Source organism: Corticium candelabrum, chromosome 22, assembly GCF_963422355.1.
Source record: "Corticium candelabrum chromosome 22, ooCorCand1.1, whole genome shotgun sequence".
Taxonomy (NCBI): Eukaryota; Metazoa; Porifera; class Homoscleromorpha; order Homosclerophorida; family Plakinidae; genus Corticium; species Corticium candelabrum.
The window spans coordinates 5019650-5088004 of NC_085106.1; the positions used below are offsets into that span (position 1 = coordinate 5019650).

Genomic DNA, 68355 nt, shown 5'->3' on the forward strand with positions numbered 1-68355 from the left:
AAAAAGTATTGCATATAACCAGTAATTTTTTCTTGTCAACGATGGCAGCAAGAGAACCGTTTCCTCCGTGTGAATGGCTATCAAAGAGAAACAGACTAGTGTTGTTCAAGCAGACAGCGAATGAGTACGGTGTGGCGACAAGTATACCGGCAGTACAACCATTCAACGCTGATTGTTGCAATAAGCACTCTTCAAATAGCCTCCATTCGCCCGCCCTAACGAAAATGTCCGTACTTGCCATCAAATAAAGTGATGGTTGCAATTAGATTGCTTCCTCAGCACTCAAGAATCCTGCCAGTGGCAATTTATCATACCTTTTATTCCCCGCACGTATACAATTTAACAGGCAATCCTTTTGAGAAATAACCTCTTGAACAACAGTTTGGGTAGCAAGAAATTTGTGAGCAACTCTTGCGCTGATCAGGGTGCAAGCGTTGCTACCATCACGCTTATCAATTCTTGATTGACATTCTGAATACTCATATAAAGTCTCTACAGCTTCGGAAGGACAAACCGTTTCACCATCGGTCACAACATCTGGAGAATGACTGTCAGAAGCTGTTTTGAATGCTCTGAATAAATTGTGAAAGTGAGGACCTGAAGCCAGAAAAGCTGTTATTGGTTGATTAGACTTTGTTGCAACTTTCGCAGCTTTGTTTGTAGGTTTGGCTGGCTGTTTCAATTTGGCGAAAGAGGAGTCTGACAACATATTACTGAATGTAGAATGTGAGAGGGAACTCTTCACAGTGTCAGCAGTTGAATCAGCATGTCCACTAGTGGACCGACAAGTGTGAGCATTGTCATGAGATCTGACTTTAGAGGATTTCGTTTCTGATAACCTGCCGGCTACTCTTGCAGTGTTGCAGCCAAACATTTGCCTCATTTCTGGAGTTGGTGAAAACTCAAAACATGTTGTGCTCCTTTTGTTGCACTTGATAGTCAAGAGGCTACCCAAAAGCCTGGCCCCATTCAACTTCGATATTCTGATTTTTCTCCCTGAAGCGCCGAAAAATGTCTCTCTACATCAGCCCCTGAATGAGGAATTACGAGTAGCGCTTTAGCCAACTTTGCCAGCACTGGGTAAAGAGTTAGGCCATTGTGACCAGATATTTGACTTATTTCATGCCAATACTCACCAACCGTCAAATCGCTCGAACAGGGGTGGTCAGCCACAGCTACCTGATACATCTGCCACTCTCTTTGAACTTTAGTCAGTTCTAATGACGGCACAAATGATGAAAATTTGACGCTAATGTATAGACATTGGACGCTGTTTGCCTTTTGCCTGTCTTGGGATCAAGCATTTGTATGCCTTGTAGAACGGGACAACTAAGCGGCAAACGAGACTGCAATTGATGGGAAGCTTCTAAATTGAACCGACGACATCTGTCAAGAAATTCAAGCTTTCTTGGCGTTGTTAGTGCTGCATCAATAGATTTACGGCAGTCTGCACTGATCACAATGTCTTCAGCTGATATCCAGTTTGAAGAATCATCTAAATCAACGGTTAAGCAAAGGTCTAAACTAGCCTCTGCCAGAGCAGAGGATTTGAGACAATTAAACAGCATAAATCTCAGAAACTCCAGTTGACGGTGGTGCAACTTGTAGATCAAAACTTCCTCTGATTGAAATTCTTTGTTTAGTTTAGTAAAGTGTTCTAGGACTTCTTGCAAGAACTGTAGAAGCGGTCTAGTGTTGTTGTCCCTCATTATCTCAACAAATTGTCTAACATTGTCACGATGACATACATCAGATTTGGTAGAAAAGTACGTCTGAAGTGCATCTTACTGCTCAAGCGTACGTTCAACACACTGATGTAAACTGAGCCAGCGTGTCCCTGCGGGTTTTATCAGCTTATGCTGAGGCACACCTAGAGTAGCCTGCACCTGCCTCAAGGCAGCACACTGTTTGGGGCTGTGGTCAAAGAAGTAGGCTGTCTGACGCAGAAAGTCTTCAATACTACCTGGTAAGACTCTGCAAGTTGCTGACGCACAAAGATGAAGTTGGTGGCAAGTACAGTGCAGCGAAAACAGATCAGCCTTCTTTTCAACCAGTCTTGTCAACAAGGAATTCTTTCTACCACGCATAACATTGGCACCGTCAGGAGTGTACCCAATTAGGTTTTCCCAAGGAATACATTCTTCTTCTAACTTGTCAGATACAACGGAAAATATGCGTTCTGCTGTGGGCGAGCTTACCTCTTCAACTCCAAGCAGCATTGACCAAACCTTTCCTGAAGCAATGCCAGCAGTGTCCCATGCTCTCACTGATATGGCTACTTGTTCACGAATACTTATGTCTGTAGCTTCATCCAGAACCAAGGAAAATAGCTGGTTTGCATAAGGGAAACAACTTTAGATCGCATCGAGTTTGCAACTGTATGAATAGCAGCCGTCATCTTTGTCCTTGCTGCCTTCATTTCTGTCAAAATCTTTGAATCAAGTGCAATGCTGCGAAGAAGCGGAACGATATGATCGGCGGTCGCTACTGGCACATTGTGTTCGACCAAGAAAAAAGCAAGCTTCAAAATTCCGTTCGCAGCAGCTACAGAGAGACTGGACTGCTTTTTTGGAAGAAGTGCCTCCGAGACATCACGGCATCCTTCTCTCCCCTGCTTTCGTGCTATGTGCTCAGAAGAGCGTGCATGATGACGTAATTGCCGTAGACCGCCACTCTCATACCTCAGCTCCTTGTTGCACAGCGTGCAGGTAGCATGCTAGGCAGACGCCTGGATTGACTGAGCCACCGATGCAGTCATGATCTGATTCCCTCTCCTTTCTGTACCTCTGACTCCACCGAGATCTCTTTGCAGTAGGTGCCGAATCCTCTGTGGGATGCAAAGGCGCGCACTTATTCGATTCGCTCATTGCACTCAGCAGTATATATCCGGGTTATCAAACTACCCGCCAATGATCGGGATCATCTTACCGTGTATTGCGATAAATTTAATTAAAGACCTACCTGATGCTCTCTCTATATAAATATATTTATATTTATATCATGGGCGTAGTATATGGGCCATTCACAGCGCGTCCACAGGTTATGTGCAGGTAGTATATGGGCCCTAAACAACGGCTGCTGGGGACAAAGGTCATATAGAACCGTTGCTACGGCCTGCACTTGTCATTGCCACACGTTGGCAGAGTAACAACAAACACCACATGTTTGACTTCATTGACTGCAGCTACATTGCAGTAAGTACTTGTAAGTAAACACAATGCTTTTAGTGCTATGTGCAGGTTGCATTACCAAAATAGCGCAGCTAGGTCACATGCAGTAAGTAGTCACTTTTGACCACCCAAGTATACCGTAACGTTACAGTTAGCAAAGTTCAACGCAGTATTAGGACCAAGCGTCGCTTGGAGTTTGTTAGGTTCGCGTCAACCAACTGTAGTGAAACCTCTGACCACGCCCATGATATAAACCGGTTCTAGGATGGTTGGCCAGGTATAGGACATTATTGACACCTCCGCTCAAGGCTCTTATTACCTCGATAATTGGACCTCACCTGGGGCTTGGTCAATTATCTCCGTAATAAGAGCCTTGGTCAAAAATGCCCTATACCCCTTACCAACCATCCATCATATAGCCATTACATGTCTATCTAATATATAAAGCTCAAATTGTCTGTCTGTGTGTGTGTTCGCGTTTGGGGGCCACGTCTTTTGTCCGTTTGCAACCGAAATCGGTACGCACACTCGGCACGCACAGAGGAAGGTTTGCGTAAAAAAAATTAAAAAATTTGCACCGGGTACCCTCTCGAGGGATCGACCCCCGCGTAAAATTTCTCGATGACGCAAACGCTACACATTCCAGTTCATTCGAACACACGCCCGCATCAGTCCTGTGTAGACCGTATGCATCGTCGTCCTTCGCAAAGCTTCGAGCGATCGAATATCTCTTGCCGACGAAACTTACTCTTCTATCGCTTTCGTTTCTCTCCAAATTCTGATTGCATTTGCACCGAATCCAACCTACACGTTTTCTACAGCAAGCGCTACACGGGGAGTGTGTCAATTTCGATCGAAACAAGCGCGAAGAGCAAGATTCGAATTCATTCAGCACATCCTGGACCTCGCAACAAAGATTGCACGTGACGTGTCCACAGACCTATCTCTTACACTACAGTATCTTGCCCGTAAGTTACGAAGGACGGGCCATGGATCCTAGTGTATGTATATAACCAAGACATTGAAGGGCGGTCTAAGCGGTTAAACTAGCCGGCGGAACTGCTGTATAAACAACAAAGTTTGGGTTTGAAGATGCTGCGTCATTTATCTGGGACTATTGAACGATCTCTCCAGAATTCGTAGGCCCGCTCGCATTTTTCGTAGGCGTTATTCTGCCCTAGAAATTCGTAGGCTACGAATTTATTGGTAGATGTGGCAACCATGAAGTAGCAACACTTAACAGTATCAGACAATCTTGCTGTCAATTCAACAGCTTCACAATCTAGTAACTTGGCCACTCATTTGAGCTATGGACTCTTTGCAAGGAGCTACAAAAGCACACAAAAATTATCTCAATAAACAGATTTAAATATATGTATTTACGCATAACACACACACACACACACACACACACACACACACACACACACACACACACACACACACACACACACACACACACACACACACACACACACACACACACACACACACACACACACACACACACACACACACACACACACACACACACACACACACACACACACACACACACACACACACACACACACACACACACACACACACACACACACACACACACACACACACACACACACACACACACACACACACACACACACACACACACACACACACACACACACACACACACACACACACACACACACACACACACACACACACACACACACACACACACACACACACACACACACACACACACACACACACACACACACACACACACACACACACACACACACACACACACACACACACACACACACACACACACACACACACACACACACACACACACACACACACACACACACACACACACACACACACACACACACACACACACACACACACACACACACACACACACACACACACACACACACACACACACACACACACACACACACACACACACACACACACACACACACACACACACACACACACACACACACACACACACACACACACACACACACACACACACACACACACACACACACACACACACACACACACACACACACACACACACACAATACTGGGATAGTTTCTTTCTAACTGCTGTATGTCATGCATCATTACCATTATGTACTTGACGTGTTAAATTAATCCAAAAATCTCCATTGCTGAGAACAGGTACTGTACAGTGTACATACATGCAGCCTCATGAGAGAACAATAACTTTACAGTTTGCAGCATTCCTTCGTTCACATGCCAAGTGTAGTAGTTGGTTTCTATCTCTATCCACTGCATCAATCTTGGCATGTATATTCAGTAACTAGAACACAATTGAATTCAATCACAACAGTCTTTCTCTCCAGCAGCTGCTGTGTGTGTTTTCAATGCATCTAGACATCTGCTCGATAATCTATCATCAGTATGCACTAACAGCTGAGCTAGTCTATGCACTAACAGCTGAACAGTTTGATTGTGACCAATTTTTAGTTGCTATATATGTGTGAAGTGCAGTTAGAACCAATCTGCTACACACTCTTATTAATTTGTTACAGTAGACATCACACAGCGAGAAAGTCACGCCAATGAAAGCTGTGTGAAGAGGAGTTTATCCAGCAGATTTACCTTCATATTGTTGACACAAGTACATCGGCTTTGGCAGTTGACATGCCAATCTCGACGTCATGGCGATAACCAGCGACGATCGACATGAAGCGGCGTTTCTCCATACGCGTCTGATTGACTGGCGTTCGCGGCAAAAACTAATAAATATCTGCCCGGCAGCCCTGTATAGCTAGAGCTGTACTTCCGCACCACCTCTTTACACGCACGTCACGTGACGAGGCGACTTGCCGGGAATTTGATTGTATTACCAATGGCTGTAAATCTCTGCTCGTCTCAGGAAGTATGAGATATTTGAACTACGACATAGCCACTGTTACATGGCAACTAGTTCTTTTGTAGGCATTTGCAGATGCAGCTGTGCAGCAATTTGAGAGTGTCTCTCGTACTTCTTCTCCATCGTGGGCTCGCATCCGACAGAGACACATAGCGTCGAATGTCTTTGTTGTAGAATCAGTGTGGGCGCAGCGAGATTTGGTGAAGAAAGAGAAGAGGCGTTATAAACGGACCAATCTACTTTCGTTTCCTTCTTCAGCTGAGGAGAGAAGACGATCTGGAGAAGCTAACATATCGACGATAGACAATCTGTCGTTTCAAGTGACCGAACTGTGCAATGTGTAAGGACACGCACTTGCGCACCCACACCAACAGGCACGCATGCACGCACTCACGCATGCACACGCACCTTGAAAAACTTGTAAAAACCTTAAATCCGCCCATGATAAAGTGATGATAGTGGTGTTCTTGAGCCTATAGAATCCTGGACAAATGACTATGGCTAGAGCTGAGGTTTCACCTAGAGCTCTCAGTTGCTATCTCACTGATCGATTTCAGGTTGTTAGGAAAGGCCAATGATTTTCTGATAAATCTCCTTGCCTTAGTGGTGTTCCTCAAGGTTCAAAGCTACGTCCTCTTTTGTTTATTCTTTATACAAGGGATTTGCCAATGCAAGTGTCTTTGAGTAAGATTCTTTGAGTAAGAATAAACGGATGACACATGTCTATTTATGTCTGGAGTCTATCTCAAAATGTTGCCAATCGTCTTCAATGTGATCTGCAAAATCTGAAATCCTGGTTTGATGTGGATGTACTCAAATTAAATGGAAACAAATCAGAATTCATTCTCTTCAAGCCATCCAGAGTCTCTCACTGTGATTCGTCTTTTTGTCTTCTTTTTGTGGGTTGTTCAGAACTGTATCCACTTAAATCGGCACGGTACCTTGGATTAGTGTTTGACGAAGACCTAAGGTGGAAAGTTCATGTTGATGCAGCTAGTTGTCAAAAATGTTCCCAAAAGATAGGTGCGTTGCGTAAGTACAGTCGTTGTCTTACCATGGAGGCTAAACAATCTTCTGGACAGCTGTCATTCAACCACATCTGGATTATGGCTCTGTCATTTGGTCAAACGGATTTCATGGAATATCGAATCGGTTGGATTACCTAGAAAAGACAGCTTTTCGATTGATCATGGGTTTTGCCTTTGATCAGAGCACTGGTTGCCTAGACTTCCTTGCAAAGAATACCGTATTTGCCCGTAATAACGCCCATACCGAAATAACGCCCATGTGCGACAGGTCAGAACTTTCAGCCCGAAAAAAACGCCCATGCCCAAGTATAAGCCCAGGATACGCATGTCCAGACAGAACAAAATGGGTCCGCAGAACATTTGTCTCCGTTTCTGTGCGTTTGATGCGTTTGATGAGCTGTTGTCAATGTTGAGTGAAAGTGCTTGCCGCTATAGACTCGACCACGTGTGTCTAGTGTTTAGTTTCTGCGTGGATGTTGATGCTGAATGGATACCAGTACCTTAGATCTTGCAAATGGATAATTGGAAGCATTTGTAGTATTTCTGTCTTCAAGTATTTAGATGATGACTGGCCAGGTCGACGACAGCATCTAGTGACCTTGTGACCATGTATACGACTAGGACCAAAATAACGCCCATGCCCTAGTATACGCCCAGAAAAAAGTGTTTCTTTTCTATACGCCCAAGGCGTTATTATGGGTGAATACGGTAGTCAAATTCGTCGTTGGAATACTCGTCATTCAATACAGCTGGCCCAATCTATCTTCCAGCGTCTTCTTCCATCACAGTATGGTTGTGGTACCGGTTAACCTTATGCTTTGCATTAACCTTATATTTTGCAAGGAGAAGTGCACCCATGTCACTAGACTGGCTGATTCTCGGGGTCTCTGTGTCTCGCCCTAGAACCAACGCTCTCAAACAGATTTCCTTTTATCATGGCCAAGTTCTTTGGAACAGCCTCCCAGCCTATGTTAGACAATCCTTATCTTCTTCTATGGAAGGCTATAACAGTTTTAAGAAGAACTTGAGGAACTATTTTGACAGCTCCTCATTTCCTAATTAGTCTTAATTGCATAACTGTTAGTGTTAGTTGTAAATATTTGTATATAGCTTTTGTTGCTCATGTATAGTCTTCGCAGGGTACCTGGAAGATCGGTGTTGCCGAAGGTTTTCCCTGGGTAAATAAAACAGCATTCATTCATTCATTCAGTGTTTCATTTACTACAGAATCGGCTGTGTCTGGTGAGATCGCCCTTCCGACGAAAAAGTCTACCACATGTACAAGGCAAAGATGGTCACTGCCTCCATTGTTGGCTGCGCAATCATTGGTGCTCTCACGTTGACTTCTAATTCCTTTATTGCAGAATGTGTGCCACTGAGATCTATCATGTGCTAGACTATACCAATTATTCCCAATTTCTTTGGCTTGTGCAGATCAGATGTTATTCCATCCCGCTACCTCATCTTGGTTCCATGGCATGGTCTTTTCTTTTTCAGCTCTCCAAACAACAACATTTTGGTAGTCTTTCCTCTCCCATTCTGCCAAGGTGTCCAAGCCATTCTAGACAGCACTCCATCACTAGGTCTTCAAGTGGCTTTTCCATACCAAACTCACATTTAAGTTGCTTAGAAGTAATTCTACCTTTCCACTGTATGTACTTTGTCACCCATAGTATAGTTCTTATGCACCGATTGTGAAAGGAACTTAGTCACTTCATACATGAGCAGGGCTTAAATTATCATTCGGGCAATCGGACATCATTCGAACAAACTGGTCTTACTGTTGAACACATGGCAATTTGTCCGTATAATTGTGAGGACTTGCAACACATTTGGCAGCAGGGGTTCAAGTGACTACAGTTGTTAGTGTGTAGAGATAGCCCACACATGCACTATGGGAAGATATTTCACCCTTAAAACGTTTAGCCTAGTTTAGGTCTGAGTTTAGGTGTGTGACCTTTTTGGCCATTTCAATTTGTAATTTTAAATCTCAACTTTTATTTTCAATTTTTGTCAAAGGTTTTCAATTATTTTGCCAAAAAATTTAATTTGGTCAGCAGATTTTTATGTTTCATTTTTTATATTTTCATTTTTGTTTTTGATTTTCATATTTTATTTCTTATTTTCTATTTTCAATTTTCTATTTTTGATTCCATTTGGTTGGCCATTGCTGAGTTGAATGTCAAAACAGTTGAACGAAGCAAGAACGAAAAGAAACAGCCTTGTGCAAAGTATGCAGCAGGGAGGAACATGTGCCTTCAACGCAGTATGGAGTCGTTTTTCATTCCAACAAGTGCTACTGATTAGAATGGGCAGAGTAGTTCTTCTACGGCTTCTGCTCTAGGACGATCCTAGAGTCTATTGTGATTTCCTCTATAACGAGAAGGAAATCTCAAGAAAATAATATATATGATGATCAATCTCAGGTGTGAGCAGCCATTGCTGATGAGCACAGTGTACTATATGGTAGTCTAGAAATCTGTTACCATGCATCTGTACTAGCTTGTAGTTAACTCTACTATTACAGCTAGTAAGGAAATTCGTTCAGATTCAATGCTGCCAACCATAAGCAACTAGAAACAAAGATGCAATTTACATGCACGCATGCCTCAATCAATTCGCTTGATCATCTCGAGCTCTGCATGGATTTGACTCAATTGAATCTTGAGCTTCTGTTCTTGTGAATGGCTCTGTTGTCACCTCAGACCTGCTTAAGCCAGATGACATCGTGTGCTGGGGCACGGTTCGTGACCAAATACTTGGATGAACTGATGGAGCTGGGCAAGCAAGTCTTGTGTTCAACAGTGTAGGGCAGAAACTTGATGCACAGCAACAGCGACGGCATGGATGGGAGTCTTCTGAGTCTGAGCTACCGGAGGTATTTGGCCAGCACACGACGTCATTCGGCTTACACAGGTCTGAAGTGACGAGAGAGCCATCCGCAAGGACAGAAGCTCAAGATTCAAGTCCATGCAGAGGTGATCGAGCAAATTGATTAGTGCACACGTGCGTGTAAACCGCATCTTTGTTTCTAGTTGCTGTGTACTGCATTTAAGAGTACTGCATGTGGTTGACAGCATTGAGTTTGAACGAGTTTCAGTGGTTACTAGCTTTAATTGTAGAGTTAACTACGAGGTAGTACTATTGTTAGATGGTAATAGATTCATATACTACCATATACCTCATTGTGCTCATCAGCAATGACTGCTCGCACCTGAGATTGATCATCATATATATTATTTTGTTGAGATTTTCTTCTTGTTATAGTGGAAATTTCAAGAGACTTGTAGGATTGTTCTAGAGCGGAAGCTGTCGAAGAACATGTTTCACCGAGACTTTCTACTGTGTACTTTGCTCAAGGCTGTTTCATTTTCGTTCTTGCTGCATTCATTTTTCGTTCTTGGTGCAGTCATTTTTTGTTCTTGTTGCGTTCAGTTGTTTTGACATTCAACTCAGCGATGGCCGACCAAATAGAATCAAACATAAAACTTGAAAATAGAAAAATAAAAATAGAAAATGAAAATTCAAAAACAAAAAATGAAAATACGAAAATGAAACATAGAAATTTGCTGACCAAATTGAATTTTTCAACAATATAAATGAAAACCTTTGGCAAAAAAATTGAAAAATGAAAAATGAAAATTGAGATTTAAAAATGGCCGGAAGGGTCATGGACCCAGTTAGCCTATAACTCTTAACACTACTCTGAGTAGCAGACTTAGGATAGTAGATGTTCTCGATGTTGGTATTTACTTAATCATGAAGACAGTCACTCATCTGAGGCTGAATCACCTCAGAAGCAAAATTAGGAAGAGTGGGGGAGTGTTTAGAAGTCCCAGAATTAGATGAAGCTGTAGTGTAGTGTTAGTTAGGTTAGGAATTGGATTTGAAATAGGTATCACATTTAATTTAATTAAGATTTTATTCAATTAGTGTGAAATAAGATTTCATTAAATTACTAAGATTTCATTCAATTAGAGTGTGAAATTTCAGTTGGAAAAGCATGCACTACAGTCACCTTATTAATGTCCGGACAACTGCCATTGATGTCTGGACAACATCCAAGTCTGACAAATCTCCGAACACTTGGAAAATACTAATTTATGGCCTGCATGAGGCTTTGATAGTCCACGTCTCTGCTCCATAAAGCAACTGACAAGACCACAGAGTGGTAGACGACCCTTTTGTTGACACTGATAAGTTAGAGTTCTGAGAGATTGGTTTCCTCAAACACCCAAAGCTCTAGAACCTTTAGCAATTCAACTTGCTACATTCAATGTTACTTCTCCATTATTCGCTATGATACTTTCAAGGTAGGGAAAACTGTTTACCATTTCTATAGAGCCACGTCCAATCTGTAATGGTGCATTGTCGCCTTCAACTACATTTTTTCCACAACCATACCTTTGGTCTTTTCAACACCTACTGTCATTCTCCAATCTTTCACTGTGTCTACCAACTCAATAGCTGAATTCTCAAAGATTTCTCAAGAAGTTGTGAAAGTAGCTGTGTCATGCACTACTTGTGATTCTGTTATCTTCAATACAGTTAGGTGTTTCTTTGTCGTTCGATCTTCTACTAACTTCCCACCATGTTTAAATCTCACATTCACTCCAGCAGACGGGCATCACTGCCTCCAGTTGTCGATTACAGTACTGTAGTAGATGTTAAAGAGTGTTGGAGTCTGAGCGCACCCCTGTCTGAGGCCATTCTTTTCTTCAAAACAATCTGTGTATGACGACCCAACTCTGATTACTGCGGTCATATCATCATGTAATGATCTGATGATTTGAAGCATGGTAGGAAGCACACCAATCTTTGTTAAAACTCTCCAGAGGGCATTGCTAGGGATTGAGTCGTATGCCTTCTTTAAATCAACAAGCAGAAGAAAACAGCTTATCATCATGCTCAGAAGTTTTCTCCACCAACTGTCTTGCTACAAATATCATGTCAACACATCCACGTACCCACACTGAGATTCTGGTAAGATGGTTTCAGCAATGATTTGTAGTCTTTCTTGGATAATTCTTGCAAAGATCTTACCGACAACATCAAGTAGACTGACACCACGCCCATTGTCCCATGACTGAAGGTTTCTTTTTTTGGGAACTGCAACAACCTCAGCATCCTTCCAGTCCTGCACAGTGTATCTTCCTTCCATACCAGTTACATTAGCTCCAGTATTCTGTCCCACAGTTTAGGATCTCCATAAGCTATTAATTAATTCAGGGTTGATTCCAGTCTTCCCACCTGCCTTTCCTTTCTTGAGCTTACTAATTGCTGACTCTAGTTCCTCTACTGTGGGTGGATTATCCAGGTCTGACCTAATCTGCCGTGTTGTCATATGTTTAGAAATTCACTGGGAATGTTAAGGATCTTAGTGAAATACTGGTACCAGCATGATCTAACTTCCTCTGGGCTTTTTGTGGGATTACCATTCTGTTTAATACTGTTGATGATCTGCTTGGTCTCCGTCCAACATGTTTGTTATGAAGTTTTCTCATACTCTTGCACCTTGTTCGTCCATCTTTCACTGCCAACTCTGCTTCTTGAGCAGTCTTTCTTATCCATTCTTCCTTTGCCTTTTCAACTGCATTTTGACTACTCTCTGATGACTACGAAACTCATTCTGACATTGTATGGTATTACATTCGATCATCTGATTGTGCACCTTGTTTTGGCTTTTATCAGTGGATGGAGAGATTTACTACTTTCCAAAAACCAGTCCGGTTGAGTTTTTTGCTTGACCAACGGTCTGATCGGCTGGCTTTAGAATGCAACTTTCCCACTTATGCTCTGCTTTACTTTCATCCTTACATGGTATCTCCAATAAGTTTTCTGCTAGATTCTTTTGTATTCATCCCTGACAGCCAAGTTGTACAACCGGTGAGTCACAAAGGGTTTAACAAGGTTCCTTTTAGTTTTCTGTGAGATGGCTCTAAGTCGTAACTTAGCTCTAACCATTTGATGGTCAGTCCAACAATTAGCTTGTGCCATCACTTTTACATCAGTACAGAACATACATTGTTTCGCTTTCATGATGACAAAGTCAATCATATGTTGTTTCTTCGTAGCAGGGTGCATCCATGTTCCTAAATATAGTTCTTCTATCTGGAACCATGTGTTCATAATTGGCAACTATTGGAAGCACGAACCTCTAGGAATTCCTCTCCAGCAACGTTTCTTTCATCTAAACCTTGAACTCCCAAAGTTTCCTGCCAAAAAAAGATCATTCCTGGGTTTCGTCGACCAACACATGCATTGAAGTCACCCAAAATGATAAGAACACCCAACGATGGTATTTTTTTCACCATATCCTGAAGATCTACAAATCGCTGCTTCACCTGGCTGTGGGAGCATGCACTGAAATTACAGTAACAAAAATGTCAGACCTCTCTCTGTGGAACCACCTGGTATCTTTTGCCCCTCGTTGACTACTTTCAATCTGGCTGTAACTATCCATGAACTTACTGCTTTCCATACCTCCCCTGCTGCTTTCCATGCAACGGTAGCCTTTTCGGTACCACGTTAACTTTTTCATGAAAAAAATCCAAGTTATGATCCACTGCTTGGAAATTTGATAAGACTTACTGAAGTCTTTTGGTCATCTTGTGCACTTTCTACTCACGTTCCATGTTGTCACCAACGGAGTCTTATTTGCACAGCTTTGTTGTTGCTTGTTTTTGCAAGATCAGAATTAAGTTCACTGTCTCAACGATCTGGATTACTCCACACGATACACAGTAGCGGTTGATCACTTTAGCTGCGGGTCCAATGAGAAACCTACATTACCAGGGTTCACCACTTTGGAGGTAGTTGATCATGGAACCCTGACACACACACACACACACACACACACACACACACACACACACACACACACACACACACACACACACACACACACACACACCACATGCACATGTACATGCACCTGGACCTGAATTTCGGCCATTATTGGAAATGATGATGCCTGTTGTGTTGTGGCCTATGGCCACAAAAGGATCTGAACGAATATTGCAAGTGTTGCAGATGTAAAACAATCCTTGCTGTGCAGATGACTGACCTGCTTGCATTGAGAGTCACATTGTTGAAGGGTTTAATTAAATTTAGTGCAAGCATTATTCCATAAAGAGTGCTCTCTGGCTATCTGAAACCAGTTTTTTCACCTAAATAAATATCCAGCGCATGGCACAAATCTAAATTGTTGAAATAAAGTTAAGCCTGACATGAAATGGTGTCTAATGTTTTCTCCACCCCGTGAGCTAACGTGTGCTGTATGTTTAGGGGTGGTACTAAATTAGTGCACATGTGCTTAACATTGGCGCAATAACTCAGTCCTGGCTTTTGTTCGTTTGCGGCACAAGCCTGTTGTTGTCACAGTTTTTGCATTGGTGTGGCCACCACGGCGAAGGCCAAAGGAATCTCTGACTCCACAGTAAAACTTTGGGCAAATGGAGAACGCTTTTCAGCTATACATTTGTTTGCCTGTTGCAGACCTCTCCACCGTCTCTCCTCAACTGGTGCCATAAGTGCACAATAATAAGCGGACAATACATATATACACTTAGTGTCACTAGCTCAGTTTAGGATAGTTAACCAGTATTGTGTTAATTAAGGTACGCTGTTTTTCTCTATTTACTGTTGTGTCTGCATGTATGCAGTTGGGACAATGTCATATTTGCTCTCATCGTCGGCGCTACCACCTCTGACATATATATTGAGCTTTGTTGTTTTGGTGGTTTCATACTTGGGGGCGGATTCTTTCTCTATGAGAATTTTCCCGTTTAGTTCAGAGTCCAGGTCCAAGACCCTTCTGCCTACCAGCACGGAACCAAATGGCAATTTGGTGCATGTGCTTTGACTCAGGCTCCGCCTCTCGTCCATCAGCCAGACCTTTATAAAGTAGGTCTGAGCATTTCTTAACTTCGGACAAAAGGTAAGCATGTAAATGATGGATTGAGTTTTTGGCGAAGGTAAGGAGTCAAACTTTTTCATTTAGCAACCAGCCAAGAAGAGTCTCTTTTGGGATTTGTTCGTCTGTAAATTCTTGCTAAGTATCCAATCCATCGTATTCTTTGAGATGAAATGATATTTTGTAAGATCTTAGTCATCTAAAACATTGACGTTACTTGAAAATTAGTAATGTGATTGGCCCAGTGGACCACTGCATTGATTTAGACACACCTGGGATATTCCTGAGGCATCTGCATGTTATGAAAAGTTTCTAAACGTCTTGTTGTGTCTTTTTTGGCACATCAAGCTTTCGAGCCAAATAATATTCCAAGAACTATAACCTTGTAGATTAGTCTCTTTGTCTCAATGGACAGGTTTCGACCATAAAGATTGAACATTGTAAAATTCCAAATGCTTTGAAAGCTCTGCTGATTCTTTTTTCTACATCTCTGTTAACTTCTCCTTGACTTTGACAATAGAGCCAAATTGCAAGCATTTGCATGAAGTCATTGACAACTTGTATGGCTTCACCTTTGATGATAATAGGCATTGACTCTTGTTCATCCTCTGATTTCACTCCAACCATTATCAACTTGGGTTTCTGAATGCTCATTTGTCAGTCCCCATTATTCTGTTCAGCTTATCAGCTTAAGAGTATGAGCCGCCTTTTCTATGCCTGTCCTTAATTGTCATGATTACTGCAGCAGCAGCATCTGCAAACAAGAGTTCAGTAACAAGCAGTGTCAACACCTAAATCTTGACAACCCTTTTTCTATTTTAGAATGACCAAATTGAAATATAGATTAAAGAGTGTTGATGCTAGTGTACATCCTTGCCTTAAATTGTTTTGAACAGAATTTATCTAACTGCGCCCTTCACTACCACATATGATTCCGTTCCATCATGCAATGACTTCACCAATTCATCAACATTAATGGGATGCCATACTTGTTATGCAAGACAAGCCAAACAACATTGCTGGGAATTGAGTCGTAAGCTTTTCGTATAACATGAAAATCTTGGTATTATGTTCCCTGGCTTTCCACATTCTCTTCTAGACTGAAAGCCACATTGGGAGTCTAGGAGAAGGTCCTCCACCACACATTGTAGTTGCTTCTGAATAAGTTTAGCAAATGGTTTACCAACTATGTCTAACAAGCTAATTCTTTGCCATCTGTCACAATGTGACAAATCACCACTCTTAGGTATTGGGATAAGGACATCATTTTCTATTCCTAAGGTACCTACATTTTGCTCTATTCACGCTGTAGTGAAAGAATTTGGTACATAATCAAACATGTCATGTAAGAATTTACCATTTCTGGCAGAATAATGTTTTGACAACAGCTGTACTACTACTTATGCTATCAACAGCATCTAAATGTTCATCATTTGAAGGAAGTTCTGCTAACTCTTCCCTGATCTGAAGTTGTTTTGCATGATTCAATGACAGACATATTGAATCACACACACACACACACACACACACACACACACACACACACACACACACACACACACACGCACACGCACACGCACACGCACACGCACACGTGCACGCGCACGCGCACACGCACACACACACACGCACACGCACACACACACACACACACACACACGCACACACACACACTCATGCACACATGCATACACATACGTCATTGCCCATTGCCTCAGTCTTTGCTGCCCTACTGTTTCTGTTCTGCACTGGTGACTTAATTACTTTACTTGTAGAGGTATGATCAGTTTGTCACCTTCAGAAAGATTTGTTGCTCTCTTGAAGAGTGAAAGCAACAATGCAAAGGACAGTGAGAAGAAGCAGTACTTGGAGGTAGGTGATGGTGCAAATTATTATACACATGTACATTAAATTAAGTTGAGCTGTGTAAAATACATCCTTATTGAAGATCATGGACTGTCCAAGAGTTGGCATTGTTGCAAACGTGTAATTAACTCGAGGCACACATGTACTCAGGTGATGGTAATAGGTCTTGTGGGTGGTTCGACAACCGATTTGACAGATGTGGGTGGGTCAATAGACAGATATGGATGGTATTATCTGCTTTGGCTATATGCATTGTATGCATAGGTCTACTGTTACCATGGTTATATGTTCTAAATTGTCAGTAGAGCGGATGCCACCAATTATCCAATGTTTGTGTTGAATTGAGTTTCAAAGTAATGCATCGACTTTGCTAAGAAGTCACTTTTGTTAGAATGTTGGCTTGGTATTTCGTAGCAGTATGTGTACTGTACTGTGTTTCTCGTAGCTGTTGATGCAAATGAATTTGAAACTATTTGGAATAGCAGCACCTAAACAAACTCAGGTGCTTCATTGTTTTGCAGTCTTAACCCAAAGTTACAAGACAAAATAGTTGCATGGATAGGTCAAATTGTGTTGTGTGTGTGATATAGTCCATTTCTTCTTTGATAGAGTGCTGATTTGCAGATATGTGACCAGATCTATATAGTAGGTGGGGTCTGTGATCGCTAATAAATACAGCCGAAAGCTAGCAAAAGTATAGTCCAGGTACATTGAGACACGTTCGAAGTTCAAATAGTTCATAATCGTTTTATTTAGTATGCATTTCTGCGACACATTTGTTCATCGTCAAAACCGGCATAGATGGTTGCCAATTGTTTAGAAAACGTGTATACTGCTGCTAAATGTCTACTTAAATTTATTGCAATATGTTTTATAATTTCTCTTTGCAAAAATTCAGGCTACTCGTGTAAACTTCTCTGGAAACACGAGAGGGGTGCAACACCCAAACAATTGCACCCAGAAACTGTTAATAAATTTTCTTAGTAAGTGTCAGCAAGTGTGCAGCAGCTGCATGTTCCATAACCTAAAAGCTAGCATGTGAAAGTTTAGCACTTTAGTGCTTCTTTTGTAAAGTACACTCGAACGTCTCTTATCCAGGCAGCTTGGGACTGGGCACTGCCTGTATCTCATAATTGCCTGAATCTTAGGATAAACACATTTTACAAGCAGTAGATCAGTTTGAAAGCTTTTTCTTGTCATGTGAAAATGAGATTACAAAAGAGTGAATATGTACATACTGTACGTATATATCCATTCTGCATTTTCATTTAGATATGTAATATAGTACCTATTGCATGATTACATGTATAGTACTGTACACCCAATGGTCATCATGCTTAGTACTGTACACCCAATGGTCATCATGATTAGTGTCCAGGGAAGTGGCTGTGTACTAGCAGATTTGGTTCTCACGTCAAATTGTTCGGCTGACCATATCTACTAGCAGATTTGGTCTGCCAGACATTTGACGTGAGCGGATTTGGTTCTACCCGGACCACACACGTGTTGTGGCGTTTAGTCCCCCTACATGGATTTGGTCCGCCTACGTAAATTTGTTCTAAGACTACAAATTCTGCACCGTATTTTTTCATCTTGAGAACGTCTCCTACTGCCTAGCAGCACATCTTTGGACCTAGGAAAAGATTTTCTTGGTTTTGACATTCATCTTAGCGTCTGCGAAAGCGACTTTACTTAGATCAAACGGGTAATCAGATATTAACACCGTTGTGTGATATGCATCTGCCTTTGCGGTTTTATGGGCTTACTAGCAACTGTGACAGCAAAAGAAATGCTTGCATGATCAAATGCAAGCAAGTCTTATGTGAATTTTATGCATGTACATACATACATATACACTGCAATTTGACTTCAAAGAAACAGAAACAATAGAACATACTTTATCAGACATAGGGGGACTAAATCCGCGAGTTGTTGCCGCAGCAGACTAAATAGCGGATTTGGTACGGGAGACTTGGGGGGACTTGGGGGACTCTGTACGCGGGGCACCAAATCTGCTGCTGCACCAGATCACGGGTGCTCAATTTACAGACATGTCAGCATCTCGGACATCTGGATAAGAGACATTCGAGTGTATAGGAAATGTGTTCTTTTTTTGAAGCAGACTTTCTGCATGTACATGCACGCATATGTAATAGCCGTTTGTAGACATGCAGAATATCACAACCCAAGAATGTCTAGCCTGACAGCATGTTGAAATTGCTGGCATTGGAGGAAATATCATATCATTGCCACAAAACATACCGTACTGATATAGATATGCAGAATGAGGAACGTTGTCATGTCATTAATGGTTGGTGCTAGCACAAACTATGAGGCATGAAATCCTGCCTCAACAGTTCTACTGTTCAGCTACATGCTTAACTATTACTTTAGCAAAAGTACTTCTGGAGGCCTATAGTGTAACACTATGAGTTGACTGTGTGGACATACCTGTTTAAGGATAACATACAACATGGTTGACTTTTCTCTGCATTTGTATTGTAGTTCAGTAGTCAATAGAATATATAGATTTATCAATTCCGGTCTGCGGAAAGACGATTAGGATATATAGTGCCGTGACAGGCTATGTGTTACTTGGTTCATGCACAAAGCTATAGAAGACAATTTGAAAGTTGTCAGTGACTTCACTACTCAATGCCAACATTTGACAAGCTCATCAGTGATAATGTTGTCATACGTACAACATAGCCTACCAATAAGATTTTGCAATTAACAGCAATGTAAAATTTGTACTGAACAATTGATTTCTTGTATAAAAAGGTTGATGTCGGCATGGTCTAACAATTTACCCAACTCTCTCTCTATATATGTCTCCATTCAGTCTGTGACATTGTTGCCCTTGTGTACCAAGAATCACTAGATAGGCCTGATTCTTTCAGATCTAGTTTAACATTGCCCCTCCAATGCTTTCGAGGGCCTCCTCGTGGTTGTGAATGGGGTAGCCATCTGAAGAGAATTCTCTTTGGAATTCTGTTGTCAGCCATCCTTGCAAACTGACCATTCCAGTCGTCATTTTGCTATTTTTCTGTTGTAGTCGTCAAGTCACCCCATCTTGTTAACAGAGCACTCTTTGAAAGGTGGTCTTTCCACTGCTGGATTCTTGGTATGTATATCCAAAACAGATCTAATACACCAACTTTCCATGTCATATGGTACTAGTATTGAGATGACAGCTTAAACTTTCGTTCTTCATGCAAATTTTTAGGCTGAGAAGCATGTATGGCCTTTGCAGTCGCACAATTTAGGGATGAAAAGGGTGACATCATAGCGATGTCCTGAGCCCACCTTCATACTAATCTTAGCTTGTGGGTTTGACAGCCACTGCCAAATGAGATGATACCAAAGCTCAATGAATAACACGGAGAAATTCAAACTCCATGTACCGCTACCGAACATGCAGGTGCACGTGCACACACGCACACACACACACACACACACACACACACACACACGCACGCACACACACACACAACACACACACACACACACACACACACACACACACACACACAACACACACACAACACACACACACACGCACACACACACACACACACACACACACACACACACACACACACACACAGCTGTGTTCTTGTATTTTATGTGGATATAATTCTAAATCGGGGCAACATTCTAAATCAAGTGCTTCTTATTTAAAACATGCGTGGTAGCATTGTCTAAACGTGCCATTATCTGAGCGTGCAAACACGCATGCAGTTCATTGTCTTTAGCTTTTGTGACATTAGAAAGGTTGTCACGGTTTTTATGATTTATTCCTTTGTGAAAATTATGACATGTCAAGACTGGAGCAACATGCACACAGGTTGACTGATAGGAAACGTAACATGCATATACTCTACTACTAAGTAGGAAGCTACTAGCAGTAACTATAAGGTTTAGCTTTTTATGAACACTAACAATAGTAACATGAGTGCTTATAAATACACATTGATCATAAATGGTCAAGTTGATGGTAGTGCTAAGAATTGTACTAGACTTCACACAGACTTCTACAAATGTGTATTTATCTACAAACTCATACACTCCCACTAATCTATTGCTGTTGTATTTTATGACCTTAGTGCTTTTCTTTGTAGATATGGCAATCAGATTGTCTGTTGCATTGTGTAAACCTTTCTGACTCAAAGAAACATGGCATTGTATTTGATGATGGTATATATGGATGCAGTGTATCCTTATTGCGGTGTGAGGTGTACATAATAGTGATAGCATTAATTGTTGCTGTTGTTATAGCAATGTTTGGTTCTCTGGAATGGTCATCATCTGAAGATCGAATTCTGTTTATTGCAGAACGCTATCGACCAAAAGCTGCCTCGTATTTTGACAAAAGTATATTTGAATGATGTGCCACCTTTTAATAAGAGTGTGTTCCATATTTTTTATGTTTGGTTTGAACGCAGATGACAAATCATCGGAAAGCAGCAGCTATGTTAGGGTATGGTAATAACTAACTAATATCAAACGCAAAAGTACTCTTGCTTGTTATTACCTAGTTTATGAATAGCATATTATTATTATTATTATTATTTTATATTATATATCTGCATCGCACACATAAACAGGGTGCAAATTAAACATAAAATAAAGCCAAAAAGGTCAAAAAGGAAGACAACATATGCCTACAACAAAAGAAGGAACACACTATCTCAGTCAACAGAAAAGAGTCTCTAAGTGTAGTGCTACTGAAGCATGAAGGTTGCATTAACCATGCACATGCCAGATGACCTGCTGCAGCTCTGGAGGGTGAGACAGAAGCCTCAAGTCAGTCTTAATCGTCGTGTATATGGAATGTTTTGAGTAATTTGCAATACCATAAAGTGACTGAAATGTCCTGTAATCAGAATAAAGGAAGATCTCATTGAACTGTCTAGGAGAAATGACATGTAAGAAACGACAGGGTTTGCAGATTATAGAAGCGATCAACAAATGTGACAAAGGAAGAAAACCTGTTGCTACTAGTATTGTGTCGACATGAGATTGCTGAGGAACATTGCAGATTCTTCTTAGAGTGTCATTCCAAACAACGCGCAAACGATTCAGTTCATGATCATTGCATGACCATAACTGAGGACCTTAAAAATAGCAGAATGTGCGTGAAGCAAGCGACACAGCACTGATGGTGATGCTCCTTTAAAAACAGAATGAAATGAACTGAAGGAGGAAAACAACCTTTTGAGTTCATTGTCAATTGACGCCGAATGTTTCAAATTGAAATGAAAGACGTGACCAAAGTGACTTTGTCTTGCTTTAGTTTTTAGATTTTTGCAAGACGTTTAAATTATTATGATTGAGATGGATTGTCATTCACATGGTTCTCATGCTAATAGTTGTGTATAAAAACTCTAAACAAGAAGAATATACTGCAGCAAGTATCAAATTTAACTGCTATCATATCTGTTTGTATTTAAGGATTCTACTTTTGTTGTGTAACTATATTTTAATTATTTCGTTTCATCTAATGCTAACTTGTGAGAGCAACATTAGTTTCACAGGCTTTCAAAGGTAGCTAGAATGTTACCAAGGCATGAATGTGTGTTTTGCTGGCATCTTGTAGAGTCAGTTTTTTATGTTTGCTGTTTGTGTTCAATTAGGGAGCCGAGCATTTGTTCTTTGAGGAGTGGGGAGAACTACTCACAAAACATCATTGTCCTGTGCCAGTCATATTTAGCCTTGAAACTAAGGACTGTCAAGCAGTAGATTGTGATTTATCAGTTGGACAGGTATGGTTTCTTCATCAAAGATATTCATTGATTTTTCATTACGTTTGTTAATTAATTTAAGGCATTATGGGGACCACACGACGATTCCCTTATATTTATTGGATGGGACAATGAGCCAAGGCGTTTAGGATTGATATTTTGTAGTAACAGAAAGTAAGAAAATTGATTTAATTCGAAAGGGAGTTGATTTTGTAATTTGTTGTTTAGGTCTGCAGTGTATTTGTATAACCTTCAAGATTTGAAATTGGGTAAATTTTGTTGTTTGAGTTTGTCACTTTGACTTATAACATGCTGCTTGGACATCAGAGGAACTGAGTGGTGCAGATTTGTCGGTCACATCTCCTCGACTTAATTCTGATAAAACGAAACTGGTGTGAGGAGTGTGTAATGTGTAAGAGAGTGTTTGGTTGTGACTGTTAGTGATTCAGGTTTATTTGGGAAATATAGTGGGAGGTCCTCATAAGAGCTGCATGCGATTGATGATGGTGAGTCAGAATTCAGTTTATCTCAACACAGTTGTATTTGTGTACTGGACTTAGTATAGCTTATCTGATTGAGTAGGCTATATTGCAGTGTTTGTTTGTTTGTTTGAGTTGGTTTTTGTCAAGTACAGCACTGAATATATGTGTAGTTTCAAAATGAGATTTGTGTTATGCTGCCAAAGGAGCGTACATGTGTGGTTGTTTGTGTCAGTATACAACTTTGCTTTTATTAATAGCTGATTGATTAAGTATCAGTCAGATATGTTGACTCGGAGAAAGAGAGGAACTGTTATTTCATATGCAGTGTACATGTTATTTGTGTGCTTTGTGTTTAGCAACTATCCAACTCAGTTTATGCACTTTATTCAGAAATTAACTCATTTTTTATGATTAAAGTTGTAGTGTCTTATTGTATTACCCGAGTCTTGGATATGGCTAAGGATACAGTAGTTCTCTGGCAATCGACTATATGACTATATTTATACTCGATTAGCACACCATATGACCATATTTATAGTCGATTAGCGCAGATGCAAATGAAGCTATTCTGACCAATAGACGAGACGTGGTGTCATCATAAGGCTCTACCTCTCTTTGTTTGGTAGCTGCTAACGAGAATTCGGCCATTAGGTCGTCTATCCTGTTTAGTCCTTTGCTCTAGATAAGGGTTTAGCACTTACAAACAACGCCTAATTCAGTGGCGTAGGGAGATGTTCATGAAGGGGGGAGGGGGCTGTATCATGGATGTCATCATGAGTAAGCAAAAAGACTTACCTCTCTTACCGGACCATATACAGATTTGCAAACGTCACTGGCACACAAAAATATTGCAATTCCTATACTGGGCGAGAGGGCTTCAGTCCCCCTCCAGCCCCAACTTCCTACGCCAGTATTAAATCTACATTTGTAACATGTATGTTTTCCCACCAACAACCAGGCGTCCAGTGAACCCTAAGTATGTATGATTGTGCACTGTTGCTCCACCACATAAGGTGAAGATTGCCCAGCATCGTAGCCTTGCCTCAGATGCAGTGTGGATTGCAGCCCCGGATGCACTAGTGGTGATGGCAGCACATCCAGGGCTGCAATCCACACTGCATCTGGGGCAAGGCTACTAGCGTCGAGGCTACCTGACTTGTAACATTTGGCTTGTTCCACAGTGTTTCTGCATAGATAGTGGTTCTGCAGTCTGACAGCTTGAATTTTTGGTGTGCATGGCTAATCAATAGTGTCGTCTTCAACAGAAATTTGGTGCTCCACAGGAATTCGCGAAGGGGAACGTGCATTGTCCATGACAGCATATCTGTTTGTCGGACGAAGTGACTGACCTATAAGTACGCAAGTGTGGACGTTGTTTACACGCCTGCATTGGAAACCTTAGCTGAGACCAGTGTGTTTGGCTAAATACCTCAGTACGTAAAACATTACTGCGTGACAAGATATGATTATACATACACCGGTCGAGGCTTTAGCACTGTGTAGTACTTCTCTGTTCATTAGTGTTGTATTTAGTAGACCAACATGTTTGTGTACTTGTTTTCTTTTGTTTGTACATTAATTCAGGGGCGGCAGAAGCTTCTTTGGATTGGAGGGGCAAAAAGTGTAACAGATTGTTGCCATTTTGATTTTAACTGAGTATTTTTGGGTTGCCATTGATTAATCTGTGACAGAAGTAGCCAGAGCAGCATGCACACAAATGACCATGACAGTGTGTTTCAAGCGAGTCAACTGCAACACCATCCACTATTATTTCTACTTGCAAGAATAAAGTTGCAAAGTATTTTCTTCGATCGTCATCCAGGATTGAAGGGGCAATGCTCTCCAATCCCAATATTGGAGGGTCAGGCAGCCCTACTTCTCCCCGGTTCCGCCGCCCCTGTAATTGTAACTGATGTAGTATCTTTCTCACAATGTACAAGTATGTGTTATAGCTTGATCTTGGAACTCGTGAAACTGTCACTCTAGTAGACATTGTCAATTCTCCTGGTGGTTTGTTCTTGCTTTATAGACATCCTCACTGTCTGTTAATGATCTTGTATGTATATTGTGTTCATGTAGAGGGTGGCTTTCCTGGCTTATATGTCGATGCTTTACCGTCTCGTTGTTGGTCATCAGATGATTCTAAGATTATCTTTAGTAGCATTTGGCAGTCAAAACAGGTACTTGAATGATTTCAACTAAGCTCAAGTGTTTGTTTATTGTTTTGTGTGTCAGGAAATTTTATGTGTTGATATTTCATCAGCTTCTGTGTTCAAGATTTCACCTGGTATAGTTAATGTATTAAAATGCTATATGTAAAAAATGTTACCAATGTGTTGTATTTGTACATTGTAAACAACATTGCTGCATGCTGTGGCATGAAGCTAGTTGTTCTATGAATGGATTCTGTATTTATGCCTTCATTACCTGAGGAGGGCATCATTAATATTGCTGTAGATGGACAAATTGGAATGCAAGGCATGTTCTCATTGTTATCCCTGGTGTTAATTAGCGTGTCAGATGTGACAATTCCACAATGTATCCATCCCCTTCTCATGCCCTTTATGTCAATTAGCAGGTGCATGCCAGTATGTGTGCAGAAGCTGTTTCATAACCTAAACTAGCAGCAGAGGGTTTAGCACTTTACTGCTTCTTTATTTCAACTGTAAAACTTGGAATTTGCCAACAATTGCATTTTATCGTGTTTGGTATTTGGGATACAGAGAACTCATTGTTATGCTAGATGTATGGAGGGCTTTATGTAAGTATATATTAATATATTTATTTTTGGCTGAGACATTTTGCTTTTGTGTTAAAATTATTGTTATGGATGATGCTAGTCTATAATTCAAATATTAAGTCAAGGTTATGACGAAGTCAGTTACTTTTTGCTGTATTCTGTGATCAATACATGTGTTATATGATTCTTGGACAGTTGAATGTTGTTCTTTTTTGACTAATATTTGTAGATTACAGATTAATTGATTGTTTGATGTACAACTTGTTTGAAAACTATTGTGTTAGATGGGGTGGCTGGCTGCTGGTCTGTGTTGGATGTGTTTGATGACTTGGTAACATGCTCATTTGCAAGTCCCAGCTCTCCATCAAGACTGGTAGGTGAATAGACAGGTGGATTCCATGGATGAAATTTGTATAAGTATTTCAATTGCGAGGAAGTGTGAGCTAGTGCTCGTGCATATTGTGTTTAATTAAGGACATGTTGTTGTCACAAAGTGTTTAAGAGAGATAATACTGTGAAAGTGACAGGCAGACAGTTTCACTATTTATATGTAGCCTTGCAAGTTGCAATGTTGTATTATAGCAGCAATTATCAGAGTAATGCAGTCAAAGACACTTTGGAAAGTAACTCAATTGATTTTTTGCTAATTACAGTAGTGAGAGTTATTGTGCAGCCTACTCTTGGCTGTTGGACTTCGTATGTTTTTAATTCATAAATGTTCATAGTGAGAAAGTACATATGTATTGACAGACAGACAGACAGACAGACAAACAGACAGAATCAAACATGATTCCTGTTGTACAACAATGTACTATGATACTAGGAACACCAATTGGAGAAGGGTCTTTCGTTAAAAAGTCTTGCTACCAGTTTGCAGATTCTGGAAGTGCTTTTTGTGAGCAACTTCCGGACCTTACCCACAAGCTGCAATGTTGTTGAGACACTGTCACGTTCCAAGGCTGAATAACCTGGGCAGTTCCACCCCGGTTGCTTCAACCGGCTTGTGAAGTTTATGATTTCTTGACAAAATCAAGTTTCCAATACAATATTGGAAGTGTAGCAGTTTCAAATTTGAAATGGTATCAAGCTACCTTACCAATCCGATGTGGAGGTTTTGGACCATCATCATCAGCCAGAATTTCTCCCTTAGCCTTTGTCTCTAGCTGGGCACACTCTCTTTATGCTCTCCCAGAGTGTTTTCATGATCTTGGAGAATCAGTAAACAACCTGGTTTTGCATTCTGTTTCTATGGGATCTATAGCCCAAGATCTTCATGAAGCTGTGCCAGAGGGGCAGTCTATGTCAGACTTTATCAATAACAATGTAAAATTGCAACAAAGGCTTACTCAGCAACATCTCAACACTGATGTTGACTACCCGGTGAACAACAGCTCAACACTGATGTTGACTACCTGATGAACAACAACTCAAACACGATCGGAGACAGCTTGTCTATTATTCACTGTCAGGTAGAGGAGCTGGAGCTTGGGCGTCAGCAATTCTGTCCTCATCACATGTTGCACTTTTACCACATGATTTTACGATGTGGTGGGGATGTGACTTTTCTGCAATGAGCAGTTGTTATGATTGTGGTAAGGAACTGGACAACCAAGGATACCATCTAATCACTTGTAAGACTGGGGGTGGTCCAGCTAGTGCACACGCACAACTCAATTGTGTCTGCATGATCTAACTGCCTGTCTCAACTCAACTTGCTGCACAAACTAGAGCCATAATACAGGTATGTCAACAGTGGCAAGAGGTCGGACATCCTTGTTTTTGACCCAGATTCAGGTGCACATTTAATTAGATGTGTTGTTGGCTCATTCACGGTGTTTGGACTCATTGAAGGCAGCCTCCAGAAACGAAGGGGTAACAGCAATAAAATGGGTGGAGAAGAAAGTGGCCAAGTATAATTCTGAGCTGCTGCCAAAAGGGCTCTGCCCATTGGCCATTCCTCTCATTTTCAAATGTTTTGGCTATTGGGGAGAACAAGCAAGAAAGTACATCAACAAGCTAGCAAAAGTACAAGGGATGATGTAGGAAAACGAAATGAGATTGAATTCAAGACCATGTGGTGATCAGTCATACCAGTGACACTACAATGATGTAATGCGAAAGTCATCTCCGACAAACGTGTTAGCATAGCCAGATTAGATAGTCAAAACATAGTGCAATTTTGAAAGCTTCAAAACCGTAATGGTCTGGCTGTATTAGTGTTGCTGTGGATGTTTCTCTAGGTGCTCATGATGTAAATGTTTGATTTAAATGGAAACTATGTATTGACAGACAGCCAAGTACGCAGGCAAGCAGACAGGTAGGTAGGCAGGCAGGCTTACAGACATATTGTCATATTTGAAACTTACTCTACCAGTAACATTTGCTAACTTTATACAAGGTTTAAACAAAACAATCAGTGAAGAAAATGTTGAATGTCTCTGTCATATAAAGTTGTTAAAATTGCACTTAGACAATGTGACCAACTTTGTTGAAAATCAAGCGAGCATTGCAAGACAAGAGACAGTTGTTTCCTTCATCTGTCTTGACAATCTGCTTCATTGTTTTTCCCGTTTTCATGTTTTGACTTCTTTGAGATTCTGTTGAGATATTTTTCAGCCATAAGCCCTAAAGTCAAAGTGCTCAAAGATCAAGGGAATGCATGGTGCATTGGACCTTGACTGAGACTGCTGTTGTTTGTATTTTGTCAGTTTTCTTTGTTCCATCAACTCGGCTGCATAGCCTGAGTTTGCTGCAGCAGCTTGTCTAGTGTCACAAGAAAGTGCATGAGCCATTGAAATATTCAAATCTGTCCAGTAGGATCGTATGCTGTTGTGTTTGGGCTGACAGACAGACATATAGATGGGGACACATGCACGCACCCATGCACACGTGCACGCACGCGCACACACACACACACACACACACACACACACACACACACACACACACACACACACACACACACACACACACACAGAGTAGAAAGTTGAGAAATTTTTGCATTCGGTGGTATTACTGCCCTTAGATGATTGGACTGCTAGGAGAACCACAAGCTGGATCATCAATACAGATTGAAGGCATGACAACAATTGGTGAGTAACATCTACTCTTTGGGTTATTTATGCCAAGCTGTTGTGAAATGCAATGCCATTAGCATCAAGTTATGGAAACTTTGAAAATGATTTATCGTGGGAAATTATTAAACTAAAGCCATCAGTTGGAGACTCCAGTGAGAATCAAATCAGTCGCGTGTGTGTGTATGTGTGTGTGTGTGTGTGTGTGTGTGTGTGTGTGTGTGTGTGTGTGTGTGTGTGTGTGTGTGTGTGTGTGTATGTATGTATGTATGTACCAACTTTTAATAATAACAAAAAAATGTATGTATGTATGAGTGCAGTGCACTCTTGAAAGTTACAGTAATAGTTTGTTGTGCTTGCTGTGCCTCTAGGAATCTTCTATGAGGCTGTGCTTATTAGACCAGTGCAAACTGACGACGTCAAACCACCTCTGATTGTTACTCCTCATGGTAAATTTATTTATGCCATTTTTGCTTTTTTTTGTAGCTGCATCGATAGCATTGTCTAGAAGTGGTAGCTTTGTGTTAACACTTCAGTTTAGTTTAAAGGTGTAAGCTTTGCTTAATGTTGGATGCAGTTCTCATGAAACTTGAGCACGTTTTATCCACCTTTTGTTAGTTGTTGTCAGATTCTCAATTAACAGCATGAAGAGTTGGGATCTGAGAGTAATGAGGTTGGGCAAGAGTTGAATTTCAATATGGTTGTATGCAGGACTTTGTTGTTGTTAGAAATAATGTTTTTGTATATTTAATGCATATGTATATAGCATTCTATGCAGACAGCCACCTTCTTATTGTTTGATATCTCATTGCAGGAGGTCCTCATAGTTGTGCTGTAGCCGACTTCTCGGTTTCTACTACGACTCTTTGTTTGCTAGGATTTGCTGTTCTGTTAGGTTTTGTAATCTTTGTGTGACTTTGTGACTTTGCGGACTTGCAATTTTTCATGTTACTATAGTTAATTACCGTGGCTCAATTGGGTTTGGTCAAGATAGCATTGATGCCTTGTTAGGCAACATTGGAAAGATAGATGTGTGTGATGTACAGGTAGGTAAGTTTGTTGCTTACTTTTCAACACCACGTGGTTCATTCTCAATGTAGGATGCAGCTGTGAATGTAATTCAATCTGGAGTTGTTGATCCGACGAGGATTTTAGTACATGGTGGTTCTCATGGTGGATTTCTGTCATGTCACCTTATAGGACAATTTCCAGTCAGTGAACATGTATTAATTAATACTCAGCACTATACTATGAGTAATTGCTGGATGTGCAGGAGTTCTACAAAGCTGCTTGTGTGAGAAATCCTGTCACTAATATTGCAGGTTGTGTAATGCTAGTGTGATTGTGTTTTAGTACTAAGGTTGATTTCCTTATAGCCATGGTTGGAGTCAGTGATATACCTGATTGGTCTGGAAAGATTCATCAATCAACTGCTTGATTTGAAAGAACTGATGCTGTACTGGCATGTTTCTGTTTTCAGGTGCCATACAGAAGTTGGCCTACTATACAATGTGTGGACAACAGTATCGACTGCTGATACACTTACAAAAATGATAAATGTATCACCTATTAGATATGCTGACAAGGTGTGTGCTGTGCATGTACTTAAATGTTGACAGCAAATCCAGTGTGCTTATCCGGCTTTTTTGTGTTAATTAATCAAGTTGTGACACATCATTAACTTTGCTAGCTGTACTATTGAGCTCTTATGCTACCAATAACAAGTCGTGTGGTTTTTAGGTGAAGACACCCATTCTGTTTCTTGTTGGAGCTCAAGATCTTCGAGTCCCACCTCCTCAATCACATGAGATGCATTATGCTTTGAAGGCAAGGCATGTACGAACAAAGTAGGGCCAGCAGTTTGATTAGTTAGAATGGTGTTAGATATACTGATTTTGCCAGGATGTTGGTATATGACAAGAGCAGTCATCCGCTAATGGAAGTTGATGTAGAAGCTGATGCCTTTGTCAATATGGTTCTATGGTTCTATGATCACCTGTCTTCAGTAAAGAAAATTTAGTGACACCTCATGTAGTTGTGATATTCTTTTTTGCATTTTAATGTCAAGAGTAATCTTGGTATCATACAGTTAAGCATCACTCTGGCATATCGAATATAGATATCTATATGTTCTCATCAAATTATTGTAACAATGGCAAACAATAGAGAAATTACGCGACTCCTTATAGTCAAGTTTGATTCTCTTCGTTGGGAGTTGAAGTTGGATTGCTGCAAATGGAATTCTGAGGAGTTCTTGACTCTACTGGTGTCGGGCAGCTGCTTACTCTGACACGGGATTGTCCAAGAGTTGCTGGCCGAGTCCATTCAAATGATTTCATGTAGCATGACTTGAATTTGTTGTCTGAATCAGTTTTTGGTGGTTTGTACAGCACAGGTGGAGCGGACATTCTGCCACTTGTTTTGTGTGAGTTTATTGTCAAGGTGTCTGTAGCTCTTAGTGGTGTGCCATCTGTATAATTGAGATGATAGGAGGTTCTGAAACGTTCCTGGGGCTCCACTCTTGGACCCCAACTGAACATATCATGATCTGTTGAGGCTGGACTGCTACGAATTGCTCGCCTTCCAACACCCTACACAGCATTAGGAAGTGATTCAATACGATTGAATGTGAATGAAGACAACATACACACACACAATTACACCTAGTGTTTATACATGTACCATTTCTCTTTCACTCTATTGGTCTCGGTCATGGCCTTACTTACCTTGCAGTCTTTGTTGCGTATAGCACAGCATTATGCCTCTGTTGTACATAGCAATTTTACAATAAAATGTAACCATTTAAATCTTCTATTGTTTCCATCTGGCATATCGTCTCTCCTGCTGTATTTTCTGCTAGTCTGTATCAGCCATGCATTCCCTGTTGTGCTCTCCTGCTATTGTCATTGTTTGATACTGTTATGCTTTTTTCGTTGTACATGTCTTTTCTTGTTTCTCTTCCCATCACGTATCTTCTTTAGTTTGTACATGTTTCTCTTTCTAAGTACTGAGTATTACCAATTGGTTTTATGCCTCGCTTTCAATTTCTCAAGAGTCTTTCCTATTTCCTCTCCTCGGCTCCTTGCCCACTTGACCCTTTGTCCCTTTTTTTATAATTCCCCTAACTAAACTGTCCCATCGTCTTCCCTTACTTGGTGATATTATGATCCCCAAGGAGTTACTACTAACTGACCTGTGCTGAGTAAACACCTCTTTGCAAAAAGACATATTTGTTGTCGTGTCGAGAGAAGAGATGCCATCCTGTTGCAGCCTACAGCAGAGTCCAACACGATGTAGAGATATTACAGTTATTTGTTCATGCCTTCTCACCTTCATTTTCTCTTCGAATTTGATGGGAGGTTTTGGCTTCACAGCACGTCTGTACTCGTAGTCACAGTCTGCCCTCGGTTTACTCCGGGAATGGCCATAGAAACCTGTTCGAAACTGCAGCCATTGAAAGGCTAGATTAGCAGTCAATTACCACACAAATGACTATACCCTTAGCCCGGAAATCCGGGCCTCGGGTAATGACTATCATTTTGTACTATAGTGTCACAAACACAGTTAGTATTGTACACCCTCGTAGGGTGTCGCACTGTTGAAAAGTCGACTCATTAGCAAGTGTCTATTTGCATTGCCTCATCTTTTACCTTACCCACGTTCCAATCTGTCTCTCTCTGGTCGTCGTACTCATTCTGAAGTAAACTTACGAGGCGACATGCAGCGCTTGTTCGGTATACAAAATACGGGCAATCGAGTTTCCCTGGCAACGTTAATCTACTTGATAACTGCAGCAACGTCGCTACAGCTAGCTACGAGCCTTCTAAAATTAAAAGCCCGATACTTGCAAAGTTTGCACAAAGCGACTGTCGTTTTTTCACGTGATGACGAACGGGACCTACATCGCTAAATCGGCGCTACACGGGTCTGGGAGGCCGAGGCTATATTTCGCTCTTGGCTTCTCTCGCTACTAAAAACATTCAATTATATTCTTTGCAATTTAGTGCTTGTAATATCTACAGTGCAGTTGCCAGACCTCCAACGTAACGTATTTCACGTACTCTAACAATTGATTCTAAAGAGTCAGACCTATGTACCTCTCCGCGACACGTTGACATAGCAGCATATGTCTCTGTTAGATCCAACACGCATTGGCTCTTCACTGGTCTCGCATTAAGAATGGAATCCCATATTATGCTACTGTTAAAGGTATCGTTTTCAACACGACTGAAATACATATTACGCAATATTTTCTGATTTTCATAGCTGTAGATCACGTTTATCGTAAAGTGATCTCGTTTTCCAACGCTTTGACTGTTGACACGACGCCACTGGTCGGGGGCAATATAGTGATATCTGCTGGTCACACGGGTTATGTGACAAACCATTTGAAAGGACACTGGAAAGGATTCGAAGACAAAGAATCTGGAATAGCCAGTTATCAATGGTGAATCGGTTCTGGTAGCGGCCACGATGACGCAATCACATGTTCTCACACTACACAAAACAATTTTTAAACAAATAGTTTGGAAACACTTTATGATGGTCACGTGTATTACATCACTGTTAAAGATAAAAGCACAAAACCGTTTCAATCAATCAATAGCGACCAATTTGCTTATAGGCAATCAACAATGCGGGTCTTCAAACTGTAACAACTTCTAACGGTTTTGTGTTTGATGATTTTCCTCTCGTAGAAGGATTTGTGTGGGACAGTGAACCGGATACTAGCGAGGTCAATAGTTTTCTACGTGTCAAGACAAGTTGTAAAAATAAATAGATTAAAAGATCTTGCTGGTCTATAGGACTGGGATTATCAGACGCGGATGGACACGTTGGCATGTCAGTGGCGACACTTTAGCGATCCACATTCATCTCTACTTCACTATTCTGTCGCATTTGGATCCACTAAAGGAGCACAAGATATACTGTCGTTTGATAACGTTGCAATGCTTACGAGTGAGTTAGTGCTCTATTAAGATCATTGATTTTCAACGTACTTGTCATTGTCATAACAGATTACACAGCACAACATGTTGCTTTGGAGCCTGGTCGGTTTTACTACTGCACAGTCATAGCATGCAATCGTACAGAGTTGTGTACAACTGTAACATCTGATGGAATAATTGCTGACAACAGTCCTCCTGTTGTTGGTATAATACATGATGGGCTAGGAGACGAAGACTTACAATATCAGAGTCAACAGTAACATATTCACCTATTCATATTCACCACTTAATCTACATCGAATCTGACATAATTTCTTTTTGTAGTGACGTAGTTGGAGCTCGATGGTTTGGCTTTCACGACGTTCATTCGTCTATTGCTCGATATGAATGGTGTGTTGGGACGTCACCAAAACAAGATGATCTGCTATCTTAGACAGACACGTTTACAGAACAGACGGCACTAAAAACGAGACTCAACAATCTAACTTCAAGATACAGAATCTACACATCTGTCAAGGCATATAACAAAGCTGGACTATGGAGTGTCACATCATCTGATGAATATCTGATAGACTCTACTCCCCCAACCGTCCACACCATACCTTACTTCAACACAACCACTCTTTCAATTGATCCCAAAACTCAATTTACGGCATCCATTAGTCAAATGCGATGGAAGTTTGACGACCCCGAAAGTCCTATTGTCCGTCATAGCGTCATCATAACGACAAGAGACAGCGTTACACCAGCAGCCAATCCCATCATGCTAGGCAGTGAGTCACAAACAAGCGTCTCACAACCGAATATTTCTCTTCACGAAGGAGAGCGCTATCACGTATCAGTAACAGCCTGTAACGCGGCAAGCCTGTGTTCTAGTAAAATTTCTGTTCATACTCTTCTTATTGATACCAGTCCGCCTTTAACTAGAATCATCAAAGATCATATAATGTGGAACATTCGAGGATCAATGACCGATATTGTTGTCAGATGGAATGGCTTCACGGACGCTCATTCGGGCATTGTGCAGTATATTACTTCAATAGGAGCTACGTACAGCGGTAATCAGCATACACCTTCATACATCCATGCTAATCATAGCGGTCACACTGACTCCGAGTAGGCTACGACAGTGGGTCTCGGTAGTCACCTGATATCTGGTACCAGACTTTATGTGTCCCTGTCGGCGATCAACAGCGTCGGTCTTAGAACTAGTCAGGTTCAGGTCAGTGTCATATCGGGATCTAGCAGTCCTACGTCTGGTATACTCACCATAGAAAAGCATTCGTGTGAGGTCGCCAGTTGTCTCGGATAATGCACTTGCGCACCATCAAGCAACTTGTGCGACAGACGTCTATACGGCAAACCATGCACGGAGGATAACATCTCAACTCCTCCTAAGCTTGCCTAAACATTTCTAACAGAATGTTTTCATTTGCAGGTGTCTGCATCGAACGTTCCCGCAAACTCAAGACTGTCAGTCTTCGATTCTTATTCTCCAGCGGAATATCGTCGAAAAATTACAACATCTACAAGCTCTTTACAGGGTTCCTGAAAAGTTGATTCTTCTTCGCCTTCTTTGTCTCCTATCCGCTACGAAGTAACAGCAGGGACAATCCTGTCACCGGGCGATGGCGTATACGACGCTAAACGAGACGTGGTGTGGAAAGACGTCGGTCTAATGACCAACGCCATTGTCACCCTGCCTGTAGGAAAACGTCTGGTGGCAAGAACAACATACAACATTTACGTTAGAGTGTGGTTCAATGGGTCGACATACGGGGTATTCCGCTCTCCCAGTGTGTTCGTGGATGTTACTCCGCCCGCTATTTTTGCCCCAACGCGCGTTTCGGGTGAAAGTCAACTCTCTCCTCATCATTCGAATTTTTTACTCGCGACTTATGGAAACTGAATGTCTCGTGGCAAGGCTCTTTCAGCGATCCTCAGTCAGACATAGGGTCATCCGGGGTAACTCCGTGACCGGGGCAACTCCGTGAATATCTAACCCTGTGCGAGCGTGAAGAGTCTTACCTCCAGTTTAGGGTTTGAATCTCTTCTACTATTAGTAAACTACTTGACGTAGGATTATGAGCAAGTCAATTGCTACTTGAATGGACATCCGGGACGGCGAAGCTACAGCAACAAAAACGCCTACACCGTACAGCAACTTCCTAGGGTACAGCGAAAGACCTAATAGGTATGCCTTATTTGTCACTACCACAATAGATGCAGTAAAGAAACGTACTCAAGCAAGCAATAGTTACAACCATTCGTAAGTCGTAAGTTGCCAGAACCAAACTCTGTCACGAAGTTGCCCCACCCAGAAGATTAGCAGCGCCGACGAAAGTCCCGAATTATCTCAAGAACGATTAAGATTTCAGAGATGGTCACCCACATGCTAATTGGCAGAAGGCTACTGCTCCATACGGTAGTAAGATCAAGCGACTACAACACTCATACGTAGCAATATACGGACGTGTATCAAATTACTCACGGAGTTACCCCGTTTTACCCTAGATTATTTTCTTTATGGAGTTGGAACTACCCCAGGAGGTAAGATGTGATGCATATACCATTACGCAGTAGCACTGTATTTATACTGTAGCATCCGTAAATTGTGTGTGTGTGTGTGCGCGCGCGCGCGCGCGTGCGCGCGGGTTTTTTGCTAAAATAGCACTTTAGAGTGTACAGCATGTCCCGCTTGAAACATTTAAATAATTGGAAAAAATATTATACAATAAAATTATTTTATTTATTAGGTGATGATACTGTCGCATGTAAGTCAGTTTCACAGACAGTTTACGTGGCGAGTAAATTAGGATTACAACTGGCAGAAGGAGTGCCTTATTACGTCACTGTTGTCGCGTTTAATCGCATTGGCATGTATACTACCGCAAATACAGGCGGTCTTGTAATAGATCGCGAGATTCCACTGACGGGAGCCGTACTGGATGGCGACCAGAGGCACGACCTTCAATATCAGAGCAATACGAGCGTTCTATCAGCACAATGGCATGGATTCTTTGATCGCCATTCCTTTATTGAATACTACAACTACACGATCACTATTCAACAACCTCATCCGTCCGATTGGAACATCGATGGGCCGGGAAACGTCGGTCTTAAACTATTTGTGTCTGTAAACGGTTTGTCGTTGCGCAGTGGTGTACGATACCATGCAAACGTTGGGGCAATGGATGCCGCAGAGTTGCACTCGGAGATTGTCGTTTCAGATGCAGTTACTGTGGATTCCTCGCCTCCTGCCTTTGTATCATGTCAACAGTTCGGGGAAAAATTATTGATAAATACATCGATGAATAATATGACGTCAATGGATGAGATCGTAAGTGAATGGAATGTTGATGTTGGTAGAATTAGTATCAGCACATCAGAAACGGGACAACAATTACTTCTATCCGGAATCGTATCTCGAAAAATAGCATTTACTAAAGACGTCATTTATCAGCTGGACATTCGAGCTCATGCAGTTGGGAACACACACACACACAGCACATGGCGGTCACCGCTCCTGGGATGCACAGAGTCATCGCTCTAGCATCAGACAGAAAACGCGTCAACAGGTGTATATGCGCATTGTTTTCGTATTAAAATTGTATCAAAGTTAGATTGCACTTTTGCAGTTACAAATTCCAAATCGTACCGGATGTCACCCAACAAGACGTCATCACCGTGTCATCAGTCAGTACTTTTTCTAATGCAATCGCTATTGAGTCTGTGACACTGCGAATGTGCATCAGTCCTATGAACCCTAAAATTCCAATTGATTCTGAAGCAGTACTAGCGTCTATTACGCTAAACAGAAACGTTTGTGTCCATGCGATCTTGTCGAAGCGGCATGGAGAGCAGTTGATGTGGAAAGCGGTATCAAAGAATTTTTGTGGGCAATTGGAACGGTCAGAGACGGACAGCAATTGCAGGCATTTCGGTCAGTAGGATTAGCAAACCACGCCTCTAATAGGGATGTATCACTGCATCACGGCATGACTGTTTTCATCACAATTGTCGCTATTAGTAACGCAGGTCTATCCAGCACGCTACATGCAAAGCCTCTTCTCATTGACTGGACACCACCTGAAATATCGGAAATTGTAATAAAGAGTAACATCAGTAAGTTTGATGCAAAAGTGGAGTATCTGACGAGTAGAATAGTCACTGGTTCGTGGAATGGTACAAAAGATACGAAAAGTGGTATTGATTACTGCCAGTGGGAAATCGGTAATAATACAATTTACAGCCTCTTTTAATATATTAGAAATTACGATTAGTGAATTTGCCTGTTGTTTAGGTTTAGCTCCTATGTCAACTGAATTGCTTCCTTTTGAAACAGCAGATAAATTTACTGTAGGAAGGTCGGAGGAGCTTCAGCTCCTGCAAAACGGTTAAACATGTTTTGTGACGGTGCGCTGTTACAATAAAGTTGGTTTGAGTGCTGTGCGTACATCGAAGGGATACCGTACATTGGAGAGTCGCCAGACAGTACATCTGCGTTAGTAGCACTAGATGCTAACACTGATTCTCTGTACTATAAACAGAGAGGGAACTATCAGTTCCACAACCACAGTATATCATTTCACTGGGCAGGATTTCAAGATGAGACCGGAATATTTCATTATCAAGTGAAGATGGAAAATACCAAAGCATCAGTCATTGACTGGTTTAGTGTTGTTCACCAAAAAAGAGCTATTGTATCAGGAATAACCCTGAAAAGTGGTCACCAGTATACAATAGCAGTACGAGCAGTCAACTATGGTGGATTGACAAGCCACACCGCTGCAATCAACTTTACAGTTTCTAATCAATATCCTACTGCAACAGGTGAGTAACCAATAGACAGACAGACACAGACACGGACGCAGACAGAAAGACAGACAGATTGACAAAATAGTTTGTAGTAATGACTCTGTAGATGATAGCTACAAACATCAGATGGCTGTTCGTTACAGTTTTTCTTCCACGACGACTACAGTCGTTTATCTTGAACTCTTAGTGTTATAAGTAGCCTTTTCTGTATTAGCGTTGATGTTTTCAATAAATGTTCTTTGACAGACAGACAGACAGACAGACAGACAGACAGACAGACAGACAGACAGACAGTTTTTGACTGTGGCTCTGGGTCTAATGTGGACCTGGACATCTCACTGGCGCACCCATGGAGCTCTGAAATCGTCAGCAGTGCAGCACACACAGATGGAGCTGCAGCACTAAAGAGAGAAGAGAAGAAGCTGACCAAATATTACAAACAACTCCTTCCTGGGGGAGAATCGTTCACCATTGTCCCTTTAGTCCTGGAGCATTTTGGAAGATGGGGCAAGGAATCAGAATGTTATCTACAACAATTGTCCCTCAGATCTACAGACGACTTGGGAAGACTGAACAGGGCGGAGTTTTTGCTGCAGTGGAGACAACGCATTTCAGTTCAGTTGCAAAAATGCAATGCGAAAGTTATCTACCGCAAGGTAGAGGGGGTGCTGAGAAGTGGCAAATAAGAAGTGTTATCTGTGATAATAGAGAAGAAACGTGGACCAATACGGTCCATATATCATATATGTTTTTTCAAGTGTAGTTTATGCAGAGAACAAAACTTTCAAATATTTTACTTTAGACGTGGCTGTACTAGCTCCTCTAGCCTGTAATAGTTTCGATGTTTGAAATTATACTACCATTGACAGACAGACAGACAGACAGACAGACAGACAGACAGACAGACAGACAGAGCTGTTGTTACGGTAATCAGCCATAACAACATGGTTTCAGCACGGTCAGACTGTTTGAGTCCACTGCAATTACATCACGTAATTAAAAGAACTCAGAGGAAGGTATGTCAATTCTGAAGACAGATCAGACATAGTCGTGTTTGATTCGGCACCAGGGGTGGATCTTGAATTGGATATTGCACTAGCGCATCCCTGGAGTAATGACATAGAAGTTTTATCAGCTACAACTAAGAGAGCAGCGGCAACCAGAAGAGAAAATCTGAAGATCAAAAAGTACGACCAGAAGCTCTTGCCTGGAGGCTTTCGACCAACCTTTGTGCCTGTAGTCTTCGAACATTTTGGTTGTTGGAGAGAGAAAGCTGAAGGCTATTTGAAGAAACTGTCACAGCTACTAAGAGACGAATACGGAAAGCCAAATGCATCAGACTTCAAGTCATACTGGAAATTTATGTTTTCTGTGTGTCTACAACGATCAACTGCTAGAGTGATTGACAGAAAAATAAAGAAGATTGTTTCAAGAGACAGCCACATAAACATATTTAGTTGCTTTGCTTAGCTGGTGTATAATAAGTCAATGTTTAAAAATATATGTATTGACAAACAGACAGACAGACAGACAGACAGACAGACAGATAGACAGACAGACAGACAGACAGACAGACAACACTAAGTGAGTTTGTCAGACAGCCCAAGAAATTACAACAAAAACTACCTAGTCAACTTGATGAGGCAAATGCAAATTCCTGTCTGGAAACTGCTATTTCGCAATCAGATAGAGCTGCAGCTAAATTTAGATCAATAAGAGGTATAAGGAAGCTGGTTCATGGCTGGAAGCCATTCCTACTGAAGAGATTCTTGCACTTGAACCCGACGAATTTCGTTTGGCAGCATCTCTGAGGTTGGACATGCAGACATGCATCTTTGTCAACTGGAACATCCAGCGTGAATGTGGCAAGTTGGCAGACGAATATCATCTTCTTACATTCAAACATATGGAGGAGGACCTGTGTGGCAGCATGATGAAACTGTAAATGCATAGAGCACTTATATCTACATGAATTAAGATTCATCACGAGAAAGAACCTCAACATCGTTACTCTGGAAATGAGAATATACCAGACATAGTTGTGCACGCGATTCTGGGTGCAGCTATGACCTTGATGTGGCCATGGCTCATCCCTTCAGCCACGATACTTTAAAGCAGGCAGCTTAAGAGGAAGGTTTTGCTGCAGCAAGAAGGGAGGAAAGGTAGATGATCAGATACGAATAACAACTTGCTGGCAATACATCAAGCCTCAATTTCACTCCTCTGGTATTTGAACATTTTGGAACTTGGGAATCAGAAGCTACCAACTATTTAATTAAACAAACTAGCCAGAAGATCAAGAACATTAAAGGCTAGACAAATGAAGCTGACTTTAGAGGTTTTGGAGGAAAAAATTCTCAATAATCTTACAACGATGTAACGCCAAAGTCATTATCAAAAGCTGACTGGTGTCTTCCCTGGAGAAGTAGATGACAACATATATGATAGAGACTATCAAAGTAGCTTGCTGCATTAAACTAAAGCTGAACTCAGTAGCTTGTTTGCATTTAGTGTTAGAAATGTAACGTAGAGTTTGTGTTTCAATAAATGAAGATTGACAGACAGAGAGACAGACAGAGAGACAGACTGACAGACAGACAAACAGACAGACAGACAAACAGACAGGCAGGCAGACAGTTGACATTGACTGTACTGTAGATTGCTCTACCCAGTTTTTCAGCCACTAAGTTGGCTCCGGGTAGTCTGCATTGTTCTCTTATAAGTGTTACATGTTTGTTTGTTTTTAAAATCTAGTCCTATATAGTAAACTCTCGTAGTTACAGAACTATATAGTTAACTTGCTAGCATTGTATTACAGATGTATATTTGAAATAAATGTTATTTGACAGACAGACAGACAGACAGACAGACAGATTCAGCTCCAGAAGTTCAATGCTAGAGTCACCTCTAAAAAGCTATCTTTGATGTCTGAGAACAACAGATGTGACCTCTTTGCCACCCAGTACTTTAGCCACTAGCTGGTACTGGAGGCTTTGCTTGTACACTGTAGTTTTTAAGTGTAGTCCTTATTTTGTTTTACACGAGTTTCAATTTTAGCTTAGTTTAGTTGATGAACACTACTATTAGTTGGATAGTACATAGTACCCTGCATTGCAAAATGTATCATAGATAAAAAGTTCAAATATATGTGATTGACAGACAGACAGACAGACAGACCGACAGATTGGTTCTCAAACGATGGCCTTTACACTTACAATCCTTGGCATCATTATCTAGTCATTAAATAAACCAAATACGTGTTTAATATGATATTGTTGAAAGGTGTTTCTGTGTTGGGAACATGGACTGATGATGGGCAACTTAGGTTGGATTGGGCACGTGTGTTCCAACCAGACAACTTATTGATCTACGAGTTGACTATGGGAACCCCTGCTGGATCAGGAAATGTCCTTCAGTGGTTTAAAACGACTGCCACAAACCACATCATGGGTAATAACAATGTGAGCCGATTCATCGATTATCAAGTCACAGTGACAGCCATCAATGCAGCTGGTCTACACACAACAGTCACAAGCACTATCGACTCATATCAATGAACCCGGTCTGGCTTATAGTACGCGTTAGACTATTAGAAAGCGGCATTATACAATTAGAAAGCGGCTTTAGAGTAATGTGTACACACTGTGAACAGATCACTATATAGCTGACATAATAAGAAAGTATCAGAAGCTGTTACATCTTGCAGTGATGATGGCAAATATATAGTACTGCTCAGCATCAGCAGTTTATGACTTCATTGCTGGTTGGCATACAAACACCCACCACTTAACATAGATAGAAATTCCATTGTGTTTCATGCAATGCTACACAAAGCAAGTAGATAATCAATGCTAGAAACTGGTTCTAACAAGGGTCTACAGTTATCTAGCAGATGCCCACCGGCGTAGCGTCGGGGGTGAGGGGGAGCTGGGGAGGCTATATCCCCAAACATTTTGGGCGTGCCATTCCGCCTCAAGCAAAACTATAATTTTAAGTTATTAGACAGTGACAGTCTGCTTAATGTCAGAGTAGTATGTTGACGATCGACGACGTTAATTGACTCTACCTCTTTGACAATACACATCATCATTTTAGTATGATAAAAGCAGTGTCGAGAAGTCGTGGACACGGAAAGTGCGCATGACTATCACTTATTTGAGACGTTTACTACGCTATCAGGCAAAGGAAGAATCAAAGAAGACTGCAGCAAAAAAGCATGCAGAAGCCTATCCTCAATTATTTTTAAGTAAGTTTAGTTAAGGTCGGCAACCCGATTGACCGGAGAATGGAATTTCCTGCGGCTCTGCTACCTAATGATTTGCTTGCACTCCACGGTACTTTCTCCACAGGTTATTCTAACTAACTAGCTAACCTCTAGTGCTCGTTATATTACGAAATGCTAAAATTGGTCAAAGTCGTTTGCACTGAATTGGTCTTCTAGATTCTATTGTCATCGAAATGCCATTTAATTTGCAATTGACCATCGCAGCGAGCCATAAAAACATTTTTGGCACGGACTCTAGGAACAGTGTTTCCACTCCTTTATACGCACACTGACGGCAATCCGTTCCGCAGCTTGTTTGTAATTTGCAATTTATAATATTTACTTAGTTAGATGTATACAAACTGCGAAATAGAAAAGTAGAAATAGGCGTGGCTTCGCATGTGAAAATGGGTGTGGTTTTCGGTCTAATAATTTGCCCCCAAACATGAGGACCACGCTACGCCGGTGAGATGGCATCACCTAGATCTGAGTCACTCTACGTTTGTGTAATGTTCAGTAAACACCATAATTGAAAGTAAGTCTAAGTGTTAATTAATTTCCTCATTGTTCCTTGGTAGAGGCAGCTTCTCTGAGCTTAATTCATGGTAATCACACAGCCATTGTAAATGGTTGGAAGATAGGCGATGTCCTGGCTCTCTGGACTCCCGGCTGAGTGTGATGCCACTCCATATTCATTGACGTAATGGCTGCAAAAGATGTTATATGATTCATGGTGAAAAGTCGACCGAGACAAGCATGGGCACCACATCCAAAGACATAAATTCTTTGCATAAATGACATCCTCACAACGTTCACAACTGAAACGATCAAAATCAAATTTCTCAGGATTTTTTGGTAAAGCCTTCAAAAAGTGCAGACCAAACATAGGGGGCCACAATGGAAGCCTTAGCTAGGTATTGCATAATTGTCCAAAATCTTGAAGTCTTTGAGAGCAACTTGGGGCATCATACTATATAGCAAGAGCACGAAGGCAAAGTATTTCTTTCACAGTATGAAACAAATCATATGTACAAACCACCACAAAGCAATCAAGGAATTAGAAAATCTGGCCGCTAGGCATACGGCATCTTATCCAAAAGTTCTGATGCTGAATGTTTGGCATTCGGCCTCGGTGTCCTCATGAGCTAACCGATGTCTTCATGAGTTAGCCGGCGTCCTCATGTAGATAACCGGTGTCCTAGTGAGACAAGCGGTATGCTCATGTATAGTTACCCGGTGTCCTCATGAGTCTGCCGTCGTTCTCATGTAGTAGTGTAATTTAATCTGGCCTACAGAACGCACCATGGCTAGACATATCAGCCACGTAAAAATTTCACGCGTAGTCGCAATGGCTTTCGATCGATTCTGAGAGAGGGATGATAGTTTATTGCGTAGTCTTCTAGTCAACGACAATTAAGAGGAGGACAGAGTCTGCGCGTTGTTTTTTTGCTCGCCACATGGCCGTATACAGTCTTTGCGTTCGTTTCTCTACGCTATAACTTAGTAGACAATACGCAGCATCGCAAAGGTCAGCATGCCTAGTTACTGCTTCACGCCTTTCCGTTCCAATACCTTCGGCGTCTAGGCTAGACCCTGCTGTAACGAAAACACACTTGATCTCTTTTTGCGAGTCTCTAGCAATAAGAAACAAACCAACAAAGGGTGGGCTTTCCTAATGACATAATTAGTTAAGCTGTCTCAGTAGGCCTCCCTTGGCTTCTCCGGGCGCGCAAGAGGGCCTGGGTTACCAGACAATCCCCTTGCCAGAGCGAATTTTTTTGGGGGCCCCGTTGGGTGTGGCTTTAGCTGTTCCCGTATGCACTTTCTCGCGGTTTGCAGTGGTCTGGTAGTACGAGGCTCGGCAGTCAATGGACATCTTGCAACCGCGATTTTGACATAAACGAACTGCTGTCTTTTTGTGCACCTTTCGAGCAGTAACCTGTGCCGTTTATTGAAAGGGGGCCTCAGTTTTTGTCGTCTGCTGAACGTGGTTTTCTCGGCACAAATCAACTTCAATAAATTAGGCGACAGGTAAAGTCATTTATAATTACTATTCTTCGCAGTTAAGCAAATTTTCAGTTTACATAAAATCTTTTTTCGGGTGCGATTTATGCGTCAATATTGACACTGTTGCATGCACTGCATACATCAAATCATGTACTATTTATTGCAAATTTATTTCCTGTGTGCAATTAATTAAATAATATGAAGAAAAGTGCAAAGTACTCGGGTAATTTAATTCTATTTCACAACTACTAAGTTACTAAAAAGATTTATGAACAGGTAAACACTCTAATAGGGTAGTATACAATTAAAATAACAGCATATGATATGTGTGTGTACACAATATTTACTAAGCATTATCTAGTTGGATAAACACGTACACAAATAATGTACTCTAATAATCATTACTAATCGGATCATTTAATGTAAACAACATACTAATTACTAATGCATAGAATATGATGATGATGACGACGACATATTGATAACACTGCTGGTTGTCACACAGCTATTATTGAGGTAATCTATATTTAGAGCTAACATTGGTTTAAATTAAATTATGGTAATTAATTTAAGTTAAGTTAATGACTCTTAGTTAAGTTGATGGTATTAGTCATTGTGTTGTGACACTTATAGGTGTATTCATTAGATATGCATTTTGGCAACTGGCATTATATTTCAAACTAGGCATTGGTTGTTATATGGTTGGTGACATGAATGACAGTAACTGAGTTATATAATTAGTATACTGTGTGTGTGTGTGTGTGTGTGTGTGTGTGTGTGTGTGTGTGTGTGTGTGTGTGTGTGTGTGTGTGTGTGTGTGTGTGTGTGTATTCATATGGCTGTTTACTCAATTGGAAAAGTGTCATCTACTAGCATTGGTACATTCAAGACACATTAATGCATGAACTACTATCGTCCTAGCAATGATGAGATAGAGGATAATTTCTTGGACAAGAAACTCCTATCTTTGCCTCATTTGATTCTAGTGTATATATTGAGTAACTGGTATTTCATTGGGGTGGACAAGGTCTGTGACTGTTGTTGTCGACAAGAACTGTCTGGCTTGCTGCATTGTGGGTGTTCTGACCATTACTGATGGCCATGTGAAGTACGGTATATGTTAGTCTGCATGTTAATGTGGCAGCTATGGCAGAATCTAACATGTGTGGCTGTACTTAGAAATGTGAGAGCGTTACCTGGGCCATCAAGCTACACCTGGTACTGAAATAATCCAGGTAGCCAAGCATGGTGTTTGTCCTTTTGTTGGCTATGCCACATTACTGGTATGTTTAATATGGATATTTGTGATAACCATTTGCCTGTCTTGAATCTGTGTACTTTGATGATACAACTGTAGGTTGATGACACTTGAAAGACACCATGTATTTGAGACAACAGCAAAATCAACATGGTGAGGCAAAATGACCCGTAAGAGAAATGGTAGAATTAAAGCACAATTGTTATGCAGGTCCTTAATACTTCTAAAATGATCTGTTGCCAGCCAGCTGACAGTTGTTTGGCTGAAATTCTTTGTCAACATTATTAATTAACAATGAGTTGATGTCTGCTACTTGTTATGAGTTCATTTGAAGCCATGCTCTAACTAGAAGAAGGAGTCATGATCAGTGAAACCTGCACTACTACAGAAATGGGAGTGATGAAAGTAGTCTTAGTTGCTAGTTGTACCAAGAGGACAGTTGTGACTTCAGATGTGACTTTAGATAAGTATACTTTGACAAAGTATTACATTGCCTTTAGCAATAAAATGTTTGTCACTGCTTATCTTGCATATGCATTGGATGTCCACAAATAATCATGAGTCATCTGACTCTTGTTAGAACTATAATTATAATAACGTCCAAACATTGTGGTCAGATCTATAATTTGTGACTTGTAATAGACAACTTCCATTGTGTATGTGCAACAGCAGCAGTCGCTATTTCTTTTCTCACAAGATGTAGATCAGCATCTATACACATGATGCAGTCAAAACGTAGACAACAGCTATTGAATTAAATGAGAATTTATTTAATTCGCTAACATACCACAATGTATATTAAGTTCAAGACATGAGCACAAGCAGACTGTTTGATGAGGTACCGTATTTCTCCAAATAATTCGTTCCTGATTGATTCTCTGCCTGTATAATTCCCTTAGTATACACCCACTGTGAATGTAATTACCTCACTGTGGCCGAGTGGTTAGCGACAGTTGCTTTCTATCTTGACTACGTGGGTTCGAATCCACGCCGGTACAGTAATAATGAAACTTGTCCTTCTTTATCTTTCATTGTTGGTTCTTTTATGAAGGAATGAGACTTGTTTCACTCGTATGGGGAGCTTCTGTGGTCTGGCGAGGTTTGTGCCAATGTTGACTATACGGACTTGATCCGGGAATTCTGGATTCCCCGTATTGTAGTTGGCCTCTCCGTGACTATAGCTATGGCTTGAAAGAGCTGTGTCTGATCGCCGTGTGGACTGCACAGAGGCATGTACCTCACTGTGCTTACCTGCCGGGTCGGTGGGCGCCCAGTGGGGGTTAAGACCCCTCTGCACCCTCTGAAGGGTTGCACCGAGACAGTGCTTCTTGGATCAAGTCGGATCCTGCGTAAAGTCATGTCTTCTGTCTAGACAGCCATGATGGTCTAAGCACCTTTGAGGCAGGGTTTGCTTTCGGTGCTTACCAGTGACCTTATGAATCAGACTGATCTGGTTGAGCACAACATAATAATAATCAAATATAATCAAATATATCATTCATCATTCATTCATTCATTCAATAATAATAATAATAATAATATTTTGATTCATACCGCTACAGGTACAGTGCCCTGGCAAGACAAGATACATAAGCGTAACAAGTAAAAATAGGTAGCCATGCATAGAAGAGTAAACATAAAAGAATAAATAGAAGAATAATCAGACATAAATTAAGGTTTAATCCAGCTCTTGAAGTCCATGTAGGACAACACCATGACTCTTTTCCTTGTCTCATTGTCCACTGATTGCCACGGATTACCTTGAGTATTCAGAATGAACCCACTCTCTAAGTCATTATGAACTGATCTTCATAAGAAGGAGAGCTGGCTGGCAAGCAATAGATGTGGAGCTTCCTGATAGGTTTGCCAAGAGTTTCCCCACAATTCCCCATTCCTTGCACAGCATGGGATTGGTTAAGCATTTCTTTAATCAATTAAGTGTTGTGGCAACACAAGCCAGAAATGGATGTATGACTTGAGATGCTCAATTATGTCAAGGAGCATTTGCAATGCTAACAAAGGTGGCTGTAGCTCAATTATGAGGATTAATTATTACTGTTACTAAATTGTTACTAAACTGTTTTTGTGTGCCTTTCATTTTTTGCAGAGCCCTTGGCAGTGGCTATGGAATTCAACGTCAGGCGTTGCTGGTAATGATAGACTATTGTCTATGAGCATGGTAAAGGAGCTGTTATTCGCAGATTCTTCTGAAAAGTTGCTTGCTGCTAAACAAAGAATTGACAGTAATGTAAAAGTTCAGCAAAACATTAAAGTTTCGAAACAGGTTGCAGTGCTATTGGGAAAGGCGTGAAGAATGGTGTGTTAGCCTTAGAAAAGATTTTATAACTCAAGGAAACAACACAAATATCTACTCCGAGGCAGCAATTCACATTACCAAAGATATAGTATTTGATCGACTGAAGGCCTACAACAGTATCCAGATGTTCCAATTTGTTACAACAACAATGGATCTCTACTACAAACAGCGTTTGCTTTCTCTGGCTAACAATCGTCTTGACAACTTCGTTGCTCTTCAATTTACCATTTCAGGTAATTTCAGGTAGCACAGCAGATACAGTTTCATCTCATACCATCCAAGCCACTGACTCAGATGACGTATTTCACGTTCAAAGTAGGACAGACAATCAACAAACATGGAAAGTGGATTTGACTGTAGGAACTTGTACCTGTCCACGAGGAAAAAACGGTCAGCCATGTGGACATCAGCTGGCAGCTTCATTAAAATACAAACGTCACTCTTTAAATAAAATACCAACATCATCAGTATGTGGCCGCCAACTGTATGCCAAAATAGCAATCGGAGAGGCAGCACTACCAGTTGCATTCTACAGACATCTGCACCAGAAAGAAGAAGACACCTATGTGAAAGATCTAGGGATGCAACCAGAGTGGAGTAAAAGAACCGAAACATTTCCAAGCTCTCAACACACAGAAATTGAAGACCAAAAAACAACTATTGACTATGAACCTGCATCACCAGAATCTGATCATGCCATGCAAGTGAAGACCCACAGCAGCATCAGAGCCACACCACCTCTAGCAATTTTTGAAGACACTCTAACAGATTTGACATACGTCATGACAGACATTAAGAAAGGATTGGCAAGTAGGGACACTGTATTTACAACAGCTATACGAGAATTTTGCAGCCAGCACAAAAAACTAGAGGTGCTGATGGCAAAAAGAAATCTTACACAAAGCCATTGTTAATATCTGCTCTGCACAACTTTGGAAAGGAACACGGACGTAAAATCAGAAGCAACAAATGCACCATTACAGTACAACCAACAACTGTAAGCAGACGAGCCATTAAAAAGTGTGGAGGAAAACCTCTTAAGGCTGGTTGTCCATCATTAATGCAGAGAAAATCAAACAATACCAACATGAAAAACTTATGTCGTCACACTCTACCAAAAAGAAAGCTCCGGTCAAAAAGAGTTCACAGTCTTCAAACAAGTATTGATAATAGGAGACAGAACGCTTGCTAAAATGGCCGGTATCAAGCAAAGTGTGGTGCTCTAGCACACAATAATTGTTTGCCTCCTCTTGTTTGATTCTTGTCTAGATTGATTACACAGTTACTTGTTCTAACTTCAGTTTGTTTACATCAGGTAGTTGTGCATTTTTGATTTGAGTAAAGCAGTGACTCACAAACTTTACTAATGTTTGCCTTATTGCATGATTTCTTCTTGTTTGTGCTCTTGCAAAAGTAAGTAAATTAGTTTTAGTCAAAACGACTGTGCAGACTATTTGTCTTAGAAAACCATTGTACAAGGAATACTTTGCCTAATTCTCTGTCAGCAAAGCATGTAAGGAAATCAAACATGTAAGAACAACATGTAAAAAATAGGTTCTTTTAATAACACATTTAGAAATTGTTCAAAGTCCAAGGTAGAGTTCACCATTAATTAATTAACATAACAAATTTCACTTTGACTAATGGCTATACAACTATCTGTAAAAGTAAGCAAATGTAAGGTTCCTAGTCATTGGCTGCAAACATATAATATCATGAGAATTCTAAAGGCAATTCAGACTGTACAAAAAATTAAGCTGCCAATGAAAGCCATTCTAACAGCATTTAAGTCCCATGTAACATTTAAGTATTAAGTATGCCGTTACCCCTGACTTTGGCTAAGTCTCTAAGACTTTCCTGCCTTTAGAAGAACCAGTTGGCACCTGTCTGATAGGCCTTCTGTTAGACTTCTCCCCTGTACAAATACTCTATTTCAACTTCCTTACACGATTACACACACATACACACACACACACACACACACACACACACACACACACACACACACACACACACACACGCACACACACACACACACACACACACACAGTATACTAATTATATAACTCAGTTACTGTCATTCATGTCACCAACTATATAACAACCAATGCCTAGTTTGAAATATAATGCCAGTTGCCAAAATGCATATCCAATGTATACGCCTATAAGTGTCACAACACAATGACTGATACCATCAACTTACCTAAGAGTCATTAACTTAACTTAAATTAATTACCATAATTTAATTTAAACCAATGTTAGCTCTAAATATAGATTACCTCAATAATAGCTGTGTGACAACCAGCAGTGTTATCAATATGTCGTCGTCATCATCATCATATTCTATGCATTAGTAATTAGTATGTTGTTTACATTAAATGATCCGATTAGTAATGATTATTAGAGTACATTATTTTGTGTACGTGTTTATCCAACTAGATAATGCTTAGTAAATATTGTGTACACACACATATCATATGCTGTTATTTTAATTGTATACTACCCTATTAGAGTGTTTACCTGTTCATAAATCTTTTTAGTAACTTAGTAGTTGTGAAATAGAATTAAATTACCCGAGTACTTTGCACTTTTCTGCATATTATTTAATTAATTGCACACAGGAAATAAATTTGCAATAAATAGTACATGATTTGATGTATATGCAGTGCATGCAACAGTGTCAATATTGACGCATAAATCGCACCCGAAAAAGATTTTATGTAAACTGAAAATTTGCTTAACTGCGAAGAATAGTAATTATAAATGACTTTACCTGTCGCCTAGTTTATTGAAGTTGATTTGTGCCGAGAAAACCACGTTCAGCAGACGACAAAAACTGAGGCCCCCTTTCAATAAACGGCGCAGGTTACTGCTCGAAAGGTGCACAAAAAGATAGCAGTTCGTTTATGTCAAAATCGCGGTTGCAAGATGTCCATTGACTGCCGAGCCTCGTACTACCAGACCACTGCAAACCGCGAGGAAGTGCATACGGGAACAGCTAAAGCCACACCCAACGGGGCTCCCAAGAAAATTCGCTTGCCAGAGCCATATCTATGGCTCTGCCCCTTGCTATCCTCGCGTGGAAGGACCGCGGAAAGCGAAGGAAGACCTAGTGTCGAAGCTATTTAGGCATGCCATTGCATAAGCTTAAGAGTAGAAATACAGATTTGAGAAAATTTCCAGTGTGCCCCCAAATCTTGGACTCTAGCTGACACGTTAAAGTGTTACCACACAACAGAGTAATATTATTGATCTTCAACAAAAATGTAACATAAAATAATTTCACTGACTTCTTTACTAGCTTCGAGCTGCTAAAGCCAGATACGTAGTATAAATACAATAATTTCACCGAGTCCTTCTTACTACCCTCTAACTGATAAAGACAGATATGTAACCATTTAGACGATATAAGATTGTGCAAAGAGTCAGCTGGTAGTCAGCTATAGTCCTTGACATAGACAGACAAATTCAGCTCATATTCATTGTTCAGTTGCATCATCTGGTTGTCAACCCTCTTGTATCCTAATATCTTGTCAAAGGTCATTCCAGGTGACAAACAAATCGACTGTTTATTAGTAAATAGCGTGCACAGCAAGCGTTCTGGCTTGAAAACTGACATTACTGTCGTCACCATAGAAGCATAGGACTCTTTGGGTACATTTGTTTCAAAACTAGCGTAAGAGCATTCAGCCTGAGGAGTCACATGAATTGTATAGTAAACGTCTCCATCAATACCATTGAGAGAGTAGCCACATGGAGCAAAGAGGTGAGCATCAATGTCCGCGTTGGGAATCAATTCATGGATGCCAACGGCGCGTGTAACCTCACCACCATTCTGGTATTTGTCCTTGTAAAAATTCCTTGCAACGTCTTTGTCTAAGCCTGTCATTAGTAGCTCCAGTGTTTGGTCAGGAGTGTCGGAAGGTTTGTCGTGGTCTTGCGTGTACAGAAACCAACTGTCGCCGTTCAGTCGACCGAGAATGTACGCGGCGCCGTTTGAGAAACGAGAGTCCAACGTTTCTACTTCCTGCTCGAACGAGCGATGGCTCATTGCTTGAAGACCAGGTCTTAGAAAGTTCTTACGAGAATAGAAAATGTTCTCGACTTCTGAAAAACCGACGCTTCTTGCCAATTGAAGAAGAAGATCTAGGGCAGACAAGAGAGTAGTCTGTCCGCATGTTTTGAGAATGAAACGACGTTCTGTGACGTACATGCTACTTTCACTCAAAAGGTAGCCGTCCATTTGTTTACAGTGTCGCTCCGAAATGACCTGGCATTTCACTAGTTGAAGCAGTTCATCCCAACCTTTACGATTAATTGATCTCAGATCTCCATTCGTCTTTGAAGGTGCAAACCATACTTCAAGTAGCTTTTCTGCGCCTTCAAAGAACCCAGCGCCTTCCATATTACTATCTCAGTAGTGAACCTGGCACAGACACGTGATCTGGCCAGCGTGCACGTGCTTTGTCTATCCCGGATTAATTAGGATGGCTGGTAGGTCTTTGCATTTCCTTGTTTTCTGATATCTACCCGTGGTATTTGTGTTGCTTTTGTCGGCTCTGGGTTTTTTTAGACTTAGAACTGGAGTCTGAAGGGACAGGTAACAGCAGAACGAGGTCAGTGAGGCGTAATATCTCTGTGAAACTGAAGCCGACATCGTCACGATCAACCAAGAGCAGCAAGAAGTCTAGAAGCTCAAAGAAGTCTGCAACTGAGAAAGGTTAATAAATCTGTCAACCTTGTTTTTCGTTTGCTTGTTCTGTTTCTGTTAGCTGTATGTCAGTCAGTCTGTCTGTCTGTCTGTCTGTCTGTCTGTCAATACATATATTTTCACACATCATCGCTATTACAGTCTAAGACAATTAGAACTAAAATCACAAAGTCTAAGAGCCCATAATGGGCTACTTTATCAATCTATCTGTCTGTCTGTCTGTCTGTCTGTCTGTCGATCTATCTATCTATCGTAGTTATTTCAAACACGATCACTATTACAGGCTAAACAAAGTAGCTAATAGCAAAACTTTAAGAGTGAATTCAATAGGCTCTCTAAGACCATTATATTTATCAATCTAATGTACATAAAACTGAGTGACCTATGTCATTACGATTACTGGAAGTTACAGCTAAAATCTTAGTGATGGTGTTAGCTATCTGTCTGTCAATGGTAGTATATTTCACTAAAACATACACATATCATAAACTAAAAGAATGTCTAGCGACCACCAAGGTCGCAAACAAAACACTCCTATAACTGTCTAGCTACAGTGGTGTAGGAAGATGTTCACGAGCAAGGAAGGCTGTACTATGGATGTCATCATGAGTAAGCAAAATGACTTCTTGCCAAATAAACTTATAATTTAAATGAAAGAGGTAGTTTTGTATTTTAGCATCATACTTAGTAACTATGCATCTATTAGAACCACTGGCGGTAGTAACTGCATGAAATTCATGAAGCTGCCTGCACATGCTAGCTGTTAACTTAAGTTAATTAGGGGCCGGTAATATTAAGTGTTAGGGGAGTCTGGCATAATTTGCCAAGGTCCACATAGTTTGATATGTGACTCCTGCAAAATTTGCCTGCTAAAAACTTGTGGTACCTGCTGTCTGTCGGTTAAGTTTAGATAGCCCCCATATATGTGTGTATACATGCAATTTATAATCATATAGGTATCAATGAGCATGTTCACACTGGGCCTAATCATAATTAGTTTAGTGTTAGTGCATTAATTAATAATGCCACTTCTTTACACCTGTCCTAATCATGATTAATGTAATGCCATTCTAATGCTGTTCTAACGCTGTAAAGAGTAGTATTACAACCACATTAGTGGCGTTAGTAGTTGCATGTGACTTTGGCACATGAGGTAGTATACAAGAAGAGCATGCCGCCGATGTTTCTGATGTTGTGTTGTATGTTTAAATGTACAAATGCAGCAACAACATGGCGACGTATACGGAAGCACAGGCAGACATGTACTACGTATGTGCCTTTACATGTGACAAATTCCTGCCGTCCCTGAAAGAGCTTCTAGAGAAAGCAAAGTAAATATTTTCTTCTTCAAAACTTAAAGCAATGGATTCGTCAAGACAGTTCACTTGAGTTCTTGCCGGATATGACGGATGAAAAGTGTCGAGACTAATTACACTCAATTGCTCATGTGGCTTACTAATCATATTTAGCAGTGTCAATGTGCTTGTGCTAATGTTGGCCTATTTATAGTTAGTATAATCATAGTTAGGCCAGATGTCGGTGTGAACACGCTTTATATAGGACAGCTGTGTGTGTGTGTGTTTGTGTTTGTATTTGTGTATGTCCATAACAGCAAGTCACAGCTCCACCAAATTTTGCTAGCGGAGGTCGAAAGTGAAGCTGTCGTTGTCTTCCGGACTTTTCCCACGACGACGTGATTTCTTGTCGATGGAACCCGTCTCCACTCGTGCACTCTGGAACGTCGTATCTGATCTTTACTGAATTTATACTGCCCATTCCTGAAGTTGGATGGTACGCGCAGAACGTGCCGTTTATTGCGGGCAATGTCGAAAGAGGAAAGATATTTTTAGTATCCGGGTTTTGAAAAGGCACCTGCCCTTTGTTTGGCCGTGTAGGCGAATCAAATTCTTGCCACGTTTGATACACCTGTTTCTCGTAATGCCTGCAATGTGAAGTGACGACGTCCAATGAGATGGTTGAAATGGCGAGGGTCAGACGAGTCTTACTTGGTATATATATATATATATATATATATATATATATATATATATATATATATATACGGAGAACGGATAATCTGGGTGAGTTTTGTAACTGCACGTGACTTCCAAGTTCCTGCTGCCTGGGAATATATTTTTCCTAACTGGGTTTGCATCGGCAGCAACGTCTTCAAAGTAATGTGGCATCCAACGGGACTCTCAAAGTGACTTCAACGGGATATTAACTAATAATCAAGAATAGTCCAATCAACCGAGATTTTGTATCGAGACCCTCGGTTGCTAATATTTTAGAATGGGATATCATTGAACAGGATATAACTCTGAACGAAATTCTTCATGAGAATTCTGTCTGGCTGCTAATTAATTCGTCAGCACGGAGTAAAAATTCATGTGAACGAGATATACTTTAATAATGATAAATTGTCAGAACGGGATACTCATGCAACAACATAAATTTCCATACAATGTTAAAATAAACTTTGTGGAAATTCTGTCTGTGGCTGCTAATTCTGTAAATGAGATGTAGTTCATGAATGCATACAACGATAAATTAATTTACTAGCAACTCATAATCTAATCTGCCCTTGCGGAGAATGGGATGGTGAGCCAGTGTACAATAAAAAAAGTAGCCTGTTTAAGGGTTTAAGTGGGGCCTAGGTATGATTTTTGAATTTGGTCATTTTTATTCATCCCACTGACAAAACAAGTAAAGCAAGAATTGCCGATTTCAGCAATGCTAGTGTGCAAAGCCCTTAGAAATAAAGATACTGTTCGTGAATACTGGCACAAGATTCAATTCCTACATTGAACAAGGGGGCTTCAGCTCCCACTTCCTATGCCAGTGAACTAACAACTGCTCAGAACATGAGTCAGACTCTACATGTCCACGACTAGAAAGTCTGTTGGGTTTTCTTGCAATCACTCTAGCATTGCGACACTGAAGAGCAACTAAGTCTCTGCTGTTCTGTCTTCAGAACAATACTGCTAAACTACATGTTCTTTGACTCTTTAAGGCTGGATACCAATTTATCAACCGCAAAACAATTGGTTTGAGTAACAGTTTAACCTAATGTCTTATCTGTTTGTCTGTCTGTGTGTCTGTCTTTTTCATATATTTGACAAATCACAAGTTAGAGTGATGGCTATTACAAACCTTCACAATTGTTCTACCTTTCATCATTGTCTACTCTAAGGCCACATGGCCTGGAAACTTGTGAAAACTACTCATTACATATATTTTGAAGTTCTTTTACATATATTTGAAGTTCTTCTATTCTGCAGCTGTATTTAGGGAGGAAGATGACAACTTCTTGCATAGTTCTTGACTTTGCATCTCTGAAGTTGGACGGCAAATCTCTTCCTCCACTAATACAAGAATTCTAGGGCATTTGGTTTGCCCTCTTTATTGACTGTGAAAGTGCTCGAAGATAAAGGGTATCACAGTGTTCTCCCCAGGATTAGTACATTCAGTTCCCAAATGATTATATTTTTGGCCATTCACAGCAGTAGTACTGTAACCCTAGAGCGTGCGTGTCTCAAGTTAGTAAGATCAGGTTGTATTCTCATTAGAGTTCCCTTGTAACTTAACTTAAAATTTTATGGTGGCAGTGATGTCATGTGCAACTGAAATTTGGTAGAAAAGTTAAGGTAGATGCACATGTTAGCTTCAGCTCCCAATGAAGTTCCAACAAGGCCAGGCCAGGAAGTCATGCTTGTAATGCTTTTGATGAGTTTAACATTATTTCTTTATCCTATCTTCACTATTGTGTGTCACATATAACTTAGTATTTTGTATGTAATGTGGAAAAGGGCAGTACTTCATACAGCTACAGATCGAGGTGTATTTGTTTAAATATCTTCATTTGACATACAGATGTACAGCTGTAGTCAAAGTTTCTGACATATGAAAATATTTACCATGAGGTTTCTCAAGATTTTTAGCACTTGTACAGAACATTAATTGCTGTCTTGAGAAGAATTGACAATTATACTAAATCATGAAGTTTGTTTGAGTCTTATTTACTGTGACATGATTTATGTGATTTGCAAAGACTTTTGTCCTCAACTGTACAGTACATCAGGCTCATCTAATAAATTGTCGTCTATCTACAGAGTACTATCCAGTAAATAGGATTAAATAGGTTTGTCTCTACTTCTGTATCACCAAGTGAAAGACTAAACTCTTTTGTCACAAAAAATAGTTGCAAAAATTTATACAATATGTTGAGTTTACATGTCGTTTGTCAGCAGTATATTTGTTATTTCTGTGCTTCTAATATTTTGGCTTCTAGGAAATGCTGACAAAGCTTCGGCAGACAAAATAGTGTTTCCACGGGAAGGGAAAGAAGATTTAAAGTGGGATTATGAGGTAATAATGTATGGTGTAGTCCTGCTGGTGATGAGCTGTGTATATAAGAATAATAGCTGTCGTGGACCAGTTGCTCTTGTGGGGCTTACGGTCCAGAATATGCCATTTTTATGCATGAGTGAAGTGGTTCAAACTGCTACCCACATTTAGGGGACTTCCCCACATTTTTGATGGTCTAGAATGTCTAGGTGTTCCACAATCTAATCGCTAGTCTTGCACGTCTCATGAAGTACTTTATAACAGCTACTCTTTTTAGGGCACCCACCTACTTATCATTGACTTTCTAGAATTTTTAGGTGGTCTAAAATCTCACTGCTGATCTTGCATGTTTCTCCCAACATTTAGTGTTCCTCAAAGGAAGAATTCATTTGTTGGATGCTTACCTCAATTATACACAGCCTCTTGTCAGATGTTGTATTGCTCATAGACCTCCTGAATGGTTGAGATAGTTGCTTGGTGTGTCATAAATAATTACTTATTTTCTTTTACCTCAGTCAGCTATAGGGATATAGTAATTGAATTGAATTCCAAGAAGTGGACAGAATTCTTTAAGAATTCACTAGATTGTTATAAAGGAGTCATTAAAGAACAATGATTGAGGTCATTTTTCTAAGTTATGATTCAGAGGCACCTTATTCCTCACATCTGTAATGCTCTCTTATTGGGAGAGTTCACCAACATACTTAAAGTAAGATTGATATACTTTTGGAGATGTGAACGGTCTCTCACATGCAACTATAGATTGACTGTCAGGTGGAAGTTGAATCAAACAGAATACAAGAGAGTTTGGCTCTCACTGGCTAGAGAGTACGGCCATGTACGAGATGGATGGTCGTTTGACATTGTGGTAAGGTTTACAGGGTGTGTAATGACATACAGTATCCTTAGCGTTTCAAAGTAGAGTTCACATTATTTACATTTATGGATGGTTTCTTGTCAATTGTGAGCTCAACATTTGTAGTGGGTTTCATGTCCAATGTGCCCAATTAGATATACGTTTAAAAACCAACAACATGACATCACGTTGCATGTAGACATTATTGATAAGTTAGATTACGTGAACTGTTCTATCACGTGGACTTAGCCTATCATAATGGGAACAGTGCTTTGATGAGTGTTAGATGTTGGGAGAAACATGCAAGATTAGTAATGAACTTCTGAAACACCTAGAATTCTAGACATTGATGATAAATAAGTAGGTCTCATAAAGAAGAGTGGTTTGGGCCACTTCATGAGTCAATGCAATCCTAGCAATGAAGTTTTGAACCACTTTGAAATTCTAGACTGTAAATGAAAGGTTGGTGGGTTTCCTAGAAGTAGAGATTCTGGTCCACAACTCATATTTTTATACTGATTTTTGCCAGTATATACAAAACTTTTTTGTCATTGAAAATTGTCCTAGTCAGTCTAGCAAACCATGGTAGCAGTTTCACTGTTGTTTCAAACTTGTTTCACTGTTGTTACGACATTCTATTTTTGTGTCTGATGTCTACAGGCCATCATTGGATAGGTTTGAGAAGTGATTGTCGAAAAATCAGTAACTTTACACTTTATGAAGTGTGAAAGTAGGTAGAACCACTTGCTGATGTTGTAGTTTATGTTAATTAAACCTTTATCAGCTCACACATTCATTATACCTACTTGCATGTAGGCTGATTCTTATTTTTCTTTGCTATGCATTTCAGTGTAGTTGTTACAGGTATTTCTAAGGCGTCAAGGAAGGATCAAGCATAGACAAGATTGTGTCAGCTTGTATGTAGTTATGTTTCTGCCCCTTCAAAATACATTACACTTTGTATGACTGGCATAGCCACTTATTAGAGTGCTTCATTGTAGTGTGGAATTACTTTTGATATTCTGCATCTTAGTGATTTGCATGTTCTCGTTGTTGAAACCACATGGAATAGATAGCGAGTTAAACTGCAAGAGATGTGATAAGTTTATTGCCCACAACTTTCTGAAGAGGGTTGAACTCTTGTGTAATGTTGGCTGTTACGAACTGTTTGATTATGTTCTTTGTAGTTGAATCTTATTGGTGAGAAGGTTGATGATGCCAACATCCACCACTGTGAAAAGTGCATGCTGCCAATCATTGCTTATGGCCGACTGGTTGGACTCGTTATTTAGTGTGGTAGTGATGAAAGAAAACGTTTACTGAAATGTTTGCAGAAGAAGTGCAAACACTCATTTTGTCTGGACTGTGCTAGAAGAGCAGAAGGCAAATGTCCAAGGTTGACATGCATTGTATTGTGTAAGTATTGAAACTAACAACAAATTGTGTTAGGTGCGGAGATGAAAACCAAGAGATTGAGTGTGGAGAGATGGGAAGTGTGTACATTTGCTCATATGGCAGCAGTCGACATGGATTTTCTGGTTGCCGAAGGAGTTACCTTTCTCAAAGAGATTTGCAAGCTCATATAAAATATCGACATGAAGGTGGCCAAGAGGATTTAGCTGCCCGCCGAGCAAAGGAGGGAAAGGTAAGAGGTCAACAACAGGCTAAGTTTGGTGGTTTTCGTGAGGTGCCACAGCAAGGAATGATGGGTGGCAGGTTTCCGGGAGGAATGATGAGTCATCCAGCAGATGTAATGCAGGTGAGAACTGATGAACATTATACGTGGTAGTCATGTTTACACTGTTATGATTAGAGACCTTCGTTTCCTCCTGGTGCCCCTGCCCCGATGGGTGGACCTGTTCCATTCGACCACCGACCACGAATGCCTCCACAAGGTCACTTTCCACCTTTTCCACATCAAGGGCAAATGCCACCTCTTGGGCAGGTACCACCACAAGGTCACCCACCATGGCCTCAAGGCCCAAGAGCACCATACTATTAGGATAGCTAGGTTTAAGCACTGTTGTTTAGAGTCGATTGATTCGTGTTGTCTTTTCACTCATAGTTGAGACAGTTTCATGATCTTAACATACATCTAGTTCTAATCAGCTTATTGTAGCATTTTGGGGAGGAAAGTGTGTGGATAGTTTTATGTAGTCAACATTTTGAACACGGCTTACTTCCTTATGTTCATACCTTATGTTCAGACAGCATCTCATATACACAAGTGTACAATTATACTTTGAGGAACTACATCACTTACCCTAGGTAATTTAGGAATAATCCATTATGGCTTATGAGAAGAACAAGTTGCATGCAGAGTTTGGGCATTGGTGATTCATTTGTCAGTAGTCTGAAATTGATCTGTACTGGGGAAGCCAAATGTGAGTTACTGTCAGTTATTCTAAATTTAGCCTAGCCTCATCCCCCTTTGCAAATTCTTGATAGTCGTGCAGCCGGCCTTAACCTAGTTACAATTCAAGGATTACCAACAAAAAGGTTGCACAACTGTGTGTGGTATAATTGCTGCACACATGCCACACATTTGATTAAATCTGTGATGAAAAGCATATTTTTGAATTGAGTTTGTCAGAAAATCATTACGTTCTTGGTTTGTTTGGTCAGTAAAGTAAACTTGAGAAAAAGTAAAGTCAATTATGAATATATCAACAACATTTGTCAATCTCAGTTAGTAGACAGGCACCTAAGTTTTTCCTAAACTACCTGCGGATTATATTGTAACATGGACAACAGGTTATCACGTGGTATTATGTATAGTGAATCATCCAGATTTACAAAACTTTTCTGCGATCACCGACCACGATAGTGGTTAGTGTATAGAGATGACACTGGTCATCCAGCATTACGCCCATACATTAGGATAATCAAGGTTTTAAATTAACGTTACATCAAATCCAATTGGACACTGCAGACAAGTTTGTGGATTCAAAATGTGGGGGGGGGGCTGAAAATGGTGTAATTGCACCTTGCATTATCAAGGTATTCACTAAAGTCTCTTTTTCTATTTATTTGTTCTTGTTGTCATTGTTGTTCAGTTCCAACTCGCATAACTCAACAACCAGATGAGGTAGAGCTGGAATTTTATGCACACGTTGGATTCTATGACACAGCGTGCAGTACAAAATTTGGTGTTTGTGGAGCATGTTGTTTATCTGTAACTAATTAAATTACAGAAATGGCATCTCATAGTACATTGTGATAGAGACAGAAATTCTGCATTAACTTTGAAAAGGAGAAAAGTACAATGACAAAACTTCAAACATTTTATGAAGATTGCTAATAGCATCAACTTGTAAGCATAACAAGTTTATAAACAATAAAAACAGCCCCAGAGAACAGAATATGTTGAGCAAGAACAAATGCAGTTTGAATTGCCATTTCCTCATTACACTTTACAGATGTAGTCTCACGCAGCCATCGCCTCCCCCTTTTTGACTTGGCCTGTTCTTCCAGCCAGCGGAAGTAAAACGGAGAGTGGGCTAGCTGTGCGAGGGTATTACAGATGCTCACATGGTTTCAAACACACTTTCTGTTGACGGCATGGAATCTATGTGTATCTCCCTGTTAGCAAAGCCGTATATAGAGAGACGTTCATTATACACACCCCTGATATTGTTGGTAGCAGCAATATCTAGCACATAAGCCCTATATCGTCGCCACTTATGGTTCATCAAGTAAGTGTTGTACACACATGTTAAAGTGTTTCTTCATGTGTATATAACCACATCTTCATGGAGCATACTATGACACAGCAACAGTACAAAGCTTGTGCGGTAGAAGTGTTCACCGACTATCAACACTATCAGGGGTGTGTCTAAATGCATGTACTATGCACAAGTACCATGGTCAACCCTGTCTTGTCTCTTTACTTTTTATACCATTACTTCTTGAAGATTGATTTTTCCAACCCACATGCCACTGCTACTTAAACAGAGGGTTTCTCAGTAGTTCACTTACATATTACCACATGATCTGTATCTACAGTTATATTGTACTAAATTCAAAACCCTATAAGAACGTCACAAAAACACTACTTATTGAATGTTAGCACCACTTACTTATTACCAGCAAGAAGAATGAGCAAACAGGCAAACAAAACATGCAGTTAGTTATATTCTGTGTGGTCTACATCTACTGCTTGTAAAACCATTAGGATGACAGCATGATCCGAATGAACTCATTGTAGTTGATCTTCTTTGTCAGATTATCATCAAAGTAGGAGACTAGATAGAAGAATTCATCTTCCGAAAATTTCAGGCCATGGTGTTGGAGTACATTTCGGAAACCAGTGCTTGAAACCATGTCAGTGGCTGAGGGATCCATTGCCTACAACATTTCAAACACCAGCGAATATCAAACTCAAATGGGTAAGAGTGTCAATAACATTCAGGAAAAGAGAGATGTACCCTGAATTCTCTTCGAACATTTTTCCAATTTTTGTGCATGCTGTCCTTGTATTTACTCAACAGGGCATCCAGCACTGGGCTTCCAGGTCCAGGCACAAGCTGCATAACAGAAAGCTACTTCACACATTGAGAATTTTACAAAAGCTGAATTCAACTGACTGGACAAACTGAAGATTGCAATATAGCTCGTTCCTTTTTTGATGGTGCGCTACAAGGTGGTGTGACACCAATGTCAACAAAGGCAGTACCTGTTTTCGACTAACAGAGGACAGAAAACAAGTCAATGTATTTCATACTAGGACCAAATCACTATTCATGAACAACTAGATTATAGCAACTTACTGAAATGCCACTGGATTTCAGATGCTTGACTTTGTTGAATTTGTCCTTGCTCATATTGCCCTTTGATGCTGCAGATGAAGTCTACAAGTGGATTATAACTGTTTTACAGAAACAAATAGGTTTATGGTACTGTATACAAACATTTCCCTGCTGCTATGCTGGAAAGAACTGTATAGCACCTTATTTGGTATTGGTATGGAATGCATACTTGACCAGATTATGTCAGGTGTTGCTATCTCTAAGCACTATATGTTGGGACATCACTACAGCATCAGAATTCTGTTTGTGAGGGATGAAATCTTATTTCTTCCTGCATGACATCTCCCCTAATAAATTATAGGTTGCATGCCTGTCTGGCCTCCTTCACTGCCTTTCTACCAGTCTGTTTGCTGACTGAAACAAACAAGAGAAATGTACTGTTTTTGTAAGACTATAGCCATCAAATAGAGACACCCAAATATAATTCTACAAACAATTTGCATCTGTACGAAATCATCCAATCTACATGGACATATTAGAAGGCATGTAATCTTAAGTCTTGGTTTAATTAATTAATCATACATTAATATTTTGCTAATTGTGGTGCATGCACCTGTTTTGGTGATACATTTCCTCTTGCTTGGGACCTTGGACTCTTCCCTCCAGATAATGAATGTACCTGGACACTCTCTTCAGAACCACCTCTTTCAGCACTGACTCTTTTTGATTCCTCAGCAGCAACAGATTGTTTCATTGTTGGTGTCTGCTTTACAGCTGCATCAATTTGTTGAGACATAGCTTCCATTTCATGAATCTAAAAGAATAGCTGAGAATAGTTAAGCATTTTCATAACCTTACTATGCTAATTATAATCTTACAGCTCCTTTGTCGGCACCAAATGCTATTAGGAATTCTCTGTAGTCAATCTTGCCATCTTTGTTAAGATCAAGGGTGTTCATTAGCTCCTAAGTTAAACATAAATCAGGAATGTAAGCTAGTATGAATTGCACTGCATTGACTTGAAGCTCTGATTTATCCAGCACAAAACAAAAATTGTCCAATATTCGCTTCAGTTCCCACATTGAGACTACACCATTCTTGTCATGGTCAAATGCAAGAAATGCCTGCATATTACCCCATTATGACATCGAGTACTCGCATGACAATAATTTATTCTGCTATAAATTACCTGACGAAGAGTTTTGTAATCATGAACAACCCTTTCCCTTAGTCTTCTTGAAACGTCAGGAACATTTGATGCAGATAGTGGTGGTATATTGACAGCAGCAGCTACTTGTCTATAAAGAATTATTCATACAACAGTCGTTAACCACACACACACACACACACACACACACACACACACACACACACACACACACACACACACACACACACACACGCATGCACGCATGCAAGCCAAGTTAAAGTCCTTGGCCAAATATCTTCCAAGAACATGAAATTTGCAGTTTCTTGCCAATTTCCTGCAAGATCTTGTCAAATTCTTGCACGATCTTAGGTACATGGAGGCTGCCATTTTAAATTTATAGTTTAGTAGAATTTTGTTGTTATTGTAAAAAATGGCAATTATAAAGATAAGAGCAGATTACAGCAAAATAGAGTCAAACCAGTATAGCTAGAACATAAAATCCAATCAAGAGTTTCAAGAAATTAGCAAAAAATTGCAAGAAATTGCTGCAAGGTCTGGCCAAGAACTTCGCCCTGGCACTCACATGCACGCACGCATGCAAGCACTACACTCAACCCATTCTTGCTCCGCACCTGTCATTCCTGGCGAAGCGACACTGGGTGAGTCTATTCCAGCAACCATGCATGCACAACACTAGCACAATGACATGCACTTGCATACATAAGCACACACACGCACATGTACACATGCACACACAAAGCACAATACAGCAAATGGCAAACATAACAAGCTGTCTAGCTGGTTACCCACCCAGCACCAGACTGCATGGGCTCCAGCATGCTACTCAAGAAAAACTCAACCAGCACTAACAATCACCTGGGGCCATTCCAGGAAGTTGCAGGAGCAATGACATGGAACACCAATCAAGGTATGGGCACCAAGAGTCTCACCTGGAATCTCAGTGGCAAATGTCCAAGTTACAGTCAGTAGTCATTGCATGCCACCCCATGCAGTTAAAGATCAAGTTATACCCATTTATACTCTTGAGTTGAGGGAGCCAAATGCAGGTGAATCTCTTACTTAGACATCAACCCTCCACTGAAAATTGAGCTTGTGATCCATAGGTCCTGGATGTTTCTACTCACGCTTGTTCTACACCTTACACACACACACACACACACACACACACACACACACACACACACACACACACACACACACACACACACACACACATGGTAAAATGGCAAAAGCTGCCGTTTTCAAGGTCATGCCCCCAGCCTTACCATCGGCTTGGCTCCTGTGGGCTAGTCTGACGAGCTATGGGCCTGTGCTAGCAATCTCATGGAGCCGCGCCAGGTACTCACATGAGCACTAGCTTGTGACACTAACTGAGGTGTGCGCAGCAAAAGTCCCTCCTGTTCCTCCATGGCTGATGGTCAAGTCCAGCCAATGGATGTTATACCATCCTTAGTCAAAGACCAGGCACTCGTTTATACTCCTGAGTCAAGACAGGCAATTCTGTGCAAGTTCCTTACCCAAGGAAACTACACCTGTGCTGATCCTGAACTTGAACTTGTGACCCTAAGGTCCTGGTGTTTCCACTCTTCAAGTCTGACTCTCTAATGATTGAGCAACAAATATCACACACCACACACACACACACACACACACACACACACACACACACACACACACACACACACACACACACACACATGCAAGCAAGCAAACACACGCACATATATACACACGCATGCACGCGCACACACACACACACACACACACACACACACACACACACACACACACACACACACACACACACACCTAATATCCTAAATGTCAGGAGCTGCATGCCCTAGCTGTTAAGCTGGGCCCTGTGCGCTACTCAGGGAACTTTGGGCCTGCACCAGCAAACTTCTGGAGCCGGGCCACGCACTCGCAGGAGCACTGACTTGTGAAGCCAACAGTGGTGTGAGTCTCATCAGGACCCCAGTGGCTGATGTTACGTCACAGCCGATGGCCGCTTAGGACTCCGGTCAATGACCAGGTACTCATTTATACTCGTGAGTCAAGAGAAGCAAATGTGTGTTAGTTTCTTGCTTAAGGAAACTATGCCATAGCTCGCCATCACTGTGACTTGCACACACACACACACACACACACACACACACACACACACACACACACACACACACACACACACACACACACACACACACACCTGGAACCCGGAATTCTGCCACATCCACTATGGGCTTCGGCATCGCAGAAGTTTTCGCCAAGAAGAGCGGTCATTGCCTTGTGACGGGTCAATATTCAATGACACCAGGTCTCGTTGAATGGTATGATACTATCAATCCACCTGTTCTTTGGACCATGCTGAGGGCATTTCACATTATGCAACTTGCTTCTCAGCAACAACTTTTGTGGACGAGAGACGTTCATCTGTTGTAAATGACCAAGCCACTGCAATCTTTGATGTTGAATTTGACATTCAATTGGTTCTTAGCAGATTTCAAATTGAAGGAATTTCTTATCTTGTTCAGTCTTGATACACCCGAGATAGATCTAATACAGCGCATATGAAAAGTGTTCAGTCTTAAAATATCTACTTGAGTGATTGCCCAAGTCTCACAACCATATAGTAAAACTGGCATCACTAGTGACCTAAAGACTCTCAGTTTTGTGTTCTGCTAAATCCTCGGTTTGTGAACACTATGTTTCCAAGAACAGAATGTCCTGCTAGCTTTCTCAATAAGTTCAACAACCTCTAAGTGACAATCCCCTGACTTAGTCACAATGCTGCCCAAATAGCAGAATTCAGAAACATTCTCTAGAACACGACCAGCAATCGAGATGTTTGCTTCTTCAGCACCAATACTCAGGATTTTAGTTTTGTCAATGTTGATCCGCATACCCCATTTCATACATGCATCACACTACTTGACGTACCTAGTAGGGCCAAATCATTGGCATACATGGGAGCTTTGATCTTATGTGTCCCATCAGGTTTTACACGATAATTCATGAACAGGCCACCATCTGTTCTGTAAGCAATCTCAATGCCACCACCCTCAAACTTGTCCAGAGTCTCACACATAATTATGTCCATAAACAGATTGAACAAGACTGGAGACATCACACACCCTTGACGGACACCTGTGGTTTCTTCAAACCTTGAAGAGATTTCCCCCTATCTCGCACAATACAGCCTGTACCATCGTGCAGGTCAACAATCAATCTAACCACTTCATCTTCTGTGCCAGAATCTTTGAGAATTTTGGTGAGAGCATGTCTTGGTACAGAGTCAAATGCTTTTGAGAGGTCAACAAAACAGATATGTATGTTGGATCTGTGCTCTATGGCCTTCTCGATGACTTGTCGAAGTACCCAAATCTGGTCAATTGTTCCCCTCTGAGGAAGAAAACCGCATTGCTCTTCTAAAAAAGAAGGTTCTATCACTGGTTTCAGCCAACCTAACAGAATATTGGCACGGACTTTCCCAGAAATACTGAGCATTGATATCCCACGATAGTTATCACATACCAGACGGTCCTTCTTTTTAAATAATGGAATCAGAACTGAATCTTTTCCATTCTTGAGGTACTTTACCAGTCTTCCAGATCATTTGAATAATCTCAATTAGCCAGTCGACAAGTTCAAGTGGTCCAGCTTTGAGAAACTCTGCTGCTATTCCGTCCTGACCAGTTGCCTTACCATTCTTCAACTTTCCAATGGCTTCCATAATTTCCTCATCATTTAGTGCAGTGCCAGGAACTGAACAAGGGGAAACCCCAGTGTCCAAGGTCACTGCACGGGTCACGTTCAACACTGACTCAAAGTGGCGTTGCCAACGAGCTAATTGATCTACAGTTGTCAACAATTTGTATGCTTGTTCATCTAAGATCACATCAGGAGGCCGCACCGACACCCTATCAAGCTTCCTGAGTTTCCTAAAGGACTCGCCATGCTTGTGTTGCTTACAATCACTTTCCAA

At 40.8% G+C, this 68355-nt stretch overlaps 6 protein-coding genes and 2 long non-coding RNA genes across 9 annotated transcripts in view; 4 read left to right on the forward strand and 4 right to left on the reverse strand.

The window, feature by feature from the left end:
* Nucleotides 1-6036: 6036 nt before the first annotated feature.
* Nucleotides 6037-6475, forward strand: LOC134197631 (uncharacterized). Its single transcript, XM_062666975.1, has 2 exons — nt 6037-6084; nt 6144-6475. Exons 1-2 carry the CDS (start codon nt 6055-6057, stop codon nt 6420-6422), a joined length of 309 nt encoding a protein of 102 aa, XP_062522959.1. The 5' UTR covers nt 6037-6054; the 3' UTR covers nt 6423-6475.
* Nucleotides 6476-16802: 10327 nt separating this feature from the next.
* Nucleotides 16803-31068, forward strand: LOC134197132 (acylamino-acid-releasing enzyme-like). Of its 2 annotated transcripts, none has more exons than XM_062666396.1 (24): nt 16803-16893; nt 21009-21084; nt 21166-21261; nt 21333-21367; nt 22524-22652; nt 22714-22805; nt 22860-22900; nt 22959-23023; nt 23081-23137; nt 25066-25123; nt 25193-25293; nt 25349-25400; nt 26138-26226; nt 28879-28945; nt 29008-29082; nt 29299-29376; nt 29742-29822; nt 29885-29973; nt 30028-30138; nt 30201-30249; nt 30304-30334; nt 30408-30513; nt 30668-30774; nt 30830-31068. In XM_062666396.1, exons 3-24 carry the CDS (start codon nt 21168-21170, stop codon nt 30945-30947), a joined length of 1725 nt encoding a protein of 574 aa, XP_062522380.1. In that variant the 5' UTR covers nt 16803-16893; nt 21009-21084; nt 21166-21167; the 3' UTR covers nt 30948-31068. The 2 variants fall into 2 exon arrangements, with proteins under 2 accessions (XP_062522380.1, XP_062522381.1); XM_062666397.1 differs by having other exon boundaries at nt 25066-25120.
* A 48-nt stretch (nt 31069-31116) lies between these two features.
* Nucleotides 31117-32677, reverse strand: LOC134197133 (uncharacterized protein C3orf84-like). Its single transcript, XM_062666399.1, has 4 exons — nt 32583-32677; nt 32258-32371; nt 32121-32198; nt 31117-31518 (listed from the first exon to the last, which is right to left on the reverse strand). The coding sequence occupies exons 1-4, from the start codon at nt 32619-32621 to the stop codon at nt 31117-31119; spliced, it is 633 nt and encodes a 210-aa protein (XP_062522383.1). The 5' UTR covers nt 32622-32677.
* A 12762-nt stretch (nt 32678-45439) lies between these two features.
* Nucleotides 45440-46579, forward strand: LOC134197373 (uncharacterized). Its single transcript, XR_009972637.1, has 4 exons — nt 45440-46073; nt 46145-46248; nt 46323-46376; nt 46434-46579. It is a non-coding gene; the product is annotated as an uncharacterized LOC134197373 (long non-coding RNA).
* A 231-nt stretch (nt 46580-46810) lies between these two features.
* Nucleotides 46811-51532, reverse strand: LOC134197374 (uncharacterized). The gene is made up of 3 exons (XR_009972638.1): nt 51314-51532; nt 50367-50455; nt 46811-46934 (listed from the first exon to the last, which is right to left on the reverse strand). It is a non-coding gene; the product is annotated as an uncharacterized LOC134197374 (long non-coding RNA).
* A 238-nt stretch (nt 51533-51770) lies between these two features.
* On the reverse strand, nt 51771-52976 carry LOC134197415 (S-adenosylmethionine decarboxylase proenzyme-like). The gene has a single exon (XM_062666737.1). The coding sequence runs from the start codon at nt 52943-52945 to the stop codon at nt 51977-51979; it is 969 nt and encodes a 322-aa protein (XP_062522721.1). The 5' UTR covers nt 52946-52976; the 3' UTR covers nt 51771-51976.
* Nucleotides 52977-53006: 30 nt separating this feature from the next.
* Nucleotides 53007-60615, forward strand: LOC134197416 (E3 ubiquitin-protein ligase Hakai-like). Its single transcript, XM_062666738.1, has 7 exons — nt 53007-53034; nt 53114-53260; nt 57543-57619; nt 59642-59728; nt 59789-59850; nt 59904-60213; nt 60268-60615. Exons 1-7 carry the CDS (start codon nt 53028-53030, stop codon nt 60454-60456), a joined length of 879 nt encoding a protein of 292 aa, XP_062522722.1. The 5' UTR covers nt 53007-53027; the 3' UTR covers nt 60457-60615.
* A 1831-nt stretch (nt 60616-62446) lies between these two features.
* LOC134197061 (EF-hand calcium-binding domain-containing protein 6-like) overlaps nt 62447-68355 on the reverse strand; it is a 20212-nt gene continuing 14303 nt past the window's right edge. Inside the window, exons 20-27 of the mRNA XM_062666302.1 lie at nt 64392-64500; nt 64222-64326; nt 64081-64167; nt 63816-64016; nt 63224-63304; nt 63041-63139; nt 62882-62980; nt 62447-62801 (exon numbers count right to left, since the gene is read on the reverse strand). Coding sequence (XP_062522286.1) covers nt 62625-62801; nt 62882-62980; nt 63041-63139; nt 63224-63304; nt 63816-64016; nt 64081-64167; nt 64222-64326; nt 64392-64500 — 958 coding nt within the window. The 3' untranslated portion in view covers nt 62447-62624. The remainder of the gene's footprint in view (nt 62802-62881; nt 62981-63040; nt 63140-63223; nt 63305-63815; nt 64017-64080; nt 64168-64221; nt 64327-64391; nt 64501-68355) is intronic.

Bases quoted from the DNA above. Each gene is read 5' to 3' on its own strand.
- LOC134197631 (XM_062666975.1), top strand. From the start codon at position 6,055: ATGGCTGTAAATCTCTGCTCGTCTCAGGAA. The intron at 6,085-6,143 runs GTATGAGATATT...GTTCTTTTGTAG, and splicing joins ATCTCTGCTCGTCTCAGGAA to GCATTTGCAGATGCAGCTGT.
- LOC134197132 (XM_062666396.1), top strand. From the start codon at position 21,168: ATGTTTGGTTCTCTGGAATGGTCATCATCTGAAGATCGAATTCTGTTT. The intron at 22,806-22,859 runs GTAAGAAAATTG...TTTGTTGTTTAG, and splicing joins ATATTTTGTAGTAACAGAAA to GTCTGCAGTGTATTTGTATA. The intron at 29,823-29,884 runs GTTTTGTAATCT...ATGTTACTATAG, and splicing joins AGGATTTGCTGTTCTGTTAG to TTAATTACCGTGGCTCAATT.
- LOC134197133 (XM_062666399.1), bottom strand. From the start codon at position 32,621: ATGAGTACGACGACCAGAGAGAGACAGATTGGAACGTGG. The intron at 32,372-32,582 runs GTAAGGTAAAAG...CAATGGCTGCAG, and splicing joins AGAGACAGATTGGAACGTGG to TTTCGAACAGGTTTCTATGG. The intron at 32,199-32,257 runs GTGAGAAGGCAT...ACTCTGCTGTAG, and splicing joins AATTCGAAGAGAAAATGAAG to GCTGCAACAGGATGGCATCT.
- LOC134197415 (XM_062666737.1), bottom strand. From the start codon at position 52,945: ATGGAAGGCGCTGGGTTCTTTGAAGGCGCAGAAAAGCTACTTGAAGTA.
- LOC134197416 (XM_062666738.1), top strand. The intron at 53,261-57,542 runs GTTAATAAATCT...TTTGGCTTCTAG, and splicing joins GAAGTCTGCAACTGAGAAAG to GAAATGCTGACAAAGCTTCG. The intron at 59,851-59,903 runs GTTGACATGCAT...AAATTGTGTTAG, and splicing joins GCAGAAGGCAAATGTCCAAG to GTGCGGAGATGAAAACCAAG.